This window comes from Fundulus heteroclitus, chromosome 5, assembly GCF_011125445.2.
Source record: "Fundulus heteroclitus isolate FHET01 chromosome 5, MU-UCD_Fhet_4.1, whole genome shotgun sequence".
Lineage (NCBI taxonomy): Eukaryota > Metazoa > Chordata > Actinopteri > Cyprinodontiformes > Fundulidae > Fundulus > Fundulus heteroclitus.
The window spans coordinates 28,305,654-28,377,742 of NC_046365.1; the positions used below are offsets into that span (position 1 = coordinate 28,305,654).

A 72,089-nucleotide genomic window follows, 5' to 3' on the forward strand; every position below is an offset into this window, starting at 1 on the left:
GTGCATCAATTGTCAGGCAATTCTTTGGGGATTTATCAATTTTGATGTGGGCATGGGATATGACTCGCTTCAGATTGTGTACAGATGTGTCCATCAGTTTGAATCAATTGTGAGAATCAAGCTGCACCGATGAATTGCTAATGCATACTAATGCAAAAAGATAGTATCAAAGCTTTCAAATGACACGTCTATTGTGGGTAAAATCTGACAAAAAAAATGTTTCTTCATCAAATTTCTATAAACATTGCAGAGGCTGATTTAAGAAACTTGCCATAGGCTTTGGGAAGAGATGTTTGAAGAAAAATATTAAAATGTTACCCTTCCCTACTTATTTGACAGGACTGATAATCATGAAAAAAATAATCCTCAGCTTCTGACACCTGCAACTGACCTCAGGATTTAAGAAGATGGCTGTTTACGTTAAACAATATTACACTATAAATCATCACTGTGTGTGTGCGTGCGTGCGTGTGTGTGTGTGTGTGTGTGTGTGTAAATCATCATTTACTATTGACCTAGGACTTTAAATATTATAAGATCATGTCGAGATTTAGGAGATTTAATCAGTCCATGCTCTTGATTTTTCATGCCCAGTTACATGTGATGAAAGAAGGTTTGTCTGGGTAGCAAAGATTCATTTTATGCTGAATACAGTAGTTATTAGGTTAATTTAGTTCTCCAAGGGACATTTCAGCCAGAAATCTGGAATGATCGCATTCCAACATGGGCTGTGCGGGAGTTCTAATTTAGGGGTGCTGAACAGATGATAACTTTTTGGATCAGCTGAGGGAAATCTGAGAAAATGTTCACATGTTGTTATCAGTCTTACATTGTTACTTTAAAATTGAGCCTCTTTTACTGTATTTTGATGATCAGTGTAACAAATGTTGCTGATGCCACTAAAACAACTAATATGAAGGGGGGGGGGGGGTATGTAAATAACTTTTTACTGCCACCAACATCCAATAATTTATATGCTGGGCTGATCCAGTGTACAGATTTTTTTCATAAATCACAAGAACAACCTGTTCTCCAATCATTTCTGAAGCCAGATGATTTGAGGGACCAGATCTACATCAGTTTTTAATACATGAGGCCCACTGAGTACAAATGGTTGTACTAGGAGTTTTTGAACAAACTCTGGCACACCCACAGGCCTGACTTTAAAACGTGTCGGCAGTCAGGATTTACTGACAGATACTTAAAGCACAAAAAGAATGTGAGGAGCATAACTGATACTTATTTAAGAAGAAAAGGTAGCTGAGAAATGGTAAGAAAACAAAAAAAAAAACAGTTTGACAGTTTTGAAAGTGTCTTCACTTTACTTAAAGGGGCTAAAACCCTTTGTGCCAGTGTAGTCTTCACCACTCTTTTACCTCTCTTTTCCTGAAGTAGCACTGAGAAGAAAAGTACTTTGAAAGGCTTTGGTAACAGCGACTTCAGTGTGACAGGCAGTTCAGGTATTCTGTTCAGCTCTCACGGTGTGAAGCAATGCCTGGATGTGGCTCTACCATTAAAATGTAACACAACAAATCAGTGAGACTTAAAAGTAAAAGCTGGTAAAACGCTAAATTAGATTTTTACCTAATTGCGCTCTTAATATAACTCCCTGCAAATTGTGCTTTCAATTAATTTGTAAAACTAATCGGGTGAGATAATTTCTTCATACATTTGAATGTATGTGTGAAAAGACAGACCAGAGGAAGCTATAAAAACTGCAGATGTGACATTTTCAATTGATTCTTTACATATCAACAGCACATGAGAACAAAAAGCCCAAGCATTTGTGGGGGGAAAAAAAACAACACAGGAAAATTAAATAAGAACATTGAAACAAGAATTTGACACGATGCTTGATCTTTAAAAAACATAGTATTTTTTTTTGTACAGCTGTTTGGTTCCATGGCACCTTCACATTAAACTTGCCGTTTTTGGCACTTTTAAGACTATTTGTGTCTGTAAACGTTAATTGAAATAGTCACTTCATATGATGTGTAGGAATTTGATAAAGTGGCATGTTCATGTCTGTGTGTACAAAAGGTGTTTGTGTGAGTGTTCGTGTGTACCTGTTATATGAAAATGTATATATTGTGTGTGTTTTATTACATTTCATGTCCATAAAGTGTCTCTCTAAACTATTCAAACACATATAGAATATTCATTGATTCTCTACATTAGAATTTGTGTGTTTATGTAAGAGTTTTGTGTTTGTCACAGTTGCCCACCGGTAGAAGCTCCTCTGCATTTGTTTGGGTTACTTTCAGTCTCGGTTGTTCTCATTAGGCTGACGTGTGAGTCCCAAAGGTTAGGCCAGACAACAAATAATCAACAAACCGATGACCTAACCTCAACAGCAGACAGATTACTGTACACTGTGTGCATTGAAATCACAGTCCTGCTTCCTCTTCGGAGTGAATTAAAGGAGCCAGAGTCAGCTCAGACTTCTTACGTCATACAGAGTAATTGGTCAAAACTGGGTAACCTTCAGTTAGAATTGAACATAAACAATATCTCATTAGACACATCCAAAGAATAAATAATTTTCACAGTGATTGCATCTAAAGCAAAGTGTCAAAGTAAGCCACCTTAGTAGAGCTCACCTGTCAATGAATAAATGATAGAAAATATAGAAGAATTTCAAAATACATCAAATATCAACATATCACAAAATGCAGCTCTTGATGCACTACATCCTCCATCTGAAGAGTTATTTATATATTTATTTTGATTTACATTGTGGCAAAAATTGGGGGTGATGTTTCATTCTAGCTTATATATACTGAGATATGTATTTAAGACAGATAGTACAGGAGCTTTGGCTCTGCTTGTCGAAATTTATGAGAGCCTGTAAGCACGCTACAACCAAGTTCTACACACAGGTTTGTTAAACCCTCTATGTGGGTCAAAACGAACAGGGCATGCGGCTGAAAACTTTACTATATGCTTCTTTAATATATATATCTTTATGTTTCTGTTCCATTACAATGTATCTGAGGAGTGCAGGAAGCAAATAAATTGGCCAAAATGGGTACTGAAAACGTTTTTTTCTCACTGTAAATATATTTCAAATAGAGCTGTTGACATGAAATTAGCTCCATATGCTGTTAACAACCCAACTAACCTTAAGAATCAAATCAAAACACTTACAATGAAAATCAAAAGAAGTTCACAAATTAAGTAACATGACGGAATAGCGCAGGGAAGAAGCATTGAACACATACTGAAAACAAGATGCAGAAATGCATAGTAAAACCAAGAAACTAGGTAAACTGTCTCAGTGTTTAGAAATCAATTCTGCCCATCATCAGTGCCAATTATTATTGGCTCATTCAACATCATTTCACAATAAACCAGCCCTGACTAGGAGCTCCTAACAAGATTCCTGATGGGGGAATCAAAGGGCTATTCTGAGCATATTCAAATGTTGTCCAAAACCCATGGACCCTTGCAGAGAGCTCCAGACACACTTGGAATTAATAGTTGCAATTTCTCCATAAATACCATTAGTTATGCACTCACCCGCAATGGTGTCTGTGTATGTTCACCATACAAGACTCTACTGCAAAAGAGAAAATATGATGAACCTTGTTTGACATTTGCTGCAGAACATTTGGACAAAACAATGAAATGCTGGGTATATCCTGGCCAGATTAAACAAAAAGTAAACTCTCAGGATGTCATTGCACAAGCGTGTTTGGAGGAGGAATGGTGATAGATGTAAAAAAAAAAAAAAACATCATACCAACAGTGAAGATTAGAGGTGGAAACACTATGCTTTTTTTCAGCAGATAAAAGACTTCATAAAACTGAGGAAGGGAGACAACATTTTTGAGCGTGGATTTTTCAACAGCAAATTATCCCAAAACACTCTTAACTGGTTTCAGAAAAGGAAATAAAGAAGCCAGCATAGCCTAGTCAATAGTCTAGCTTGAGTCCAATTGAAATAGTAACTTAGATAAAAGAAGCCCTAGAACAAGACTTAAAGCTTATGTAGAGGAATGGGCAAAAATAAACATGAGTAATGCATAAGACTGGTTTCTGAATACTGGAGAAATTTGTAGCTCTCATTACCATAAAAGCATTTTTAATGAAAAATAAATACATTTCAGTCATACTTCAATACTCATTTCCTGTGCTATTCCATGTCCGGAAAAAAAATCTAGAATATGGCAGTATAAAATGGTTTATTTCTATAAAGACAAGTGTCTGAGGTTCTGATACTCTCCAGGTCTTTAGTTGGAAGCAGGACTGGCTGACCATGTTTCACTTTATGAAATGATATTCAATTTGCATCAAATTGCATTCTCTGAGATGTGTTGAATAAATCTTAAAAGAATAATAATAATAATAATTACTATTATTGTTATTTTACATGTTTACAACATAAATAGGATATCTTGGCTACTAAAATGCACAGAAGATAAACTTTAAATATGGAATGGTCTGAAGTGGAAAAACTCAAACTAAAATGATCTTAACAGCAAAACCTCTGCCCCAAGACTTTATTAACTTATTTTAAATACCAGTGTGGTTTTCTTTGCAGCAACGATTCTTGGGGTCCATTAACCTATCACAGGACATTGAGGAGAGGGGTCTCTTGGTCTCAACCTATATGTGTAAGCTTTTCTTTTAATGTTTGTAACATAAGGGTCCATATTTTCCACTACAATATTTATAGCATGGACTCAGATATTTAATCATAAAAGGCAACAGAGACTTTACAGCCATTCCCAGTAAGGCTTTGCAAGTCTTAACTTTCTTTGAAGTTAACATTTAGAGCAAGGGAAACTCTAAAAGGATGTAACTGGGACAGCTTTTCCACAATTTATAATGACTGTTGATTTATTATTTTCAATAGACCTGAGCCTAAAAAAGGTTATAAAACTTAAAAGATATGCTGTGCAACAATGAGTCCCAAACACAACTTGTAAAACTGTTTATAACACCGTAATAACATAGATTTGTTTAAGATTTGTATAAACTATATATTTGATTATTAAAACATCAGAGTTGTTTCTGTTAAAATGCATTTTGATCACAGTGTCTATAATCTCAGTATTGATTCAAAATTCCATTGAAGAGAATATTTTAAATGTTTTTTTAGAAAACAAACACCCAGCCTGATCATTTTCCAGTATACATGTAGGTTTCAAATCTGTGAGCAGAGAGGATTTGAGTTTTTTCCCCAAGAGACCTCCACTAGTCTAAACATTTCAATAGCTTGAAATTGTACTTTTACAATCTGATTGTTACAATACCTAGCACATTTGTCAGTGTTGACTTCTGGATTCTGGTCCTTTGGGGTTAAAAGCAAATTTCCTTTGTTCTTAGAGAGTGACAAAAAAAAAAAAAAAAGTTCACGTTAACTGAAATTCTGAAATAAATGTGTCCAGGGGAATATATAGGAGCAAGGCTTGATGACCACTGGGAGACTGTCAAATTCAATTGCATACAGTGTTACTAAACTAGCATAGCTGCATATCATTAGTTCCAAGAATTATCTAAACATTATACAAACGGGGAAAAAAATAAACAAAAACAAAGATGATCATCAATTTTATTTTAAATTCATACAACAATCCATGAATAGAGCTCCTGTTCTAAGTAACTAACGAGTTATTGGGATGGTGCTATTTCTTAAATGTAACAAATAACCTGAAATTAATATTAAGGCCACTCCAGCTTGATTCTTTCCAGTCTTTTAATGCTGTCATTACTTTTAAAAACAGTTTCCACACTGGATAGCCTGCGGTAATAATCTAAAGCTGATTGCTCATCCCTCGTGCATAATCGTACATATAATGCAGAGGAAGCTACCAGCAGAATGTGAAGAGAAGGCCAGAAAAGTAAATTAGTTTTTTTTTTTAAAAAAACAATCTAAACAGAGATTTAAAGTCGACAGGAATTTGCTCTCTGTGTTTACTGGTGTCCCCTTTACTTCCAAATTAAGTTCTATTGATCTGATGCAAAAGTGATGAGGCTGTGATATGACCTTAGTGAATGCTAACAGGTCTGATGGTTTTCCTGCCATGAATGACAGAATGATCCTTATTACACTGGAGCTTAAAAAGCAAAAAAAAAAAAAAAAACGCTTAAAAAATAAAGGGAGCAAGCTCTCTTAGAACATAAATTGCCAGGTAGGAAATTATAACAAAATCTAACTAAATAATTCTGTAAACCTTAGCTATTGTGCTTGTATGTGTATTTATTTGTTTATGTTTTCATTGTTTTATGTTGTTTTAATTTTCCCAAGATTTTAAAATGATGACTCAGAAAGGGTGAGCTTTATCATCTTTGCAACAACAGTGTTCTGCTTTAAAATCATTTTTGAAAATATAATACCATATTGTTTCAGTAACAGCTGTGATATTAAATCATCTTTTTGCACAACCTTACCTTTTGCACAACATTACCCTACCATACACACCAAAATGTAATTCTTTACCTTCTAGCCTTTTGAAAAAATAAATCTGTTTTTAATAGACCTTTAACTTAACCAAAAAATAAATCTCATCATCTTTCTCATTTTGTTCTTGAACAAACTCTGGCTTTGGTTAGCAAGGTAACTTAAACTACTTTAATTTCATGTTGTTAGGGTCAATTTTGTGGAAATAATAGACTCAACAATTCTGACAAAACAAATCACGAGATAAAAACAAATATCCAAGAGGTTAAATAAAGAGACACTAAAGTTAACTATCTTGGAATTAATACTGGCAATATAATCCTAGCAAATTATTAATTAGTTCATCAATATATTCATTAATTTGTTAATTCATTAAATCATTTATATTAAATGATCAACTGACCATTTAAATGCTCTGATAGTTTCCCCAAGTGCTCAGTTAATTGTTAGCTAATACTTGTTAGCTGAATTAATCTGAAATGATTTCAAGCCATGAGATTCCCTTTCAATTTCAAGCATCTGGCACGCTGAGGTGAGTGAATCTTCATTGGTGCAGACAGAATACCAACATGATGTGACATTACGTCATATCATTACTTAGTGATTGTAGCCATCTATGTGGTATTGATTCCTCAATTTATGAGCGATAACATCAAAACTGCCTCTTAAGTGATCTGCAAATCTTGCTCCTTTTTCCCTTAACCAGTTTTAATTGTTTCATTGTTTTCACACACACACACACACACACACACACACACACACACACACCTCTTAAGGGCACTTTGGTCCATAGCAAGCTACCAGTTTTTGTTTTTTATAAATTTTTGCTCCGAACAAAGCACTGTCAAACAGAGAGCGACTACAGATTCATCTGGTTTGAGGCAAAAACATGGCATGGATCTTCAGTCTTTTATCCATCATTCACTGTAAATAGCAGAGTGTATTACAGTGCAGGCTTGCCTTGACAACCAGCGCTTGAAACCACTGGACCTTGGCTCTTCTCTTTAGTAATGGGGTGTTTACAGCAAACCTCTAACTTGCTCTGAATCTGCTTCTGTTCCTAAATGTGATTACTTGGTTTCTTAAATGCAAGAGCTTACACTTGCACTTTCTGCTCACATAACCTAGCCTAAAGTAATTTTGGTATGACTCAGTCTATTGAAATGTAAATTTTCCAACTCAAAGTTATGCTTGTAAACAGGGAAAGGGCAAAACATATCTGGAAGTTTTTACAGGATTTGCTTTACAACATCTAGATTTGCCAAATGAGCAAAACCCTTATCCATTCACGCATGCACATACACATTCCCCTGCTATTAGAAACCCTCTTGCTCACATACAGGAACCTGAAATAAAGAATGACTCAGGCCCTACTTCCCTTTTCAACTAAAATGGGATTTGTCACTATAAAGCCCACAACCTGTATGTACAGATACCACTGAAAATGTGTAGTTGGATGTTTTACATCAATAAGCATGCTCAACAAACAGTATCCCTGACCTTTTGTTACACCGGCTAATTGCCAGGGAGAACAATAAGCCTGATAAGTATCACTTAATGTCTTCCTCAAAGAAAGGTATTTTAACACAAATGAAAATAAATCTTCATTTTAGTTTCTCATTACTGCTCTAAATTATGCTTTCATAGGAGCCCAGCTGGAACCAATGCCATAGAATTATTGTCCTTTGAAAGGTTGTTTGAAGGAATTAGAAAAAAAAAAAGATGGACAGGGCTTAAGACATAAATGCTGCTGCTTCTACTGAGATAGTTGAGCTACAGTGTACCAGTAATGAGGTAGAAGACACTTATCACAAAGTTAACTTTGCTCATTAGAATGGACTTCACATATCTTTGAAGCCTACAAGGACCAAAGTGCCCAGTATGAGGTCCTCAGGTGAACATATCACTCAATGCAGTGGTGACAAATGCCATCCTCAGGATAAACTATTTGAAATGTCAATGAATTGTCACCAAATACATTTTCAAAAATCACCAAGATATTTGTCAACTCTCCATCTACTGTATGAATGACCGAAATCCCAATACACCTCTGCAGACGGATTCTTATCCTATCCCTGTATTAGTCTGCTGTTGGTGTTAAAATCTTCCAAGTACCACTTGATGTTTTTCCAATTCACAGCTTTTGCTGGGCAGAAACGCCTTTCCAATAATCCAAAATATCATGAAGATCCTCATCCTTGGCAAACTGCACCTTCTTACGCAAGGCGTGGCCTGCAGCTATGTAGGAGGCTTCCTCACGTGGGTTTTTCTTGTATGGTCGAAATCGCTCCCAGATGCGTAGAGTGCTCTCAGATGAGTACTCTGGACTGGAGGAGTACCCAGAGTTGTAGTTATGGTGACGAGGAGAGAGCTGGGAGTAGGTGACTGTGGCATCCCTCTTAGTGCGCCCCAGTGGCTTGAGGAATGAGGCCTTTTGGGCTGGTAAGGGCGAGTCATTACCATCCTCATAGTAGAGTGCAGGAAAGGAGTGTCGGTGCTCGGAGCTGTGGTAGTCCGGCTGAACTTCTAAGTGATGCTGCTGCTGTCCAGGCCCAGCAACCCCACATCCACTTCCATTCCCATTATTACACCCCATTCCACTTCCATTTAAACTCACCCCACCACCATTTATGTTTCCCTTGCCATTTCCACCACAGCCCCCTACGCCCCCAGGTCCCCCGCTGCCACCCATCCCACCACAAACTGCAGGGCTGCCCTTTTCTGTCGGGTACTTGGGTGGATCGTTTCGCTGATCAGGTACATCCACACTGTACACCCTTGTATTCTTGACAGATACTGCAGCAGGAGTACCACAACGGTTCTTTACCACAGCAGTGTCAGCACTCTGCTGCCTCTGAAGGGGCCGTACTGCATTAGCTGGGGGTGGGTCACGGTAAGGAGGGGAAAGAAACCCACCTCCACTGATGCCAGGCCGCTCCGACAGGGGCATGACCAGGGGCACCGGGGCCATAGAAGGAGGATGAGGCTGCTGATGTAGCTGTGGGTGAGGCTGAGGATGGGACTGAGGTTGTGGCTGAGGATGAGGCTGGGGATGAGGGTGTGGCTGAGACTTTGGATGCACTTTTGGTGAAGAGGCCATGATCTGATCTCCAGTGGAGGCAGTAGGGAGTGGCAGAAGGTTGCGGGGAAGGGGGGCCATGCAAGTAGGCTGGGAGGAGGATACTGTGTTTCCATCATCAGCTGTTACAATATTGGCAGAGGCATCCAGCTTGAGGGCATCGATACAATTGTTGATGATCTGGTTCACTTTGTCTACTTCTTTAGCGATGGTGGAAATCTCTGACGCCGAGCCACGACCGTCATCATCCGAATCTTCCCCAGCCTCTGTCCCATTTTCAGCTACACCTCTCATATCAACAACTACGTCTCCTCCAACTCCTCCCGCAACCATTACTCCATCTCTGTTTTCCCCAGCAATTCCTGTTGTCCTAACATCCATGTAATTGCTCTTGCTGCCAATTGCCTCAGAGAAGGCAGAGGCCATTTTTTCTACCTGGGGCAAGGTGAGGCGGGAAGAACTTGTGTTTGCTGATCCATGTAGCATCCCTGTGCTAGAAGAAGCAGATGGTGGAAGCTTGGCTCCCGCTCCTCCTGAATGGTGGTGGTGAGTCTGCTCCTGTAGACGTTGGATAGCACCTGGGTCATTGGCCACTGCTGCAGCTGCCTCTGGGCCATACCTAAGGAAGCAAACATTGACTTTAGTGCTTTGAGTGGTCAGTATGATTGTAAAAGCGCTTTGTAAGTTCAGTAAATTTACCATTGAGAAAAGTTTTTTTTTTTTTTATTGAGACAAAATAGAATGACAGTAACTTTTCTCCCTTAAAAGAAACCACAAAGAAATACTGCAAAATAGTGTGGCACAAAATCTTAAAGATAATATTTTTTAAATGTTTTTCTGTTCAAAGCTTCCCATAGTTTTTCACAAAACTAAGTTAACTGAAATAGCTCATGTTTGGAGCCTAACGTTTTCCAAAGATACCAATGACTTCAAGATTCAATTAAGTCACTATAATACCTAAAAGTACAAAGAAGCAATGTGCCCCCCTCCACAAAAAAGAATAAAATCAGTCAAAGGTCTAAATTAAAAGAAATTCTCCCACCTCATTTCCAGAATTGTTTTCTTTACACTTATAGCCTTTTCTTTCTCTTCTTGGATGCGCCGCCGCCTGAGGCAGTAGTAGACAAATCCAAGCACAATCACCATACCAAACAGACATCCCAAGATGGTCATAATGTAGTGGGTAGTTGTTGATGGATTGGAACGGAGGTCCTCTGGGCCCATAGCTCGTGTTGTGAAAGACAGGCAAGTATGGTTGTAGCGTTGAGATTTACTTACAGAAGCCACGCAGTAAGTGTAGTTAGTGTGTGGTTTCAGCTTATCTATGGGAATCTTCTCCTTCTTCTTTGTAAGGGACATAATGTCTGTAGGAAAGGTATCATTATACTGGGAGAGGATGTACATCTTAGTATATGGTTTTGGAATCTGCACAAGCAGCGATGCAGTGTAGAGAGAGACTGATTCAAGTTTAATGGAAATCTGCGCAACATAGTTGGGATCAGCAGTTGATGTTGTGGTTGCCTGAGGGTACAGACCTAGATCTGAGCTGTCTAAACCCATTCCTGAGCCATCTGGATCTGGCATCTGGGAGGTCATCCCTGGAATAATTACACCATCACGACACACAGATAAAAGAATGTACCGAGCATTTCTTCCATGCCCAGGTACTGGGCCCAGTAGTGGGTAACCTGTGAGTTCTGGTGGAGTTTCACATTGGAGGCGGTCATAAGTGTGCGTGACATTGTTGAACTCCTCTAGCCAAGTCAGAAAATTGTAGAGCTCACAGCCACAATGGAATGGGTTTCCTGCCAGTTCACAAACCATTAACCTGTTGAGGACAGTGAAGGTAGATGGGTCAAGACGGCCCAACTTATTTGAAGATAAATCCAGGCTGCTAAGGTTAGGGCACTCCCAGAAGGCATTGGTGGCAATGACCTCTATGAGGTTGTGTTGTAAAAAGAGGCACTGCATTCGTCCAAGGCCTCTCAGCATCCCCTCTGTCAGATTGGTCAATTTGTTGTAGCCCAGCTGTAGAACCTGACAAGAAAATACACAGTAGGTCCTTAAATATTTCAGGGGAACATACTACAATTATATATAACTAATTGCAAAAATGTAGTAGTTCGATTAATTGCCATCTTGAATTAGCTTTTCATTTTCAAGAAAATTTAGATACATAAGAAAAAGTAAAACTATTAACTGCTTTTTATGGGAATAAATTGCTAATATTTTAATTGCAGAACACCTGAAGATACAGAAATTACGAAGTATAAATATCACAGTTGGTCTTTTCATTAATTTGAAAGCAGGTAATCACTTTTAAAAGACATCTCTATTCCAAAGAAAAAAAAAGTGTGAGCAATAAGTGGGTGTGTTGCATCTGATCTTCAAAGATTGCATACCCAGTGGATAAGATGTGCAAAACAGATTTGGTCAACCCCATTTAAATGAGTAAATTGTGTGCACAACTGGCAATTTGGGAGCTGCTGTCAAAGAAAGAGGAAGATCAAATCCTTCACATAATCTTGCCAGACACCCAGGACGCACAAAAGCATTTTTAATCAATGGAGAATTTCTACTATAACACTTTTTATTAGAAACAATATTATTCTAAAAAAATAAAAATAATTGTCAGCTGATTGTCCACAAAACAGAAGAAATAACTGTTATGTTATGTCTGAGTTTAATAATAAATTTAAAAGCGTATATATCAATCGTAAAACCTGCAAAAGATGACTGTCAGCTCCTCCCCAACCCCTTTCTGAGTCCAGGAGGAGCCGTACGGTCAGACTTAGAGCGAGATTAATCTCTAACAGCTGGATTTAACTGGTTTGCTTGAGGCAAAATTTTACAAACCAAGGAAGCCCCAAAATAATTTAATAAAAAGTAAGTGTGCTTCGATGGAGCTGTGTAGATAAGCTGGTATATATATAATGGATGGATGGAAGTTAAAGCCCGAATTGGAAAAATGATGGAGGGGGTTATGGATAACTTGTGGAAGCACTTTTATAGAATGACCACACATCCCTGAATAGCAGTGACAGTGCCTGTTTTGGACCCACCCACCTGGTCCCGAAGGTGCTGTATTAATCTCTCCAAGGCTTACGTCCTTCTCCTCAATAATATTATTCTAATGCTGTTATTCCTCACAGTCCAAATGCTGTATGTTCACATGCAGACTTACTCTCTCTTCTTTGTCTGTTTACCAATGCCTCCTTTCTGACCACAAGCACAGCAGGTTTTTTTGCGTGCGAGTTTGCACCTGACTTTCAAAGGTACTAAATATAGACGCAAAAACTGTGCCTGCTATCAGTTTCAGCTTTGATAAATCACTTTGTGGGTGGAAAGTATTTATATTTCCGTATTTTCCTTCCATAAAATTGTGCAGTTTGATCATTAGCATGTGATCTGCATGTTCATGAAGGCATACAAGCAAAAAATGTTTGCATCCGCTGTTCTGCTCATTTTATACACGCAAATTGCTTTGCTCCTGGTATGAAGATCAGCTTCATAAACACTAATTAGTTTGGACATGTTTTGTACCTTGCAAACCTTTTGAAGATCAGGTACAATGTGTAGGATCAAAAGGTTATATATCCCAAGTGCTGCACAGTACCCCACTAAATATCCTAATTCTACCCTCTGTTTCCAAACGTAAATAAAACTTGGGTCTCTGCTAAAATGGAAAAGGCCAATCTAACCTATTACCTCCATTATCCAGTGTTTGCTGCAGACGATGCATATTGTAACAGTAATAGACTTAATCTTTTTTATAAAAACCTTGCTTTCTGCCCACAGGTTTCTGTAAATTGAAATGTGTTTTGACAAGATCATAGCTTGAAAGAAATACCTCGGATGTTCATTTTCCCGAGAAATTTCAAGCAGCTTCACAAAATCTTTAAGTAAAGTTATTTTTGTGATTTACTAACCTGAAGGTTTGCCTGTCCAGCAAAAGCCCCATCCTCAATGTAGCTTATCTCATTCTTGGTTAGATTTAGATCAGTTAGGTTTGTGAAGCGGTACATGGAGGTAAAGAGCACTGCTTTGAGTTTATTCTCATTCAACCTCAGGTCATGAACCTGAAGGTGACAAGAGGACAAAAAAAAAACTGTTAACAAAATTATTGCAATGAAAAATGAACTTTTTCCACCAATAGCACAACAAACTTTTTTGTCAGGTAAACAGGCATTTGTTCTCTAAATATAAGAATTGTCTACATTCATTCCGGATTAAACAAATGCATAAAAAATGTATAGCTGTTTGCAAGCCCTTATATGCCTCTGTGTAGATGCTTTATTTTTTTATTTTTACAATAAAAGTTAAAAATAGTTGCATTTGAATTTGGTAATTTAGTCAAATAGTCATATAGTTTTTTTTATTTTCCATTAACTGGAAATTGTTATTCGTTTTGCTAGATGATTTCTGGGAGGAAAATAAAGTATATTCTTGGAAAAAACAACATTCCATTTAAATAGTTCCTTATATTGACTGATTCAATCATGGATTTCTTCAAGTAACATAAGACGTCAAACAACAACTATTATCTCAAGTACTGTTGAAAAACAAAGACTAAGACATTACAATGCTCAAGTCAAAGTCCCGACCAGTGGTTTAAACATTATGTTGAAAGGTCCAAATTAGATTTCTAAATAAGGTCACAGGTCCTGAAAAAAATCAGCAAAACAATCTCTATCATTACAGCTAAAAATATTCCCTTACACCTTCAAATGCTAACAAATGCTTGTCACCGTAAAATTAAAATTTATAACCTAATTTTTTAAGAAAAATACCATAAACAAAGTGTCTTTGTTTTCACACCAGAATAAACAAAACACAGTAAACTTAATGTATCCCAAAACATTGTAACATGAAAGAAACTGAGCTTAACCTGACAATGCCAAGAAAATATATATTACTCAACATCCTGTTGTGAAAAATGGCACTATCTACCCTGCAGGAGTTAGACCACAGTCTACCTTGCAATATGTTGCAAAGAAAGGCTGCATATAGCAATACTGGAAAAAAAAATCTGAAATTAACAAAACGATCAATTTATTCATCACAGGAACTGACACTACAACCTTGTCAGTCTATCTGATCAGAAGTAAGAAATTTTTGTAATCAGATTGACGGACAAGGTTGTTTTGTCAGTTCCTTTGACAAATAAATTGATAGTTTTAATTAAATGCCTTACTGGGCTGCATAACTGTTATACTTTTTTCATATTTGTCCAAACATGCATTAAAAGTGTTCAATTATCAAGTCAACAGGACATTTAGATGAAGCGTCAAAGTAACAAAAAGTAGCAGCTGCTTTCTAGCTCACTCTATCACAGACTGTATTGCAGGGAGGCATATTTTTTATTATGGGTGGCTGCAGGTATAAGAAGTTCAGAGATAACCTCGCACTGACCGTGCTGTTGATGTGCTGGGGGATGGTCTCATACGGAGGCTGGTTCTGACTGCAGATAGCCAACCAAACGTAACCTTTATCCCCCTCTATCAGCCAGCAGTCCCCTTTCACCATACCAGGCAGGCGTAGGAGCAACAGTGCAGGAAGGAGGAGGGAAAGAGCCAGGGAGGGAGACAGGAAGGACAAACATTTTCTTGCAGCCATGGTTTAAATTCAGAGTGTTTGATGTCACCCTTCGTTGAAAGGAGAGGGGGGTGGGAAAGGAGCTGACAGGGGAAAGGTAGAGAGCAGCAGTTCAAATTCAAAACTGGAAGGGGTGCAGGTTGGGGCAAGAAGGCCAGGCTAAGAAATATTTGAATGGAACTGGAGAAGGTCTTCTTTTTAATTAAAGCTGAAGTTAGAGCATGGTAGTCAGTCTTGTTTCCATTTTAGGTGTTCCATGACAAAGGATTTGGGAGGATGTCATCCCAGCTCATGGTCCTTCACGATGGTATGCCTTGATAAAAACAGATCAGGTAGTAGTTCCTCTCAGAGAAAGGTTCTGTGTCTACAAAAAACAAGAGAAAAAAAGGGAGATAATTTATTAATACTAACATTTATAAAATAAATATGAGTTAGTTTGTTTGAGTTAGATTGCTACAAAAACACTTTGTGACTGCACAACAATCATTAAATCAGAAACTTTTTGGATATGTGTTTTAAGTCTTAATATAGCCCAGAGAAGCATTATGATTTTTTTTTCAAGGTTATTACACAAATATTGCTCTGTAATTATCCATATTTGTTAATCTCCATTGTGAAAAGGTTCCAGCTCCTCCTTTATATGTATTAGTATCATATCTGCAATAAACAAATAAACTGCTAATCAAAACTATCTCACACTGTTTTGTTGTTTACAAGATTTGACATTTGACATTTCTCTTAGAACTTGTTTTATGCATACTAAAACAACGCAAATTGAAACAGTGCAGTTATATGAAAATGGAGGGAGATGGGTTAAGTTGAGTACAGAGAAGGGCTGCTGTAATTTGCATGTTTAACAGGATACTAGCTGACATTTAAGTATTTACCTTTCCTGGGGGATTAACCATGGATTAGGCTCTAATCTAGCGTAAAATATTATGTATCTCATCACTGCAGCATCCAGTCTTTTAATTTGTTACCAAAGTTTTGATTCCCTCCTGGGAAAAAAAGATGTCTCAAGAAGACACAAATACAAGGGAATTTAACAAAGACAATTACTCTTCTTCAGAGCTTGCTCTATTTTAGGGGATCTTTTTTTTTAATTATGACCAGATTTAAATGATCTCAGAACAAAAAAGAAACCAAAACCCTCAACATAAAATAAGCACACTTCAGTTAATGTGATCCAACCCAATATCCTGCATCTCAGGAAAACCATAGTATTTCTGTTGCACAATCTTTGGAAGCCCCAAAGCGGTACATAGTAATTAAGAACCATCTTTGGGCTTGTATCATCTGATACGTTACATTGCACAGCAAGCCAATGCAGATAATTGTGCTAGTATTTGATTTATTGCTATTTAAAACGAGGAAGATACTGCAAAGCATCAGATATTATTCAGATTTCACCGGGGTCTTTATTCTGAAACCTGATTTCAGCACTGAACAGCGTCTTCAGAGCAGATCAGAAAAAAATCCCAAATAAGAATCTGATACATGGTTTGGATAGAATTATTATATACCCATAGTGGACACAAGACATGCATGTTTTATATAGCACTTTGCAAAACAAGCTACGATTTTTAAATACAGAAGATCCAACATAGCTTGTTTTTCTTCTGGACACAATCTAAGTTTTCTTTGCCAGGACAGTCGGACCTGGACTGGGTCAGCGTGACCCACTCCAGGTCACGCTGACCCAAAAAACATGGCAAAGCACCGTAAAAAGCATGCTTTTCAAGGAAAGACTCAGCAAAACAACTTTATCTTAGAAGAATTAACTCAAATCAGTTGAAAACAAGAATTGTAGCAGAATTATGAATGTTTACATTTTTACAATTCTACAAAGTAATGGAGTGCTCCTGGTTCTGTCAGCACACGGTGTTCATCTCTTCATTCTTAAAGATATGCTAACATGTTGCATGTAAGAAAAAAACACTAAATCATTTATTGTTAATCTAGCTTTGAGTCTGATTAATTTTACTATTTAGAAACAGCACGTGGAAGAAACTTTGCAAATATGGCCACCAACTAAAAATATTTAAAGAAAATAATTATCTGTCAAACAATTTAGAGATACAATATTCATTCTCATCTTTCAGCTACTTTCTCGATCACATTGACTTTGGAGCTAAATACAAGTGCATTCCACACATCTTATATTTTATTAGTAAACAAAATGTTCCACTTCTCCCTTATGCAGCAGTTTGTGTTGGTGTATAAGTTTAAATCTGAATAAAAATAAAATGAAGTGTTGTTGTTACCTTGCGTATACCAGGTGTATAAATATTTTTGCAAGACAAATCATCAAATCTGATGTGATCTAAAAGGCCGTAAAGACAGTGTGGCGTGTTTTTATGCTATCCTTTTGGGAATTCATAATCACACCATATCCAATATAAAATGACTGCTGGGCTGACATGGTATTTACTGTGCTCTAAATACATGAAAGACAAGTCAGTCATGACTCACTTGAAAGCAAGCTGTTTACTGCACAGTCCAGTCACAAACGCTTAGATCAGCGCAGTTTTTTTTTTTCATGATGCTGTAATAATCCTGACCATGTCCCCCCCGTCTTATCTTATCATCTGGGTCAGTCTGCTGTCACTCACTCCAGTTGTCTGCTTCTGTATTTCATTTTATCTGACAGCCTGTCTCCTTATTTCTTCCCTTTTCAGTCCCTCTGTTTCCCTTATCTATATTGTTTTCAGACTGCTTATCTCTTCTGCCTTTCAAATAGAAACACAACTGAATAAGCTTCATCACCAAAATATACCCCTGAGTGCCTTTTTGTTCAACAACATCACAACCTCGCTGCTTTCATTCAACTCATGCAATTGGTTCTATGTTGTAAGGAAACCAAAAGAGAGAACTTCACATCCTTTTTTTTTTCTATTTTCGGAATTATATCATTATTATAACCATTTGTATTGTCATGTTTCATTGCCGAAATTTAATTAAAGCATTGCACCTGGCAAAAACACTCATATCAGGTCACGAAGCAAATGGAATCAACCAATTTGCTATTATCACTTATCACACGTTAATATGGGAATTTCAAGAAATGATGTTGAATCATCAGTTTACAGAGTGTGACAGTTTTAAATTGGAGCCTGCTTGTTTATTCCATGTATTCCAGTCTTTTGCAGTGTCGAAAAGTACCTTTTTTGGACTGGTTGTTGGACGTAAAGAGGCTCCTGGAGTCAATGAGGCCATAAATGGGGGCACAACATAGAGTAAAGTGAGTACATGTATATAAAATGATGTATACGGCCACTGTAGAATCTCTGTTCTATGAATGTTTATTGTATTTTCTGGGCTCCACACCAGAATAAAGGGAGAAAAGGCTTACATTCTTGCCACTTTAAGAGAAAATCACATTTTACAGACAATCATTTTCAGGTTGAGATTACAAGTGATATTAGATAACAAAATAGGTAAGGGATTAAAACTGCATATGAGAAAAAAAAAGATTGCATGTCAATATGACATTTTAAAAGCGTAGTTTGTAGATGTCTGGTCATTTAAAAAAATGTATATCAAGAAAACAAAAATACAGGTACGCAAGATCAGAGTAGCATCCTGCAGAAAGGGCAAAAGGCAGAGCAGGAAACAGAATGTAAAAAGTGATGCACAAAATTTTTTTTCAAATCACAACTTGCTCAGTGAAGCAGTCAAGTGCTCACCCAGAGATTCAGAAATCAAACGCTGGTCCAATCTTCAGGTCAGACAGATATAACAGCCGCTTGTTAGCTTTAGACTTTTGCCAGCCAGCCAAATCAAACCGTTCGGAAAGTCCAACAGTGAATGAGTCAAATACTTAACCATACATGAAGCCATTATGTCCAACAAACACTCAGCCAGCAATCTAGTTACTTATCCCTGCCTGGTACAGTAAGTACAGGAATGCCATCACAGCAAAGTTCAGCATTCTGAGTTATTTTGCTAACTGTGACTCCCTGTCTGCCTAATTTCCAAAAGGTGCTGCACTGTTCTTTGACATTTATTTTTCTCTTTTGGCTTTCAAATTTAGCTGGTGCACTTCTTCAAAAACTGAAGAAATTGTTTGATCTCTATCCATGGCAGCCCTTTTTTGCTTCACTTAATTTAAAATGTAATTTCCTCTTGGTAGATTTCTGGACTTTTTCCACTGACAGTTTTCGAGGCCTTATTCTTTCAACTACATAATTATCCCACATCTAATGTGCCCTTGGTTTTATATGCTTTGATACTTGTAACACACACAATGTACGTGTGTGATTTACCAGTACGTTTTTGGTTGGTTTGCTGTTGCTTTGTTATCCTCCCTCTTCTTGTTCTGTTTGCTATACTCTGACCTGAGTCCACTTTTGGTTTAAAAGGCATGTTACATGTGTTGCTGTCTACTACAAACTCTCCCACAGGGGCAGCTTACCAGAAAGGAAGTTCTCACATCCTGTGTGTATTCTGCAGCATGCAGCCCCCTGTAAAGGCTGGTTGGATTTTGCCGATGTAAACTGTTAAGAAAGTAGTGCATCCAGACTGCCAGTCTGCCTCCATGTAAAATGCCAGGAAACACATTTTTTTTCATATCAGTCACCAACTATTAAACATATTTTCATGGGACAGACAGAGTATTTCACCTATATTAAAAGGATCTCAATGATATTTATTTAAGTCTAAGATTTTTTGTGATTTCCAGATTCCTCCAAGTTGTCTTATCTAACTGTTAAAGATATTCATTACACTTTGAGAGGCATTACAATCGTTTTCTCCAAATTAAGTACAACGTGCCTCTTTTAATGACTATTGGAGTCTCGAAAGAATTGGACACTTTTGTTGTGCCATAAAATGGCCCATTGGACTACGGCTCCCAGCATCCAACATGGTTTAGGACCCAAAAATGCTGATACCTGTGAGACCACACCCCTGAGATGATAAAAGCACTGTGCAGCTGTACCCAAGAAACCTCATCCCAGCTGAAGAGTCCTCACATTGGAACATGTATTGGACAAACATCACCTTTAGTCCTTTGGTCATTGCATTGACAGAGGATGTACTAGGACTTTAATCAAGTTCAGTGCGCAACCAAAGGAAGAACAAGGAGTTTCTTTAACCTTTTCTGTCGATAGACGAGGCTGTCTTTTCAGTTTTGGCCGAGCAGTACACAAAGGCTGCTGAGTCCCTGCACTGGTCAAAGCAACATATTTCTTCATCCACTGCACCAGGAAAGAACCTCTTTTATTTCTTATATAGAAACCGATCTGTGCCTGAGCAGAATTTATTTAGAAAAGGTTTAATGTCAATGTTTTGCATCAGAATGTGTTGTTTTGTCTTGAAGGTTTACATGCCGCCACTGAATTCAGGTGATAAGCTGTTTAATGTGTTTTTCTTTTTTTTGATTACTGTGAAAGCCAACACGCTAACGATTGACTATTATTGTGGATTTTATCATTATTATTCTGAACAGGAAAGCCAACGGCACCAGGTTTATTCTGAACGTTATTGTTAGAAACCCGATTGGGATCGAGCTAAAGCTAGCTCACTGCAGCCACTTGGCTAGTAGTAGGCCTTGCTTTAAGGCACCATCACAGCACTCCAGATCCATTTCAAAGTTTACATAATTTGCAAGTGTTTTTAATGGTGATTATTCACTGCTTAATTAAGTAAGGTTTAATTTAAGTTAGAAAATTACTGATTCCTTATTCCCAGTTTCATCATTTTGTGGTTTTACCTCTTTTATGTTGTTCTGATACAGTAGATACTGTGTTCAAGGAGTATTAGTATTAAAAAGAATAATTGCTGTAACAGAGAATTATTGGTTTAATAAATCGCAAATGGTTTAACTGTGGTTGTTGATCTTAATATCAGTGATTGAATGGTCTCTAAGAGTATGAGTCATCCTTTTTATGTTAACAATACAAATATTTAGGAGACATTATTACCCTTTGTTTGTGGTTAATAATTAATGATTCCAAGTGCAGTTATACTAAAAGTTATTAACATTTACTGGTGGCAACCCTACTTTAGTTTTACAACTAACTAGATATCTATCTTTCATGGTAAAAGAGTTTAATAATTGTTAAGTAATAAATCCAATTGGAAGTTATAATCATTAATGGCAGGTAGCTCTTAATCACAACCACATGAAACATTTTTGTTGTTGCTTTCTTTGATTAGAATAACACATGATCAATTACAATATCAATTATAATTATTAATAATTTTCATAATCAAAAAGGTTAAATTTAACAAAATTTTCAACCAGCGTCTGGAAGCGCTGCTGAGGAATCTTAGTCCACTTGTGGGAAAAGGCCTCTAGTTCAATAATACCCTTAGACTACAACCACATTTTTTCAAATCCCACAATAAATTTCTAATAGAGATCAAGCCAGGCAACTATAATGCATGTCTTCTAAAGTGATGCCTCCGTTACTTTGAGACATGTTTGAGTTGATTGCACTGTTTGACCCAATGATGCATCTTTAACTGCCTTGCAGATGGCCTATTTTCTTCAAGAAGTTCTTGAAACATTATTGAATCTACCCATGAGCCATCACCATGCTTCAAGAAAGGCATTGTGTCATGATTTAGGTTTTTGTTTATTTTGAACTTATCTGGACTTGAATCAGCCACAATCCAATCTCATATTCCATATTAATTAGATTAAGTCCACACAACAGTCATGAATCAACTCTCATTGGAACTGGATTTCATTCAACAAATTTTAGTTTTGAACTGAACATTTTGATGGAATATTAAACATTGTCAGTTCCAAAATAAATGTTTCATTTGGCTCACCAACTTAATTTCTCAAACCTCAGCCTGATTTTGACGGCATTTGAATGTTCTACATTTCCCAAGAAAAACTTTGTCACAAGTAACAAGAGACTAATAAAGATTTAATGACATCATATTCAGGTCAATAGATCAAAGCTGGGATCAGAGAGCTTAAAAGATATGCTCACATCTGCAGCAGGCTGCACTTTTATGAACTGCTTTTCTCAGTCTTAGTCAAAAACATGGATGCTATAGACTCAGGCGCTGATTACCATCACCCTAGTGACAGTCTCCTTTATTGTGATGGATCTCTGAACAGACTCATCCATGTTTAATTGTCTTCGCATAAACTGCACCTACAGGCACACCATATGTCAAACTCCTTAAGAATGTGTAATTATATGAGTATGGGCATCATATTATACACAATATGTGCTTTGGTTTTCTTAATCTGAGTTTTAGACCCAAAGGGTATGATAAGAGTGTACAGTAACATGTACAGTATTACTTTGTGGAGGGTAGCTTATATAGCTTCTTTCATGTAAGTGTACATGAGATCAATGGCGTTTGCCTCTGATGTGGGCTTTCACAACCATGAGCCAACAGACAAAAAAGTTAAAGGAGCATCACACTTAATTGTTTTCATCACGGAAATATCTAAATATTTCTCACTCACACACACAAAAAAAACAAAAAATAAAAACATATTTACCCAGATATAAATTGAAATAAAACCTGAGATTATCCAGCCGTTCTGTCTGCCTCAGGCTCTGCTCTTTGGCACCATTTCTTTATAAATCTTTGTTAATAGAAACAGAATACTGACTGACAGAATAATGATCTTCAGCAGGTGGTCCGGGGGCCATTTGTGGGCTCTGTGCTCAGTGGGCTCCCAACTGCATTTCAAGAAAGATTTGACCAACCAGCACTGGTGACTGGTGCAAATGGAAACTTTTTATTTTTAATAAGGGCAAAATTATTCCGGACAATTTAAAATCTTACAATTGAATGTTAAAAAAACACAAATAATTTGTATATTGATAACCACACATTTTACACGCTCTTTAATATCATAGGTTACATCTATCCAACGATTCAAATTTTACTCAAATGCAGACTTTGATGCATTCAAATCTGAGTGGAATTCATTTATTTAAATTGGCTAAATTTGTTTATTTAAAATTATCACATTTCGTAGAACAAGTTAAAAGACAATCAGCAATTGTTTTTTTTATTTTATCTTTTTTTATTATTATTAATGTTTTGGCCCTGCTTTTGACTTGACAATTTCAGCTCACAAGCCAAAAACCTTGGACACCCCTCTCATACAGCTCAAAATAAGCTAATACATATTGCATGTGGTAGGCTATAAGATTGTAATGATCAGATTTGACATAGTGACCATTGCATAAAGCCATTATGAAATGACTGGTGTGTCCAGGTAACCTTCACTGATTGCAGCCCCTAGCCAAATGCATTAGGTATAAAATATTATTTAAACGAAACCACTAACAGCACAAAACAACAAACTATATTCAACAATAAAGAAGAAATATGTCCATTCCAAAACACTATCCTGGTTTCTATTATGAGTCCTAGAGTTCCCTGGGGACTGATTTGTGTCCAGTTCTCTGATAGCTATATTTGTGTGTTTCGCCTTAAAGGCATAAACTTGTGTATAGACATATACAGATATTCATGTATTTCAGTGTGGCAGGAAACCCATTTAAACTTAACAATACAGTCACCCTGCAAGTAGCATTACCCCTTTCATTACACCAAGTTTTCTGTGCTCAGCCATATACTGTGAGCCTGTGCGTAAATGAAATGAATTCTAGCAATACCTCGGTGTCTTAATTATTTCATAACTCATGAAAGAACCTGTCCCCATGAGCTCTGCTCTGTAGGTATTTCAGGCTGAAGTGAAAAACCCACAGAATGGACCACACATCCTTGCTGGCGAGGAAGGCAGAACGACCAAAAGGTATGTGGATTCTAGGAGGAAATGAAGAGGAAGAAAGATGGGGTGGGTGAACAAATGGGAAAGAGGGATGAGGTAGGCATCGCGGCAAGAATTAATTCATTCGTTTTAATTCTGCCTCTCTGTCATCCCATCAGGTTAACCCAACTGGGGTTTGAATCTCTTTTCAAGTTTGACCTTTACGTGAAATTGAGAGATGAGGATTAGGAGTGGTCAGAATATTAGATGAGGACATGAGCAAAGGCTTTTTAATCTTAAAGTTGGGAGAAACCAGAGATACGAGAGCTGGAAGAAAAAAACCCATCATTTGGTGAAATGAGTTTGTTAAAATCATGAGGCAAATTATTATGAAGTACAATGCCAGTGTCAGTTTCAACAGTGGTAGCAGCAGGAGAAATTGCTGCACATATGCAAGCATTAACACATGGAGGCTGTCCAGTTCAACAGCCGTTGCTTTCTTTCTTGGCAAGCAAGAGCGTGGCTCAGCGCCTGACTGAGGAGTAGTGTCTTTCTGAGCATGTATATTGTAGTCTCGCACAGGCTGGTATGAAAATATGTTCAAAGTGAAAAACTTATATCATGGAAGTTAATGTTCTCTTTCTCGTGAAATGATTTTATAAAACTCCCCAAACATACTAGAAAGTAGAGGTGAAAAGTTAAGAAATTAGTGTATTCACATTAGTTTAATTGACCTTTATTCTTGTATATGTGATGTAGTGTGTTAAGAATGTACAATTAGTTTTGCTGGTTTGGATGGAAGAATTGTGCTTGACTCCAAATTAAATAAAATATTTTACCTCATAAGAATAAACAAACAAATAAACGGTTATTACTACTGGTGGAAAAAAAAATGTCATAGTGGGTCATTTGTGCTAAAAAGAAAACAGATAGATACTGATCATCTTCTGTAACAATGCACAACCCTTTTAGTGGAATGAGCGAGGGCAGTGTACCTTGCAAACTGAGGCGTTCAGTGTAACCTGCTACTTTTATCTGGCGGGCCTTCACTATTGGGCACAACAAGGAAATCACTGCTGATGGCTGGGAAAAGCTGGACTGAGAAGCTGGTAAAAATGAAGATGCCCAGGGTGCTGACCCGTCTTACAGCACAACCATATCACATGCTGCAGCTAAACTAAAAACTGATCATTATGGCTCCAAGGCAACTGCTTTATTATGCAGTGTGTGGTGTATTTTTCCCAGCGGCTGCATACATACAACAGCTTGTACATCAATGGTTTTGCTCATACCTTGCAGCGTATACAACACAACATGAAACCTGCAATCATGACAAGGTCGGTCGTTAACGGATGTTTCTGCTTACATTTTCTGATGCTTTTTTAAATATGTATCTCGGTTTCAGTCACTGGAATGAACGTACATTAGGCCTAATTGAGCTAAACGCTTATATGCAATTAAAAGGAAAATTTTAAAACTTACTCTTCAAATCAAATAGTCTCAAATTAATAGTTTGTGTCCTTTGCGCTCTGCCCAAAGAGACACCCCTCCCACCACTGTTAAAAAAATGAATTACTGTAAGCACATTGTAGATACATTTGTATACTTTCATTTGAGCCATTATTCTACAACCTTTTGCACTTTTGCTAGTCAGCCTATAGGTTTCAAATGAGTTAAATTCTAATAAATATTTCCAACTGGTATTCATTTTGTTTTTCACTAACTCATTGGTCCTGAGAGAGGAGGAGAGATAGGATAAAATATTCAAGACTTTACTGTAGTTTGTCCTATCGTCATCTGAGTTCCTGCTGGGCAGGCATTTGTCACATATACAAACACCTTTCAAAAAGAAACAGCAACAACAGAGAACAAAAACGTTCTTCCCACAGCGTAGATGTGAATAGTCATAAATCTAGCTCTCTAGGAACACAATAATCAAAGCGATTGCTTTGAAATGTCATACAACCACAGCTAAGGTGTGGAAATCATTGGATGAAAGTCTGCTCAATCAGATCAGTATCCACATGCTGAAGATGATACACTGTTTGTTCAGCGCTCCCTTAAACTCTCAGCACACAGAAGGGAGAGATTTGTCAAGCATTCTGAGATATATCGGTCACTAGATCTAATGTAAAAAGTTAACTGTTTGGATGTCTGTTTTATTAGATATTTAAACATTTAAACGTTTACGCTCGGCTCTTTTTACACTGAGATATTACTCCACTGAGATATTACTCAGCTGAACTGACTTAAAGAATTATGGTAAAGGACAACATTGAACATGACATAAAAATAAGACTAAGCACATGCTGCTGCTGACTAGGCTGTGGTTTTATCAGATTTAAACTTGATGAAATGTCATTCATGTCTGCATGTATGTCTGCTTGTGAAGGTGAGATAAGCAGAAAGAGATCAAAAGAGACAAATCGACTGCAATAAAGTACATTTGATATCAACTGTGAACTGTGTAGGCACTGTGAATGACCTTTGTAGAAAAAAGAAAGAGTGAGATAAGTCTATAGAGGCAAAAAAAGAAAACGTAGTGATTCTGACAGAAGCTGGTGGCTCTGATATTAGTTGTTGTGTGTTTATCAAGGGCAATTTAAGATTCAATTTCAATTCAATGCAGTTGTACTTGCATAGTGCAATTCACAACACATGTCATCTCAAGGCACTGTACAAAGTCAATTCAGTCAAATCATACAGACAAAAAAGTGGAAATGCGTCAGATTGCATCAAGTCACTGACTTGCAGCATTCACTTCTGAAAGAGCGTGAAGCCACAGTGGACAGTCGTCTGCATTGTCGTTGGCTTTGCAGCAATCCCTCATACCCAGTGGCGTCTCTGGCATGATAAGTTAAGTGGGGTACGCTAGACATGTCATTTTATATAAAATAAATGTAATTCAATATTTTTTACATACAATTACAAGTAAAGGCTCACTTATATTGTTAATTTTTTGAACAGAAATATTGAACAGAAAACCTAGCAAGGCCAACCAACACAATATTAATATTTGCTTTAAGTTTCCATTTTCCTGTTTTATTTTGTTTAAATTTTCCTACATTTTATTCCAACTGTATTTTATTTGGTTTTATTCTGTTTTTATTATCCAATTATTTAATTATGTAAAGCACTTTGCATCATCATTGTACTGAAATGTGCTTGCTATACAAATAAATTTGCCTTGCCTTGCCTAGATGGTCGCACATTAACAGGCAGAATGTGAATGTAACGTGCATAATTCAAGTATTTTGTTAGGATAATCTGAGCGTGTTGAGCACCGCGATTTCAGATGTTACTTATTTAAACAAACGTTGGTGGGCTGGCCCCAATATCAAGTCGCCTCAAGAGGATTTAGTCTACTGAGTTTGTCAGTATTATGGCAGACTTAGATATATAGACACAAATGTTTATAACAGTATTTTAATGGTTAGGGAATTAGTCTTTTTTTAAATAGTCTACAAAGAATGACCATGTTCCATTGATTATTATGAACATAGAGCTCTACAGCGACATCTGGTGGGGCCAGGCCCCACTGGCCCTAAATCCAGAGATGCCACATCTCATACCAGACATGCATGAAGAGATGGTGGAGAGGAAAACTCCCCTTTAACAGGAGGAAACCTCCAGCAGAATCCAGCTCAGTGTGAACAGCCATCTGTTACGACTGGCTGAAATATAATTGATTGACTCTAAGATTAGAAAGACCAACAAAAGAATCACCAATGTTTGATTGTTTCAGCATAACCAATACACTATCAGAGTCAAATATGTATTGGGGCATCTATTGGAAAGAAAACACATATTAAATTTTTTTTTTTTTTTTTTTTTTTTTTTTTTTTTTTTTTTTTACTGACAGTAAGTCAGGTTTATGAAAATCAAGGAACTTTGTCTTTTATGTCTGTTTTTCATGTAACCTAACTCTTGTTGCTCTCTCTAGGTGAATTACACATTGATTCAGAGGGCCAAGCTCTTTTTTTCTGAGCCCAAATTACATCTGTGTGTTTTATGACTGTGCCAAACTGATCACATCAGAGCTCCTTTATGTCCAAAGAGTAAGACAACAGTAGAATGAAGTGCATGAGGGACCCTAAAAATTTTTTTAGCTCACCCTTTACAAACTGCTACTTGACATCAAGGTAAAAAATATTGGCAATACTTTTTTTCTTCATAAGAGAATAAGAAAAACATATTTCACACAATGAAAAACTGTGAGATTAGACAGACAGACAGACAGACAGACAGACAGACAGACAGACAGACAGACAGATAGATAGATAGATAGATAGATAATTTTCGTTTTATTGCAAAATATGCTTGATGAAGTTATAAAGAAACACCTCAAAGCTTTACATGTACAAAAATGTATATTTATTTTTATTTAAAAAGTAAAACTAAATCGACATGGACTAATATGTTTTTATTCTCATATTCATTACTCAAAGAATAAAGAAGATTAACAGATTATTTATTCATGAGTCTAGAAAAAAATGCCACAACCTCCAACAAGGGAAAATAATTTTAACAATATAGTTGCAAACTGTTAGCAGAGAAGAAATAAACCACTATTTGGTGATTAAAAACCTTTACAGTTGCCAAAAATATGATTAGAAAATCTGAAATGGCTTTATTTAGTGCTAATAAAGTAACTTTGAACTGGATAACATTTACTTTCAAGCACGACTGATGCAAAGAAGGTAAGGCAACAGACACTTCAGCAGAGACTGTGCATAATTACGAAATCACTAATGTATGCCAACACAAACAGGCTTAACGGCCACTGTGAAAGCCAAATACAGTAAAGCTGTAGGCAAAAGATTACTTTTATTTGAGCATTGGTAAATAAAGTGATAAAACAACAGATGGGTGATACAAGATAAAGAAAGAAAGGAGACTGCAAGGAACAAACAGATGTCACAATTTCTTCAAAAGCATATTTACTTCTTTATTACGATTTTACTGTTTAATTTTGTTTTGGGTGATGATAAAAAGCACCAGCCAAGAAATAATGTGACATGTAATCTCAGAAACCTTGAATATTCACATTTATGTTTTGTTAGCATATAAGTAGACACCTGTTAAAAATTATATACTGATTGTTGGTTCAGATATCACTAGAAACAGTTATTAAGGAAGCTCCACTCTGTCCTTCACAATATTCCAACTGAGGAGCAGTCTGCTAAAGACCAAAGAGAGGAAGGCTGCAGGTCAGCCTGAAGCAGAGTACCACAGCTGAGGAAAACCTCCTGTGTGATACCAGTGCCTAAAACCGCTCACCCCAAAGACCTCAACAGCTACAGGCTGGTAGCACTAACATCAAACCTGATGAAGACCCTCGAGAGGCTGATCGTCAGCCATGTTTATCCTCTGGTGAGGTCTGTGCTGGATCCACTGTAGTTTGCCTACCAGCTTGGCAATGGGGTAGATGATGCCATCATCTACCAACTACACCAAGTTCTAGCGCACCTGAAGAATTGTGGAAGCACTGGATTGTGTTCTTTGATTTATCCAGTGCTTTTAACACCATCCAATCATGACTCCTGGAGTGGTAAGGTGTAGACCATTACCTGTCGTAGTGGGTAATAGATAACCTCACTGGTCGACCTTCTTATGTGAGGATACCGGGCTGTGTCTCTGACAAGTTGGGTTGCGGCAATGGAAGCACCACAAGGAAATGTGCTGGCACTGTTTCTGTTGACCCTCTACACTGCAGACTTCTCCATCACTTCTCCAGGTGTTCACCAACAGAAGTTCTCTGATAACGCTGCCATTTTTGGTCTCATTACAGAAGAGGATGACTCAGACTTTAGACAGCGGATAGAGATCTTTGTAGACTAGTGCCAGCAGAACCATCTCATGTTAAATTCAGGGAAAGCAAAAGAGATAGTAGCAGACTTTCACACACGCAGACCCACCTCACTGAGACATGTGAACATCCAGGGAACTGATGTTGTGATAGTGGACTCTTATATGTACCTGGGTGTTCACCTAAACAATGAACTGAACAACACTGATGCTCTTTACAGAAAAGTCAGAGTTGGATCTACCTGCTGAGTACTCTGAGTGCAAAGGGGGACTTCTAAAGACCTACTTTGACTCTGTGGTGGCATCAGCCATCTTCTATAGTGTGGTTTATTGGCGCAGTAGCTTTTCTGTAGCTAAGAAGAAGGGACAGAGTAGACTAATTGGAAGGGCCAACTGTGTCTTGGGATGCACCCTGGACCAAGTGCAGGTGATAGGAGAAAGATGGACTATAAGAAAAATAACATCACTGATGGATAATGTCTCCCACCCCATGCAGGGAGCTGTTGCAGACCTGTAGAGCTCTTTTAGTGACAGACTGCTGCATCCTAGATGCTGAAAGGAGCGCTTCCGTAAGTCATTAATACCAGCTGCTTTTAGACTTTACAATCTTTGCTGCTTGTAACAAACTCAATAAGTGTTCACCAAAAAGCTACTGGCTGCATGGGTTCTTGATGTGTTCAAGGATCATTTACACTGCCTTTCAGATGCAGCGTAAATTATGTCCATTTGCACACTGTTTAGCTTGTTTGAGAGTGTTTATACAATCATACACAACTACACAGTTTACTAACATTGTTCTGTAAATCGGCTGCTGTCTTTCTATTTTAACTTGAACATTGCATTTTTACCTGAATACGCCTTATAAATTCATTTCAATTCAATTTTATTCATATAGCGCCAATTCACAACACGTCATCTCAGACCCATTTCACTGAAAATATTTGACCTACTATTAATTTACTTTATTTCCTTTTTTTCTATGATGGCTTTTGAAGTTAATTATCAAAAACCCAATTACTAAGCCAAATGCACCCAAAATTATATAACTGACGGGTGGTCACAGTGTTATGGTAGTTGTCGAGGGAAACATCTGTGTATTATGTTTTGTTGCTCTGTTTTTTGGGGGGGTTTCCATATCAGTACAAGGAATTCAAAATTTCCTTTCATGAAACCCTGTAATTTCCATGTGTTCTGTGAAAGGATCATTGTGGTGAAAGGTACTGAGGTTAGCCTGCCTCTGTAACCTGCTGTGACTTGTCGTCCAAGGCAATCGCTTTCCCCGACCAGCTATCCACAGGGTTTCAAAGTGTGAAGACCCAGAAGTCATCTCAATTGAAAAAAGTAATGAAATGAGTCCTGTTATTTTAATTTGACGCATTTCCTCAACCAACAACAAACTCGCTACATTGAGATTGACCACCATTATTGTTTTTAAAATAATGGTTTGTCAAGACTTCTGACAGATTTAATGTGTAGTGCTGATGTTAACGGTTTACTACACCTTCTCTTGCCCCACATTGCAGGTGGCATTTCCCACAAAGTTATGAGCGTGCGGGGAATGTCACCTGCAATGCAAAACGTCATCCAACTCAGTCTTTATTTGTGATTGGCCAGAGGCAACTCATCTTTTTGTGTTAATGACCTACATTTTTTGTAAAAGATCCAAAAACTAGTTTACTAAATTCAATGTTTACCATTGAAGGATAGAATAAGGATTAAAACAATATGACAGTTTGAAGGTCTAACAGGAGAAGACTTAGTATACAATTAACTCTATGATTCTTGGTTGTTTTCCACAAGATTTAAAGAACATTTTCTATTTTTTCTGTTTAAGTTCGGTAATTGGTTATTGTAAGATCATTACAGCTGTTTCTTTATTTAAATCAGATATAAAACAGTTAATAGATAAAGATTCAGACCTTGGCACATATATGCTTCTTCCTACACATGTGAGGGGACCATAAAATGAATGCTGTCCTACAGTAGAAATTATATTTTCCATTTAGGGGCCTCAAAAATAAAGATCAAGAGGGTTGGTCTGTGTAGTTAAAGTGGAACATGCTTATTATAAACTGCTAACTTAGTTACAGTCATGAGTGTCTTTGGAAAAATAGATGACGTGCTGGATCCTAGCCCCCCTCCTACTGCTTGATTGGCTCATTACCTGTACATGAATTAAGAGCTAAAAACATTTTATATGTATATGCCTTCTAAAAAGAAATGTAATTTTAACTTATTCAGACTTTAGTCATTGATTTGGAGAAGTCTTCTAAACCCTGATGGTTTTAATGCTTTGAGTATTGCTGTTTATTTATTTTCAAACAGTACCTTTCAGATGACACTTTCATAAGGATGGCAAATAGTTCCGGCACCCAAGTTCCTTCTGCATATGCAACAAAGCAGTGTATATGTAGTAACACCTATCATGTGATAGATTTTCACTTTATACCATTATGATGTTTCAACCACTTTCTGACCTTCATCACAATAAGCAGCCTTCTGTTACCTGAAGAACATTTCCGGGATTAAAGGACTGATGTCTCAACGAGATCTAGAGAAACTCATCCATGAGTTTATCTTTAGTCACATTGATTACTGCAACGGTGTCTTCACAGGTCTGCACAAAAAAATCAGTCAGACAACTGCAGCTTATCCAGAATGCTGCTGCTTGCATTCTCACTAAAACCAGGAAGATAGAGCACATCGCCCCAGATCTAAAGTCCTTTTACCGGCTCCCTGTAACTCAGAAAATAGACTTTAAAATACTTCTGTTAGTCTATGAATCACTGAACGGCTTAGCATCAAAATACATTAAAGACCTGTTGTTGCTGTATCAACCCTCCAGACCACTCAGACCACTACCCTGCATACCCAGAACCAGAACCAAACATGAATAAGAAGCGTTTAGTTCCTTTACTCCACAAATCTGGAACAAACTTTCAGAAAACTGCAAATCAGCTAAAACATTGAGTTCCTTGAAATCAAGACTAAAGCCCACCTCTTGAGAGTTGCATTTGACCCATAATAACAGGACCATTGAACAACTTATTTGATGTGTATTGATGTTTTTACTTGATACAATTTAATGTTTGTTAATGGTCTCACAACCAGTGACTGTTTCAATGTGTTTCTGATCTTTTTTATGTTTTCATGATGTACTTTGAACCGCCTTGCTGCTGAAACGTGCTATACAAACAAACTTGACTTGACTTAAGCAGACTCACCTTTGTCAGCTCAGGGCTTCTACTGCAGTAAGACTTTATCCAACAGGCTGAATATCTAGTGTGCAAAAGATGAGATCCATTCCTGACACAACAAATATAATGGTCAATTGGTTTGGTTTGGTCATGAATAACAATTAATAAGTGCCAAATGCAATTATAAATAAAGCTGACAATTATAATCAAAGCCATCAAGTCGGTGCACCACCTGAACAGGAATTAATTGCCAAACAGCTCTCAGTTTCAGTCAGTTATTGTTTTTTGAAATTGCTGCCTCAAGAGGTGCGGTATTATAGAATAAATGGAGTGAATTTGCACTATTCTCAAAGAGCAAGCACTACACACTTACACAGAATAAACTCTAACAACTTCTCTCATAAATGCAAGAATTTAATGACAAAATAAAATATTTCAGTCAATAAAGTGTTTAACTAGGCTAGTTAAATTTCACGGTTTATCGTGAACATGTGTGTTATGAAGAATTGGGAATGATTAAAATTCCCAGTTCTTCATAACATTAGACACGGCATGTTTATTTGTATAGCACGTTTCAGTAATAAAAGTGCTGTACATGAACAAATATAAGAAAGTAAAACATACAGACGAAATTGCATTGCAGTGGAATAGTAGCAGCAGGTCAAGATAAGTTGGACTGCAAACTTAATCTAATGAAGTTTCAGTGAACAACAACAGTTTAAATTGAGCAGCAACATTTAAAGGCAACACTACGTTAATAGGTTTTTAACCTTGATTTCAAAGAACTCAGGGTTTAAGCAGTTTTACAGACCTCTAGGAGTATGTTCTAGATCAGGGGTCGGCAACCTTTACCACTGAAAGAGCCATTTGGACCCATTTCAGACAGTAAAGAAAACACTGGGAGCCACAAAATCCTTTTAAAATTTTAAATGAAATAACGCTGCACATAAGGGCTTTTTTGCAACAAAATGGACCCGCACCAGAACCAATGCACCTCTGCGCTTGTACTTCTACTGTTGTTTTATGGAAATCATCAACTCTGCTAATGTCAGAGTTTTTATTTTGAATAAAGCTTGGTGCGAGTAAACGCACATCATGGTCGGATTATTTGATTTTCAGCCCATATAAATGGTTCATCCGGAATACTTTCTTTCCTTTTAATCCGAACACATTTTAATCACATCTGCGAAAGTGAACGAGCTCCTGTCATTAACCAGCTAACAAGCTAACAGCTGCATTAGACGAGCTATCAGACGTTCAGGCGGCACCCGAGACTCGACTTCAGCCGCGCAGGACTCCGCTTACAGCCTCGAGCAAAGGGCTGTTAGTTTTTCCTCACTTTGAAAATGAACAAACGGCAGATATAGAAACGACTCTTACCCTGCTGTTTAGCTCTCTTCACCCTCATCAATGATTCCATATTATTTTAGGTCACCGTGTTTGTCATTTGAAGAATTTACTAAAAAAAAAGCAGCATTTGAAAATGCCGCCTCAACTCCGCCTCGCTGTGTTTATGTCACTGCAGCCAGTGAACTACCAGTTCTTCTTCTTCTTCTTCTTCTTCAGTTTGACGGTGAGCATTACCACCACCAACTGGTGAGGAGGAGTGTTGGTCAGCCAGCATTGACGACTGCCTGTGGCTCCGCGACATAATTATTTTCAACACCTGAGCCGCATCAGAGTGATCAAAGAGCCGCATGCGGCTCCGGAGCCGCAGGTTGCCGACCCTTGTTCTAGATAAATGGAGGATATGAACTAAATAATGTTTCTCCATGTTTGGTTCTGGTTCAGGGTATGCAGAGTAGGCTAAGGCCAGAAGACCTGAGTGGTCCGAAGGGTTTATGCACTGACAGCAAATCTATGATGTATTTTGGTGCAAAGCCTTTCAATGATTTATAGACCAACATAAGTATTTTAAAGTCTATTATTTGAGTTATAGTGAGCCATTGTAATGACTTTAGAATAGGGGTGGTATGGTCTACTTTCTTAGTCTTAGTGAGTGTTTTTAAACAATTTCAGATGTTTGATTGACTTTTTTGGCATACCTGTGAAAACTCTGTGGGAGTAATTAATTTGACTGGAGATAAATGCATAGATACATTTTTCGATATCCTGCTGAGACATTAGTCCTTTAATCCTGGAAATGTTTTTCAGGTGATAGAAGGCCGATTTTGTAATTGTCTTTAGATGCCTTTGGAAGTTCAGGTCTGAATCCATCACTACACCCAAAGTTCGGGATTGATCATTAGTTACTAGCTGAAGCAGCTGCAGCTGTGTGCTAATTCTTGATTGCTCTTCCATTGGTCCAAAAATTATCACTTCAGTTTTGTTTTTATTCAACTGAAGTTAATTTTGGCACATCCATGCCTTCATTTCTATTAAGCATTAATGCAGCGCTCGAATGGGTTCATAGTTACCTGGTGACATGGGGGTGTAGAGCTGTGTATCTTCGACTTAGTCATGGTAACTTATTGCTGTTGTTCCCTCTGAGTTAGAGGTAGCATGTAGATATTGAATAGGACAGGTACTTTAAAACATAAAAAATTGTTGTCAGTGTATCAACCGCCCAGACCACTTAGGTCTTCTGGCTCTAGTCTCTCTGCATAACCAGAATAAGAACTAAACATGGAGAAGCAGCATTTAGTTCTTAAATATTCTTAAGGAAAAAATTACCAGGAGAATCTAAAAGTTCAGCAACCCTAAGTTCCTTTAACTTAAAGTTAAAATATTTTTTACCAGTGTAATGTACTTTCTTCTGTGTGTTTTGTTTTCTTATGTTCTGTTCATGTACAGCACTTTGATTTGTCTTGTTACTTAAATGTGCTACACAAATAAACTTGCTTTACCTTACCTCTGGCACTATTTATCAGGCCCTTGGAATCTCACATGTATCTTTAAGTACCACTAATACAAATATCAATATGTGTATGAGTACTGGTTGCATGCTATGGCTGATCGCTGCAGCAACATAACGAACTACATTGTAAACAAAGCTAAACTAAGTGTTTTAGGACCAGCAGACCTTTAGCCTCAGTTGCTGATATAACAAAGACACAATTTAACATGGTTATAATGACTATGGACACATATTTATCGTAGGTCATTGAGAAGATAATAAGGGAAAACGCAGATAAAAGTGGATACGCTCATGTTGCAGGAGTAAAGTCACTCTTTACCAGTCATCAACTTTAAAAAGTGAATTTTGTAGCACTATGCTGAGTAGCCTGTTAACACTCAAGCAGTTAAGCACTACAAACAAAGTAGTTTTATACTAAACAAATTTCCTTTTCCTAGATACAACCTTTTACTGTAAATGACTTTCAGTAGCATTCTCACAATAGAGTCCTGGAGATCCAAGGGCTGGATTGGGCTGTGTGGCACACCTCATTTGCACTTAATCAGTAGCTGGTTGGCTCGCGGAGCCGTGGTCTTGGTATCATCTTCTGTTTGGCAATGGAGGGGAAACCACTTTATCAAGGTAGTTAGAGACACAATCTCTTCTTGGGGAATCTATATTTCTTTGGGATTTATTTTTGCAGGTGCTCAGACAGCACAAAAAAGCCGATTGTACTTTTCTTTGGATCAAAATAAAAACATTAAAATAGCATGTTGTTGCCAAGGTGTAGCTAATAAAGTGACTGTTGGTTTTATATATGAAAATATAAAGCTTTGGTAAAATTATTGTTTGCCATTATGTTATTATTAGAAGAATAAAGAGATTATTATCTATGTGCCTTTTTTATTTCTCTGCAAGGCCTAAAATAGGAACGCACACAAACTGTGGTTCAGACTTTTAAGGAAAATATCCATATTTATTTGCATCAACTCTGAAACAGTCAGATAAACTTGCTAACATATTTGTTCTCTTGTCTTACATACACACATGCATTTACCGTGGTCTGAGCAGTGTCAAGTGTAGCAGCGATAAGATTCTGAGAAAAGAAATTCGACACAGACGTACTAGCGGAGACAGGACACTGACTGAGTGAAAAATGCCTGACGCAAGAACTGAGTGACAGAAGGAATTGACAGCTAACAACTAGAACTAAAAAGCTGTGAAATGGTCTGGAAGACTACTTGCCAACACTTTTCCCTCATGTTTTTTAACATTCATCATTTTTTCAACATCCATCCATCCTAAATGTTTCCCAAAGATAAAATAGTGGGTTGCGATGTCTTCAATATGCTATCCATGGTATGACTTAAGATAGACAGACAGACAGACAGACAACAATCATACTTTAACAATGTTCTTTTGTTTCTCTCTATGTGTGATTGGGTGATTTAAAAACACATTGTAAAGGACTTAGGGGAAAATGTGAGGTTCAAAAACACTCAAAATCAGGACAATTTACAGTTTATATCACTGGGCTTCAAACAACCTCTTAAAAACACCTCCCTGCAACAAAAACAGCCATTTGTATGCTAGTGTATACTCATACGACTAATCCATGGAGATGCAACGAGGCATTGCAGCATCTACAGGAAACCATCCTTATGACTTCAAAAGTCAGCAGCACCCCTTTGATTTATTTTTAGATTTTTAAATGCTTTCGATTTTGCTGCAGAGCAACCCTTTATGAAGTTTGTTTTCGACTTCATATAACAATTTACCTACATTAATTAGGTGGGGAACAAATATGAAGGCATTTGTTAAATACAATTTATATCAACTCAAATGAAAGAAAATGTTCTCTCAATTCTTTTGAGATGGTGCAGACATTTGAGAATAAACATGGTTTGAATCACTTTTGAGTTGTGTCCATATTCAGACAATCCCATGTATAAGGTGTACTTGAATTTCTTGGGTAGTGATATTACATTTTGCTTTATATTATTACTAAATACATTTTTAAAGTGCAGAGTAATCTAAATACTATATTGCTATTATAAAATGAGTGTGCTGAGACAAATTATGCCACACAGAAATGGTTTGGCCACTGATGCAAACTTCTGACTGAGATCATTAAACTGCTTCAGTAAAGTATAGGTATGATAGGTAATGTTTGGAGGCTGCTATATGCTAATGACTGTGCTGCCTCATAGCTGCACTTGCACAAAGGACCTGGGCTAGAGGTCAGTGGCCATGATCACCAATTAAGATATTGCTGTAGAATCTCAACTCCTAAAGGAAGGCCAATGGTATTTGGAGCTCAAATGTAACACAAAGAGTACCTAAAACAAGACAGATTTAGAAATAAAAAAGTGTCACAGTTCAAAACCTTGAAAATTCCTGAAATTGATACTTTTAATAAATGTGGAAATTGTAATACAACTGAGGTTATACGCTTCAAACTAATCTATCTTCATCTTGAGTAAATAACTGTTGTTTGTTAATTAAATTGTTAGTAAATATTTCACAAAATACCAATCGAAATCACTCAGTGGGGCTAACGCTGGGCTCACAATGAATACAGTGCAGATATGGTTTTGGCGCCACAAGGAACCAAACTATTAAAAATCAATGTTTCCACTCATGTCAGCCACGTGATCCAAGAAATTCTGCAAGACGGAAGTTTGACCAGATGCCGCAGCAGTCCCCGAATCAAGCTCCTGAATATCACGAGCCAAACAGGAAATGTCTGGCACTAAACAGGAAAAGGTTAAGGTAGATTGTTGAATAAAATCACCGCATCAACTTAAGGTAACTTATCTAGTGAAAACAAAACAAACACGAGAAGACAGAGGACCTTTTGGAGGATGAAAAATTATATTTATGGGCATGGATAACGAGTTTTGCTCTATAAAACCATAGCTGTTTTTTTTAATAATTTATGAGGGATAGCAACAGAAATGGGGGAGGAGAGGAGGATAGTATGGGAGAACATGGAAGGAATAAGAAGAAGACAGAATGCAGTATCAATGATGTCTTTACATGGTAAATAATAAATTTTGTACTTGATGACAGTAGGCGGGGCCCAAAGTTTGTCTTATTCCAGATACAGGCAAGGCTGTCCGCTGGCATGTTTATTACTAACAGTATAACTGTATAATACACCACCAGTCAAAAGCTTGGACTCACCTTCTCATTCAATGGATTGTCTTAAGTTTCATTTCTACCTCTAGGAACTCCTTGGAAACTCTTGAAAACCATTTAGGTGACGACATCAAGCTCATCAAGAGAATGCCAAGAGTGTGCAAAGCAGTAATCAAATAAAAGGGAGCCTATTTTGAAGCATTTAAAATATAAAACATTATCTGATTGGCTATCTGGAGAACAAAATATGTGAAAAATGTATAATATTTTTGAACTTTTGCCTCTGTACTGTCACTTGCTTAGCCTCATCAGTCAAATTTTCATTGCAGCATTTGAACTCTATAAACGGCAACAGAACATCCGACTGAGGTTAGGTCACAAATAAGTAGGTCATTTTAAATGCTGTTGATACTGATTCATCTGTAAGCCGTGCATGAACTTTGCCTCCACTCTCTTGCCTCTGAGTTTTTACTGTGGCTGTCATGAATGAGAAGAGACACAAGCTGAAGGGTATGTGTAGGAACGTGCGTATGACACAACAGATCCGACAGATCAAATAGTTTGCAGATTTGTTATCAGGTTTATTTGGTAGATTTGTATTAGCTTGTGCACACATGGGGTCAATATACATCTGTATGTTTGCCAGTGTAATTCTTGTACTTTTGCCTGCTAGCTAGTAAGCTGTGCCACTTTATATTTGTTCACAATATGTATGTTTGAAAGGTAATCATTTTTCCATTTCAGTTCATTTGAGCTGAAAACAATTCAGCATTCATTTCTTTACCTTAGGAAAGCAATAACGCAACCATGTAATTAAAAAAAAGCATTTTAAACTCAACTTATGAGACCTTCTATGAGTTGTATTATACTTATATCAATGGGACACAACAAACGCATGAATGAGTTTGCAGTTTGTGAGAGTATGTATTTTTGTACACATCAGCTGAAGGGTTAAGGCCTGAATAGCCTGGGGCGATGCTTCTCTGCAGAAACCCGCCATTCAAATGTCAGCTCACTGGGGGAATTTTTTCACCAAACATCTAATTGTCTAAAATATCACTGCCGAGGCCTGAGCAGGTCGCACATTGTAACAAAGAAGGCGAAAGCATTTTTTTCCCCTTCCACTTACACAAAAGTCTGTTACTTATAACAACAGTATTGTTGTGTTGTTTTGTTCTTCAAATTCATACGCTGCTTATTTTTCCCTTTCTGTGCTTTCATCTCAACAAAGAAAAACACAATTCATGCATTTTTTTATTATTTATTACGGATCCTCATGTGAATAATGAAAAGAGCTTGAAACTAAATAGATTTTTTAAGCTTAAATGTACTTCTTCTTGCAAAATTAATGGATAACATGCCTGCTACTTTTACATTTTGATACCTTAAGCATGTGAGCATGTGCTATTAAATCAAAACTACATTGCATGCTGCTTTAAGCTGTTTTATGAGTAGATTTGTCATGAGTTACATACTGAATGATTAAAGGATAAAATTCGTTCAATAAAAATCTAAAATATTTGTTTGTATTTGCAATTTATTAGTCATTTATTTTTTGGCAAACCATGTGTAGAATAAAACAACAAAAACATGATTTACTAATTTTTTGTTAGATATTTTCTATTCAAACAGTTACCCCAGCTAAATGTATTACCAGCTATTACTCATTTTGTCCCTTTTCTCTTTTGTACCTTTGTAGTTATTGTAGTGTTTCGGCTTAGTGTAAGAAAATGTGCTTATTCAACTTCTATATTTATATATATATATATATATATATATATATATATATATATATATATATATATATATATATATATATATTTATTGAAGCCCAAAATTATTTATACTTGGAGGTTTGCAACAAAATTTTATTCAAATGTACATTGTGAATGTGCAGTTGAATGGCAGTTCCGTTTGTCAAAGTCTATACCCCTTGCAGCTTTAGGTTTAAAGCAATATTTTACCTTTACCAATGTGTTTGTTCTGACTGAAGGTAATAGTATTGTTGTACAGTGGCCCAGCCAAAGTCAGAACCTGAATCTTGTAGACAATCTGTAAATGGAGCTAAAGATTAGGATGACAGCAAGGAGGCCGTCCAACCTCAACTATTGTGAGCTCACCACCAAAGAGATTGTTGAGTTAAACATGCAAAAGGTGGTCAATAATTATAATATTGGTTTGACTGTTTTAATACCAATGAAATCTTCAAAAAATAAAACACATCCATCCATTTTAACACCAACCTTATCATGCACAGTGATTTGTTACAAGGGTATGACAGTTGGTAAGCAACTGTTGCTTCTCAATCCAGATTCAAGCAAAACTGCGATCATTTGCTTCTGTAGACACAATAGTATAACACTTCCATTTCAAAATGACAGTTATCCAAACAATGAACAGTTTTTTTTTTTTTTAAATCAGTGCACCCAAAGTATTTGATTTGATCACATTAACGTATCTCAGATATAATAACAGGATACTTTCACACTTTCATGTTTAGTTTTGCACGAGGTTATGGCTCTATTTGTTTTAGATATATTCATTTCTGTGCTCCACAGTATGTAACATGTCTCCAGCAAATTTTGATTTCAACTTTTTGATTAATGTGCACGCTTTTTCTCTATGTTCAACAGAGTAGAACTTGATAAGTGAATAGATGATTTAATTTTTCTTCCGCACAATTTGCGTTTTTTCAAAAGAGTCAAACCCTAACACCAAGCAGCATCAGATTGACGACAGTGATTCACAGCTAATATGTACACAAAAAAAATATCTTGTGAACTTTGTGTTTAGATCAACATCAACACTCTTACAGAAATGGGCATATGTACACCGTACATGTCAGAAGCACAGGCTTGGCTTACCAATCCAAAAGTGTGGAGATGCCACACACACGCCCGCCCGCACACACAAACTATCCACTTGTGCCCTGGAGATCTGAAAGTGAATCAGAGATGAAGCAGTCACAAATTGAAAATCTAATCCTGACCAGCACAAAATCTTCAAAGTCAACCTCCAACAGAACGTAATAGCAAATGTCTCGAGTGAAGATAGGTGCCTGAAGCAACAGCTGGACAATGCTCCTAAATCCATTCATATTGGCAGTGAATGAGAATAATTTTTACACCTATAACATATCTTTACACTGTATAAAGGTCATTCAGTCATCTGATTTCAGCCTTTGTCATGTACATCAAACATGGTGGATAAAACAAATTCTATTACATGAAGTGGGATTGCAATTTAAATCAATTATATAGCACTAATGTAGTACTTGGACATGTCAGAAAACCCATTTTTATAATAGCTTATATAGCTTCTCAGCAGGTAGGAATGTTCAATTTCAGTTAAAAGGAAATAGAATTAGATTACATTTGTATTAGGTATCATTTGGGTTAATGTCAGAAAAACAGTTCCTTTGTCCCATGTCTTTTGTACTAATGAGAAGGCTCATGCAAGACTGATATACTGCACACAAAACCAAATAATAATCCTATAAATAATCCAAGAGCTCAATAATATTGTATTTATATTTTTGTAGTAAAGATTCTTAGAGGAATAAAATTGCATAGACATACAATACTTGGCTTAAGGGCTAATCCATGCATACAAATAAATGCGACTACACTTTAAAAAGAGAATGTTGAAACAACATAAAATAATGGCTTCAATTGGTTTGAAGCAATTTTACCAAACTTGATGTATTTATAATAGTTTAACTTAATTCAAGTACTTGTTACGGATTAAAGCAATTCGTTTAAGTTTTTTCTTTGTTATTGTTTTTTTACAGCGTACCAAACAGCTGTTTGATTTAAAAAAATGCTTTTGTCCATTCTTGTAATGGCCAAAATAAATCTGAGAAGACGGAAGGATACATATAGCAGTATAAATTACATACCAATCAACTATTTGATTGAAAGAGATGCTTTCCAGCTTTCATGAAATCAAATAGGCCCCTTTTCTCAAAACAATGCAACTGTCATTCAAACAGAGCATAAGTGTTAGGTTTACAGCATTATCTTCTTCCTCTTCTTTGTTTTGGTGAGTTTACCAGTGCTGGCAAACCTGAGTCTCTTGAGTAACATTCAGCTCTTTGAATTCTTCTGCGTGTTTTATTTTTGTTTGTTTTGTTTTTATCTGCTACAAAAAATTATCACACTCCATATAGATAGCAAATATGTACATCATATTACATGTACACACAAACAGTTTAAAACCAGTTAAACTATTGCAATCAATGGTTGTGTCTTAGGAAAACAAAAATACTAACTTAAAAATATAAGAGGAAAACAGGATATTCTTACATTCAGCCAACACAGCCAATGAATTTCCCAAAGGTTTGGGTATTCAAAAGTGCAAGATAAACTGCCTGCAAATGTTGTATTTATAGGGTTTATTTCAGAGAATTGAACCAGTAGAGATGCTTGATATATGTATTTTTAAAAAAAAGGAACCAGGATATTGACTGAAAGAAAAACTCATGGCTGTTGTTTAAAAAGCAAATTTATATTTATGAAAACTAACCACGATAGCAACAAATTGTATTTCTGGTCTCTGTATTTAATTAACAGCCTTTAGTTTATTTTTAATGATGATTCTGCACAACTATTCAGAAGCAATGTTGGATTTTCTTTGTTTAATTTTCTGTCATTTTTCATTTATTATTACTTTTGTCTGTTTCAACTAATTTCAGTGACCATTGTGGATTTTCTTTGACAGAGGGGTGCCAACATTTTTGCGTCCATGACTGAAGCCTTTAATTCAATTAAATTTTGTCAACTAAAGTTTACAGCCTGTACAGTGAAGCTCTTCAAGCTTTTCTTCGGTTTGTCTTGATTTGCTTTAGTCCGAATTTTCTGTAAGTGACCGTTAGTCAGCTATTGTTTCCTGATTTCCTGATTTCCCAATGAGTTTTTTTTGCTTTATTTGATCTTGAACACAAAACTGTTATAGTCAAACATTAGTCAAGAGTTCATAAAATCCAATTTTAAATCATACATGTTACAAAGATCAAAAAGGTGTAGGCTGGTGTATTATTGTTAAAATCCAATAACTATTAAAGCTCCTGGTTTCAGTGTAGCAGATAAATACACTATTATTATCATCATTCCCTTTAATTCCATTATATTAATATATACCTATGTATATGCATTACATACATACACTATTTTTCGTTTTCTTCTCACTCCCACTCTTTTCTCCTTGGTTTCTGAACGCCTTTGATGAAGATTTCTGTAATTATGTATTACATTGGATTCAATTTTAATTTTTAAATATATCAATTATGTATTATTCAGAGAATTCCATAGATTGACTCCACTGATTATAAAGCATATATATGCTTTTTAAGATTGTTCTCACCATAGGTTTATAGAAAAATGCGGTACCTCTGAGCTTGGATACAGTGAGGAACCATGTGATCTTGCACTTTGTACATGACAACTGCTGTTTAGGTCAACAATATCATGTAATTCATTATCACTGATCACAATTTGACACAATCAACAGGTCGTGAGGTTATAAAAATGTATATAACCTTAATGCAACCACCCCCCCCCCCCCATATACACTCACTCAACAATACTGTTATTTGTGTGGTTTATAGAAGGCAGTGTTTCCAGATATGTACCCTTATCCAGAATAACATAAAAACGGGGCCTTCAACCCTCTGAGAATAATACTCTCTGGTCTCAAGAGATGTCATGAACAAGTGTTATTCTGATGAAACAAGGTTATCACCCAGTATGTGAAAATGGACCTGGGTTCAGCCATGTTGTTTGATGTCGCAATGACCATTTAAGTATCTGGTCTTCACTGTCCTTGCTTGGTTTCACATAGTTTGTTCCTCAATCAATTTTCAGTCTTACTCTGTCTGTCTCTCACTCTTGGTGTCTTTTTCTCACCTAAGACAAAGTGACAGTTGTGTGAAAAGCCTTTGTGAGACACACTGGTCTTTAAATTCGACTGTGTGCCATCTGGATAATACACACCAAGGATTACATGGCACCAAACACTTTAGCAGCATACACTACATGTGTCTTACTGTGTTAGTCAGATGCCCCTGAGACTGAGTAGAACAGAAAGCAATAGGAGACATAAGCTAGAGGCACACAATGAAAGGACGATTGCAATGCTCTCTAAACTTTGTATTCTTTTAAATCCAGTACATTAACAACCAATTCATCAAAACTTACCTATTAAGAAAGCAACATTTGTCAATTTTTGTGTGTGTTTAACTTCAAGGAGCAATAAGCAACATTTCATTATTTTACATAGAAAGAAACAAAAAATAGTTTTGTGAAGAACTAATTTTTTTTTTTTCAGATGGACTGTGCTGTTCTCCAGTCTATTGTTTACATAGCTGGGCCGGCTGCACGTGCATTTATGTGTGCGCACGTGCATGTGTGTGTGTTTGAACTGCTGCCAGTCAGGGCAGCAGTTCCTCCCTGCCCATAAAATGCCACTAACAGGAACAAAATGACGGAGAGCACACCCAGCGGATCAAAACGTTCTCTTGCTAATATAATTCTAAAGTTACTTACTTACTTCTTCACTAGACGTGTTCCTCTAAAAGATGATGCTATTTTGCTGTGTGTTTATCCTTTGTAAATATAAGCATACGAGGTGATGGGTGACAATGGGACAGGAAATTGGTGCCAGGTTGCAGTCGCAGCGAAGGTAAAGAGAGGCATGGCTTGATTCACATCTTGTTTTGGTCTATAGACAGTGCTCAAGCCCCACCACTAGTGGTGAAAAATCACTTATTGCTCATTTAATGGTTAAACAGCATATTCATAATTTTTCCATATTTTCAACTCTGTTTAGTCTTGTAGGTCACAATAGTTATATGCATTTCATGAACCACCATGAACGGAGTGAGTCAAACCAAAATGTAATTTTATTATTTATAAACCATGAATCACATCTGAAGAGGAAAAAAATAAAGAAAAGAAAAAAAGACTCTTCAGCTTTCTATATGCAAACGTGCAAGGGTACCAATGCTCTTTCCCATTTTGCACACACGAAAAGCTGTTAAGTTTTGTCTCTGAAGAGTGTTTGGTTCAAAAGTGTGTTCCCAGCTGCTGAACCATCCATTATGTGTGGCTTTCGAACTGAGAGCTGCTCGCACCAAGGGAGTGCCCTCCCCGCTCCTCTGACTAAAGATCTCTCAGCACGAATATGCAAAGTCCAACCTATCAAACCCAAAGAAAATTCACTGCAGAGAAAAATCTCAAATCTCAAAATCTTTACTCTGTGAGGCAAACTTTGGAGCATGTCAGAAAAGCTGCCCTCATGAGATACCCCCTCCTCCAGGGTTTTCAAGGCTGGTCGTAACACAAATTGAGCAGATTAAAACTGAGCAGGGACATGTTGAGCGGGGCGGACCAAATCAAGTAGGATCGGTGGAAATGGTGCTTTTGTCCCTCCGCGATTTCTGGGTCTCCCCTGGGCTCTCCTTCCGGTGGGACATTCCCAGAAAACCCCCAAAGGGAGACACCCAGGAGACATCCTGATCAGATACCCAAATCATCCCAACCAGCTCCTCTCAATGTGGAGAAGCAGTGGCTCTACTTTGAGCTCCCCTTGGATAACAGAGCTCCTCACCCAACCTCTAAGACTGAGCCTGCCGGATGAAGCTCACTTTGGCTTCTTGTACCCAGGATCTCATTGTTTCAGCCAATTAATTTCAGTCACAGCTAACTATTTAGCGTAAGACTTGTGACTGATAATTTCACCACTCCTTTTTGCATTCAATCCAATAAAAGACTCTGATTCAACCAAAGTAAAATCAAGCTTCTGTTAATCAGGATCTACTCTAGATAGTTTATTCACTAATTTATTATCTATTCTCAAATCAAAAATATTCATTTGCAGAGCAACAAATCTGATGGTTTGAAATTTTACCAATGTGCCATAATATGCCAGTGGAGGTACATATGGGGGCCATACTTTGTGAAAACCAAAAACAAATTTAAATTGTATTTGAGTACCCTTCTCTGTTTGATGTGGCAGCAGATTTTGTAATTCTCATCCGTGGCGACAGGCTGTGCTGTCTAAATTGTTCAAAGCTTCTGCTGTCACAGAGCTACAGTATATCTGAACTGCAGGTAATTGGTGAGTATGACCACTTAAGGTGTTTAGTTGATTGGCTGCTCTGTGAATGTCTAAGGACAGATAATGTCCACAATGCTTTACTTCTATATTATTCAATTTATGAACCCATCTCTGTCCTGGCCTTTTCCTCTTCTTTTTCTCTCTCATCTTACAAAAGCCGGAGAACGGAATGATGGTTCTCTGAGTTTAATATATGTATTTAATGCATTCCTTCTCTTTCTGCCATTTCATGGTGCTACTCAATCCCTTGCTGACCTTCTTTCTATTCACCTTTCTTCTTTATTTTTCCCTGTTCTCCAATTTACTTTTCACTGTTTCAGTTTAGTCTTTTTATCCCATCCACCATTAAGTTTCTCGACAGTCTTCTCACTTTAATTGTCTGTCTGTTTAACTGTCCTTTTATTTCAGTGCTCAACCCCTTCACTCTACCCCTCCCTCCACCTTTACTTTCTCTTGCTCTTTTACACAATGGCAACTGACATTTCAGGCTGATGTGTTCTTCTCCCTCGAGGCCTCTTTTTGCCACCTCCTATGTTTTCTTTCTTTTTTTCTTTATTTTCCATTCTTCTTTTATATTTTCTTTGAAATGCCCAGCTCTGATTCCACTTTCTTTCTATTTAGTGTCCGTCTTGATGGACTTATCCTTCTGACAGAAAGGACAAAGCCTTTGGCTTTTAGTTTCAAAAGTGTTTTGTCTTCATTTCAGTCTGAGTATCTTTGGCTCTTACTTATCCTACTGCATAACCGTAAACATTCTTAAATAATTTTCATCCAGAGATTTGTTCTTTGTTTTTTTTTTTCACTTTAACATATTTAACTAGAATCTACAACCACAATGGCCATTTTTTTTAAAGTGGCTTTCTCGGTTACAAAAAACCTGAATTATAACACTTAAACACCCACTGGAGTAGATTTATGGATTTTCATGGGGAGTGACTAGGATTAGAAATTAGCACATCAGAGGAAAAGCTAAGGTTGGGTGGTTTGGGGATAAAGTTTGAGAGGCCGGGTTATGATGGTTTGGACATGTTGGACAAGAAATAGGGGATGCTTTAGAAAATTAAAGTGGGAGATGGAGTTGCCTGGCAGGTGTAAAAGAGGAAGACCTCACATATGAGTCGTGGACACAGTGAAGATGGACATAAATAAGGCTGGCAATGGATGTGGTGATACCGAAGCAGTTGATCCACTGCAGCGATGCCTGATGTGAACAGCTGAAAGAAGAAGACTCAGTCACGACTCCTGCTGTTTTAATTCAACAGAGTAAAATTTTAAACATTATTATACAGTATAATATGATATGATAGTCATTTCAAGTCCTACGATTTAGTTTCATGTCTGTTTCTTTGGATCCACGTGGCTCCAACACAAATGACCAGACCATTTGTGTGCTAAACAATTCTGCTGCAGATGTTGGTCTTTTCGACTCCTTACTAACTCTTACTTTTGCAGTCTTGGTGATTTCATACTGGGCTTTTTCAGGTTACAAAATGGTGCCTTTTTAGTGTAATGTTTTGCACTGAACAGGCATCAATTCATACTTACGTACATTTTGACTTTTGAGACCACAAACCCACAATGTATGTGTGTTCAGCCTCTGAGAGAGGCGGAAGCTTGCATTAGGGCACTTTGCAAAATAGAACCTTTGCTAAGAGGAATATGGTAAAAGGATAACAAAAATATCTAAATGTAGGTAAAGGATCGCTTATTTAAAAGCTGTTCTTTTGAAATAGCAAGAATGAATAGCTGGGTTATTTGTTATTTGCTGTCAGGATATATTTTAGAGACATATTTTAAATTATTGCATTAATTTCAAGTAAAATCTTTGATTCATTCATCTCCTGACTAGGGTGTAAAAAGAATGTGTAAATGGACAAATTGTTTATAATATCCTGTTTTTTTGCTATAGACATTGTCTCAAGTTACTGGGTATAAATAGCTTTTCATTCAAATAAAAAAATAATGATAATGTAAACCCAAAAACATGATGCATAACAAATGATCTATGGTGCATAACAAATTTAAGTTTTGGAATTTACAAGGTAGCATGAAAACATTCAACAACCAAAATCAATGTTTACACAGTACTCTAACTAGAATCCTTCCAGCAGTACGGGTGATGTGGACTAAATCCCCTGCCGGATTCTGTCAAAATGCAGCACTGCAAGGCAACTGCCAAAGCATCTCTTTCTTCCCTCTGCCCTGTGTCATCCAGAGTGACTGATTCTGGAACAAGGAGAAGACTTGTGCAGAACTAGGGCATTGTGTGTCTGCAGGCAGTGCAGAAAAAGTAAAGATGGAGAGTCACGGACAGCAAGATGGACTAAGCAATTAACACGTAGGACAGTGGAAAACAGCCTTTGTTTAGTGTTGTACCTTTTAGATGTAGTTCGGGTAATTAGGACTGATAATTATTATAATTTAACAAACATTCAAAGAAACAACTGTGCCTAGTGATCGGTCAACCCCCTCTGCAAATTAGGTGGCTTTAAATGAACAAATTACGGTACTCACAATTTTAACAGTTGAATAAAATAAATATTGCAAGAATTATACACAAATTCATCATATTCCTACTTTTAATACCTACAACAGCTTCAACATTATTTAACTCATTGAGCAGAATTATTCATCAAAGCATACATTTTGATAATCAGGTGGGATCTAAGATGCATCTTATTCAATCAATCAGGGGCTTTATTATTTGTAAGATGTATTATTATTTGTAAGACTTGGTGACAGTAATCACTGAGGTTTCGGTTTCCATCCTAAAGTACACACCAAACACTTAGGGGTTCCTGAACGGTTGATCGACACTAGTGGCCATCATAGTGGCCTGACTTAAACTTCATTCAAAACATCTGGTAGGCTTTGCAGCATGCAAATGTCACAAATTTTAATGAACTGGAGGCCTTTGCCTATGGCTAAGCTTTATCAGGAACGTTGCCAGAAGCTATGGCTGTGAATCAGGTGTGCAACCGGTCAAACAACAGCAGAGGGTCATCTCTACTAGGTACAAATAATGGTTGTCATGAAGGAGTTGATTAAATTGAGACTGTAAAAGAAAAAAAAAACACATGCAACATCAGCTCTATTGAGCGGTTTACATAGCTCTTGTTGATTTACTTCTAGTAGTTTGAATATTCCTTAAATCAAATCTAGTGTTCAGTAAGATTTCAATAAATAAATTATACATGGTTTGCAAACATTTTTTTTTACTGAAGAGTGAGGGATTTGTTTTTATTTAGTCCCCTAGAGTAAATACTCAGTGAAACCACCTTTTGCTGTTCATTCTTCTTGAAACTTTGGTAAGATTGTATCGCTCAAAAAAGTGCAAATTCCATTATGAATTCATTGTAAAAATTTGTAAAATATAATTTGAGCTAATCCTCAGATAGTTTTCTGCACAAATATGATGTTTTTGTGCAATTTTTTTTATTCATTTTGTGAATTACATGTTTATTATGAAATGCGAGCACCCACAAAAGCAGTTGTCCAAGACAAGAGAGTATTTTTTTCGATTCAATGAGGAACTATTTAAAAAACAGTTAAAAAAACAGTTGTGCTAAAAGTTTATCTTAAATGTAGCTTTTAACAACATTTACTATTACTTTAAGGTGACGTTTATCCCAAGGTTATGTCAACACCAACAGATTTTTATAAAATAGTGATATAATCAGACAACCCTGTTGTTAGCTATATTCCCGAGGATCCTCCTCTGATTCCTCACAACCGTTAAAAGCAACAGGGTCAGAAAAGCTCCAGCAAGTTTATTTTTTTTAGTCATAATTTTTTAATGTAACCTTGTTTTTTTGTCATTGTAGCAACCAGAAGAAGGGAAGAGAACAGGAGCAAAATCCTCACAAGAACCCAAATAAACGACTTTCAGTATCAAAACACCTTTAGGGGCAATTGATGTAAGGAGAGTCATTTTCTTTTTCAACATTGATGAACAAAGTAGGTTCCAGCAGGAAGGCCACTTTTCTCATCCAGGGCAAATGAGCAGGTATTTGAGTACCACATGGGGTTCATCTCTGAGCGAGCCTGAAGGATCCTCAATATTCAACCTTTAGTTTTTGAACGTAATCCCTACGCTGAAACTAAACTAAGTTGATAGAAAAAGGGGAAAAGGAATATACACACACATATCAGCTTTAATTAAAAGCGATGGAAACACAGTGAAGACCACTAACTGGTCCACAGGTGTGTAAATTTATCACCAACAGCATTCACAACTAATGTCATTAGTTTAAAAATTTTATTTTCACATTTATATATTTTTTTCTTTTTGGAAATGATTACAAAATCTAACTTTTGGGCTAGTAATTTTAATATTTTTTCATATTCCTTTTATCATAAACATGGCCAATAAGTATCACCACATCTGCTTTTTTTTAACCTGCAGTGAGTGAAGCCAGTGCAGAAGTGTGACAAATTACTTTATCTTCTTATTTCATTTCCTATCCCATTGCTTATCAGTGCAGAAAGACAGGGTAGGGATTAACAAATCTTGGAGAATTAGTGCAGTGCAAGGGGATCATATCAGATCTAATTATCTTGTCATATCTAAACTTATTTGAGAGGCTTTGTGTTGATGCCAAACACATCAAGTGGAAGAATGATAGATAAAATCTATAACAGCAGATGAAGTGCTGTTTACTTTTTTGTGTTAAGATGCACAAACTACTTCCCAACTACTGAGGTCTAAAACACCCATTACAGAAACTGAGATGAGAAACGTTTAATTTTTTAGATGTGGCTCAAATTAGTGTCACAAAACAGATTTTTCAAAAAGAAAATATTAAAGAAATAAAGTTTACAAGACACAATGACCATTATCACGTACCCTGAAAGGTCAGATAGTACAAATCCAGAAATAAGGCAAACTCATTAATTCAGGCAATTGTAATTTCTATTGTCTGATAAGTGGAGATAGAAAATTGGATTTGGACACAAATTAATCCAATGACCGATGACATTTTTGACCTTTCGAAATTTAGAATAACTGCACTTCAGTGTTCCTGCAAAGACACGGTTTTGCCCATCACATGATGGCATCTTTTCTGTTTCTGCAGGGACCAAAGCAAACTGGGAAGTGGTTAGATCAACAGAAGTTGAAAGACTAGTTTTCAGGTGTCAAAATTTAATCAGAGTGAATCAAACCTGTTTATACACTCCTTTATACCTTTATGATATGATGGTTCTTCTACATAAGACGGAGGTCTTCTACAAAAACCCCATTATGAAAAATAAATTTAAAAAATCACAATAAGAACAGCTATTATGTTGTTCATAAAAAAACTAAATGAGGGACTGCTATCAGAACTATAAGTATTTACAGTAGTTTTTTTTTTTACACATTAGGGGCATGCAAGTTCGTATCAGAGTCTAAGTCTGTTAGTCTGTTGTGTGTCATGTTATTTGTGTACATCCTAAGCCGGTATCTGCCTCAGTGGTAATTTAACCATGGTAACAATAAAAGCTTCTTGATTTTTGATAAAGTGTAGAAATACAGGCAAATGGGAAATGTCAACTGGCTCGTAGTTGTATAGTGCTTTATCTAGTTTGTCGACACCAAAGTGCCTTACACTGAAATCAGTCATTCACCCTTTCACACACACATTCACAACCTGACAGTGGTGAGCTATGTTAGTAGCCATAGCTGCCCTGGGAAAAGCTGATAGAGGTGAGGCACACCACTGGGCCCTCTGACCATTCTGAGATAGTCCGTACTGCACTTAGTTCATTTATGATGAAATTAATTAAGAATAAACACACACACACATCCTTGTTTAAAGTAGAAAGTAAGCACCGTGCCATGACTTCCATTCATTTCCAAGCCTTTTTATGGCCTAATACTCACCAAAACCAAATTGACACCTTAGTCCTAAAGCTAATCCCTAGCCCGGAAGAAAAAAAAAGTGAGGACCAAAAAAAGTCCTTTACTTTGGCAACTTTACTTTACTAGTAAAATTATCAAAACATTTTCTCGGTCAGCTGCAAGTACAAGAACGTACGTACATACTTACGTACATACATACATAATTTTACAATTAAATTTAGCTCATAAACTTTTCTGTATTTTAACCCCCACCTTACCAGTGATTATACATTCTTTATTTGATAAAATGTTTTTTTATTTCCTTACTCATTATTGTTTTCTTGTCAGACTCTGCTGTTTTAATAACGTCTCCAAATTCTATGTGGTTTAACTGATAAATATACAGACAACAAGCCAAAAAAGTAATTTCTTTTAAAGTTTGTTTTTCTGGCCATGATTGGTCAACCTAAAAACACCAGTGACAAAAACTCATGTGACTTTGACCAAATAATGTAAATTCATACCTAGAAGTAAGACTTTAGGTTTGGTTTTCTGAGAAGTTTCATTTTCAGAGAAACAAAGTTTCTGTCCTACACTGACAATTATTCTCCAATATTAAAGTTTGATGTGATATATTTTCCATTTTACTTGGTGAAAAAAAGAATGCTGTCAAAACCCCAGTTTAGATTTGAGGACCGTATCCTGCCATTTACAAACTCAAAGCTCTTATGATGCGAGGAAAGTATGTCATTTCAGCTGCTCCCTTATTCAGGAGTCGCCACAGAAAGTAATTCCAACTTTCACAGAGACTTGGCAGAGTTTTTACAGCAGATGCCCTTCTTCATACAACCGGAATTCAAACCCGGGTCCCCCAGAGGTCTTATGATGACATCTGATAACAATTGGGTGTATTCGCAGTGATCAAATTAGTAGGCTTATATTGTTTGCGCCATACGCAGTTGTCCACTGTACAGATTTTCTAAAGGCATACTTGAGAATCTTACAATATATGTTGTTGGTGACATAATCTATTTTAATTATATTGTAGATGGAAAAATATACATTAATGCTTAGTGGTTTCAAAACAAATATTGCTGTACATTTTCTTTATGAAGGAATGAGAAATAAAGAAAAATCACAAATGGCACAAAGCTTTAGAAAAGATTGTATGTAAATTTGCCTCAGAATTTCCAAAGCAATGGTAATAAAATGTACCTAAGCAGCATCTCCAATGTAATTAGTGACATATTCCCACATTTTCAATACTAAATAACGAACTCTATTACGTGACTATGGGGATCTGAAAATTCTTTCTTTGTCAGCATTTATTTATACAAACCCACATCAATGATGAACAGAAGAAAGCCTTCTAGGCTGCATTGAATCCAACTATAACGGCACTTATCAGACTGCTCTTTAGAATTTTCTTCCCCCAAGAACCTAGCGCATGTATGAACCTTGCGATTTCTCCACAAAGAGTAGGGAGAAGAGGCTAATGAGAATAAATAAACATTTGTTCAAAACTCAGTGGCAAAACATTTGTTCAGGGTTATGTGAGGTTCATTGCATCAGAATGACTATAAAGACTATGATATCTGATTGAAATTTAAATGGGGTTAAATAAGAGAAAATTGAATAAACATACAAAAAAAACCTGAAAGCATTAGTAGAAAAAATATATTTTTTGCAAAATAAAGTCTCCTTTTTATATCAACTTTTAAGTCCAGACACAAGCAACAACAGAAGACAATTAAATAATGTTGGTTAAAAAGAAAAACAGCCCTAACAACTGAACATGTTCCATTTCTCCTTCTGTGCTATTCATAATAAGGTGTGTTCTATTGTGTACATCATTACATCAATTATTTATCCATAAAAAATAAAATCCAGTCTAAAAATGTGAATATAAATGAGTGTCATTAATATGTGGCCTGAATGCCCATGCCAGCCTAACTTTAGGTCGAATTCCTGCAGTTTGGAGAGTGATCGACTGCGGATGCATCTCGTTAGCTAGGCCCACTGGAGGCCTGTGCTACTTCAAACACCTCTATGCTGCTGAGGCTACTGCTGAGCCGGCTGCTGGCTATAAATAGAAACCAATCTGCAACACCACCTAATGAGCACATTCCACTTCAGACCAAACTGTCAACAACCAGCCACAGCACGTGTTTGTGTGTGTGTGTGTGTGGGTGTGTGCGTGCGTGTGAGAAGATACAGCTGACTATGCTGTTTTGATCATTGGTGTATTGCAAATCACTGCTTTGCTGAGTAGGGAGTTGGTGTGTATATAAAGCTCTTGTTATGTTTTGTTGCTAAATATAGACAAGACGATAATGTCGTGACAAGAAAATTTAATTTTCCTTCTCTCTTTCAGTCATATCTTTTTCAAATCTAACTTCTTTCAAAACTTTCCTTTCTTGTTATTCTTCCGTATATTACCCATTTTTCATTTATCTGCCAAATGAATGTACATCTGTGGACAAAATTGAATAATGAAAATTGTTTCATTAGATATTGAAATACCTGCTCATCTAAGTAATTTATCAACTTTAATAATAAGGTTGCATAATATAAATATAAAGAGTTTCTAAATATCTCAGAAACAGTAAACAGTTATGTTTAAAAAAAAAGCTGAAAATTTGGGTTTTAATTGTGTCTGAACTGATGAGACAGGCAAACAGTGGTGCGAGCCCAACAAAAAATGACAGCCAATAGCAATGCTAGGTCAGCAACAAAAATACATATGCATATGGAAAATGGCTGTAATAGCTCAAAAGATCCTATCTTACTTTCTCTCAAACTATTTCAGTGGGGCTGATGTTGCAAACCAACACTAATTACAACAACCATGGCTCAGTAGCTGTAGATGAATGGTACTCAGCCACCTACTGGGAGCGACACACTGGGGGCCGATCCACACATCTGTCACACCGGGGAATGTGAAACAACAGAAGGGCTGTCAGCCCAGGTGACAAATGCCTCAAGGGAAGGGAACATTGGCAGCTTAAAGCACTATAAATGCATTTAAAAGAATATTATCTTCAGGGATAATGTCTGTTAAATTGAATTTGCATCAATGCATATATATATATATATATATATATATATATATATATATATATATATATATATATATATATATATATATATATATATATAGGTAGATATATATATATATATTGATATATATTAATATATATATATATATATATATATATATATATATATATATATATATATATATATATATATATATAGGTAGATATATACATATATATTGATATATATTAATATATATATATATATATATATATATATATATATAGAGAGAGAGAGAGAGAGAGAGATAGAGATAGATAGATAGATAGATAGATAGATAGATAGATAGATAGATATAGATAGATATACATAAATAGATAGATAGATAGGTTAGTTTTAATACCCTGATCTTATAAGTTTAGCTGTAAGTATGAAAATATCATAATTAACATAAATGAAGGCTTGAAAACATCAGTGTTTGCAGATTTTGTCAGTTGTACGATGCTGCTCCCTAAAATTTGTCAGCGATAGTAGAACCTTTCTGAATTGCACCCTTGTGTGTTGCAGGTGTGAGCTGTCTTTATCTATCATTTTGACTAGACAATCGGAATCATTACCTTGAGTTTGATGCTGTCAAATCATCGCCCACTTCACAGAGATGAAAGCCTGCAATGAACAGAAACAAAATGAGATGCAAAAATAACAGATCCCTGCTTGACTGAGAATGAACAACACAGGCGAGTGTTCCTGAAAATGCAGGTGGCGATGCTCACACCAAGCATAAAGAACGAAGGAAAAAATGCTGATTGGGGTGGATTGATATAGTGAAATACAAAATAAGAGAACTTGTTGAGAGCTTGACAATGTCAGATTTGTATTCACATATAAACTTAACAAATAAGTCAGAAAAATATTGACAGATCTTTGACGAAAGATGGGCATACAGATAATCAGTAAGTCAACCGTAAAAAGGGGTGCTGATGGCTTTAAACATGAAGTAAGCAAAAGTCAGATATAATTACTGTATCCCTTTGGTGTTATTTTAAGATAGGGTTTTCTCTATTGATGATATAATAATTTTTTTGCTCTTGACTGACATTAATCAGTCTGGATCTTCGTCTGAAACTCTTTCTGTAGGCTATAAAACACGTGCTCTAACTAGACTAATTGATGTTTAAAAATTCACAATAATGTATTCTTAACATTGTTCATATCAATTGCAGCCATCTCCAAAATAGTATTTTTGTAAAAATGTGATGTTATGTCTTAAAAGGGGAATATCTTGCTTTTATAATGCACAAAGGGCCTACAAGCCTCCTGCTGTACATATTCTGAAGATAATACTTTCTTTATGTGTAGTGTTTTCAGGTGTTGACTAAAGGATGTGGATATTGTCACAAAGCCTTTACAAATTACCCTGAAACAGAACACCTTGTTGATAAGGAGTGTAGGGGATGATTTAGTCTATACTGAAATCACCGAAACACCATCAATCAACCACATGCAAGGTAATTCATCAAGAAAGCAAAGTGAAAGTCAAAGCTGACTCCATTTGTCATTACTGAACTTTGAGGTGCCAAGACCTTGAAGTAACATGGAATAAATAGTGAGAAAACAAATGATTTTTTTCTCCAGAAAAATAAATACAAGGCGACTTTAATTGTCGAGATCTAATGACTTACACTTGCTGAAGAACTGCTTGCATTGACAGGCAATCTTTTACCATTACCGTTCCAATTGAGTTGCTTGTGACCTTGTTGAGGCTAGTTAAGTGTGTTCACTCATACATGAAAGATCCGAGATAACAGAAACTTCTCACCTTTCTTGATGTCTAGTCAGTTTCTCAGTACTTTTGCATTACTTGACATATAAGGTAATATCCGCTAAAACATGGTTTGTGAGTAATCTTTTTTTTTTTAAATAACGTTTCACAGAGCACAAATATATGCCAACAAAAAAAGGGAAGAACATTTTGTTGTTGATACTAACTCAGCAGGAGAGAAAACAAGGGACAAATACTACTATTTTTTTGCTAGTATGAAGCCAAAAAAGAAAAATGCAGCTATTAAGTTATTTCTGGACAAAAAATAAATAAATAAACCACCCCCAGAGTCCTTACTAATTGTTTTTATTGGTGGACTCAGATGTGAATGTAGATGGGCTGACAGACAATCAAGTTTTCTCTCAAGCCTGGTCTCCTCTAACAGTCATAGGCCTCACTTTTTTATGTTTTAAAATCTTTTTTTAATCATTCCAACTCATTTGCCTCTACAGATTCTAATGAACTTTCTGAAAATGTGTTCAGTCTGGCTTTAAAAAGCATCACTGCACAGAAACGGCTCTCTTAAGGGTTTTTAACGACCTTATTATAACTGCTGATTCAGGAACCTCTCCTTTTTCCGATGCTTTTGGATCTAAGTGGCATTGTAGATCATATCAGTTTTATCAAGGGTAGAGCACTGTGTGGGCATTAAAAGAACTGTTCTAAAGTTGTTTAAGTCTTACTTACTTAACGAGTAGGAGCTTCTCAGTCCAGATAGATAGTTATTCCTCAGATGCAGCAACTTGTAATTGCAGAGTTCTTTACATACAGTATGTTGTCCCTACAGGCCATTTATATTAAATCTTATATTGCTTTCCTAACTATATTTGAATCTATCGTTTTCTTTCTTATGAATAGACAAATCAACAAACAACTCTTCGTAGCCGTACTGGATGGTCTTGCCGATATAAAGGCCTGGGTGAACTCAAACCTCCTCCACCTGAACAATAATTAAGCAGTTATAGTATTTGGGAGATCAGCTCTTTCTAAAAACATTTTTAGGCCCTTTTTGTCAGCTATGACTTCTTGTTAAGGTCATTCCCTTATTTCTAACCTTTTGAAAGATTGTTTTATGCTTTTATTTGAACTTGATTAAAGATTATTGTAATTCCCTTTCTGTCGCGATAGATCAGTCATCGTTCAGTAAACCGCTTGGCGATGTGCAAAAAGCTGCAGCTCGTGTGTGAACAGAAACCATGAAACAGGAATATATGACTCCACCTCTGGCTTTACTTCTCTGGCTCCTGGTTCGTAAGATGGTTGATTTGAAAATGTTGCTACTTGTTTTCAAGGGTCTTAATGCTCTTGCTCTTTCATGTTTAAGGGTTATTACAGAGGCAGCTTGTCAATGGGGAGGTATTGGGGACCACCCATATCAAAATTGCAGGAAAAAAGGAAAAAACATTACAAGAAAATCGCCTCTGTTTACTCATATGTCTGATTTATTTATTTTTTCCACTTTCCTAGTTTTATTTGGCTTTATATTTTCGTATAAGTCTAAATCCACACATTTCAATGACCAGGAAGGCCAACCAGATGAGTGTTTATTTATCTTCTTAAATGTTTGGCTTCATTGTATGCTGGTCCTTAATTGGATTCATAAAGATTCTTCTCTTCATGGGTTGCAGGTCTCTGCACCCCATAGCCAATCAGCACTTTTTATGTCTTTTTTTTTTTTTTTTTTTTTTTACATAATTTTAATAATTAATGATACCCGTCAATCAAACTGATACCCTTCTTAGCATAGATAAATACAGAAATATTTCCCTTTATAGTCCAATAAAGAGGACATTTGTCTCTGTTTAAACCCATCCCTTAGGGAGCAGTGTTTGAGTGGTGCACAGGGAGCAATCAGTGGTCAAGGGTCTTGCTCCGGGACCCAGAGTGACAGACTGCATTTCGAACTGGCAACATCCAAGACGCAAACGTCTAGGCCACCACTTCTACTGTCAGATGTGCTGGCACGAATGTCACCACTCACACATGCTTCAAACAGCAGAGTCAGAGAACGACAAGGCAGAAGAGAATGACAGTGAAAGAAATTTCTTTTTTTTTTTTTGCTGGAGAGAAAAAAGTGGCTTAAGGAATTCGAACAGGACCAGACTTTAAAATCCAGCAGCAGGCAAGTGACCGTGGATGGATTTATGTTCAAACAGAAATTATTGTTGTGTTGTAATCCCAACCTCTAGTGTGCACCTCTGACTTTCCATCAGCACCCACTGGGATATTCTAAAATGCCATACATCCACGAGAACATAAAAGGTCAAACAAGTGGTTGCTCTTAGATGTTTCAAAATCCAATCAGAAAAGTAGAAGTGACCGTGCCTTCTGTGCTGCAGCCCCAAAACTGTGGAAATACCTAGCAATGCATATAAGAGCTGCTCATAATGTTGAGACATTTAAGGTGCTTAAAATCATCCACCTCTAAACTCTGGCTTTTGAATTAAATACAGGCAATTATTTTACACATGTCTTCTGTGTGTTTTACTTTTTGGTTTTAAACTATCCCCATCAATTATTTTGTCCTTGCTGTGCAGCCATTTGGTGCAACTTGGTTGTTATGAAATGCTGTATAAATAAAGTTGAAATTTCATTCCAAACAAACAATTTTTTTTTTGCATAAAACATTTACACATAATCTGTACCTTATTCACATGCTTTTCTCTTTATCTGGATTGAATCCCGAAAATGGAGATTCTTACCACTCCCCAGCTGCTTTTATAGCTGAAAAGAAAATGTTTTTTTTTTTTTTTTAGCTTTGTTGAAACAACAGACTGAAGACAGAAGGAGCTCATCTTAGATGATAGATCAGATTAAAGGTTTTTTTGCTCAGTTTACAAGATACTTTAACCCCATCTGTACACAAGTGGCACAGAGATGTTTAAGTCACTGAATACTTTAAGGTTGAAAATATCTCTGTGAAAGACAACTAAAAATGCAGAAACAAAAAAATATGCACTGTTCAGGCATAACATTAGGAACCTCTGGCATGTGAAGTAAATAACACCATTTATCTCTTCATTATGGAACCTGCTAGTGAGTGGGATATATTAGACAATTAACATTGGGTTTCCTAATGGCCATGTGTAAGAAGCAGAGAAAAGCTCAAAAGTGTAAGGATTTGAGCTTTTCTTTTTTTTTTTTTTTTAAAGGGACTCATTTAAATGACTAGATGACTGATGTAGAGAATCTCCAAAACTGAAGGTCTTGTAGGGTGTTTCCTGGTCTGCAGTGGCCAGTATCAATCAAAAGTAGTCCAAGGAAGGATAAGTGGTGAACTGGCAACAGGGTTATGGATGGCCATGTCTCACTGATGCACACACCGGGGAGTGAAAGCTGCCCCGTGTGCCCTGTTCATCAGATGGGCTACTGTTGCTCAAATTGCTGAAGAAAGTAATACTGATTATAAAGAAAGATGCCAAAAATGGTCAGTACATCACAGGTCCTTGGGTATGGGGCTGCTGAGCTGTAGAACAGACAGATGGCGATGACATTCCTTGATGTTTATAATGTCTTTCAGCAGAATAATGCTCAGTACCTCAACAGGAAGACATTTATATGATGGTGTGAGGTGCAAAATGTTTGAGGTGGTGACTTGGACTCGAAATTTCCTAGCTCAAAGTGCAGTTGAGTAGCATGCAGCAAGTAAAATCTATAAAAGTTTTGCCCTCACAGCTTCAGAGAACTTCAAAAATGTGCCTGTTAACAGCTGCCTGTCTTTAGGGTCCCAGCTCCTTCAGGCCACGTGTCTGTGAGTCAGAGCTGTTTCAGCAGCAAAGGTGGAACAACACAATTAGCAGATGGGTGTGTACTATATTGATATGTCCATAAAACATACGATCCAGTATAAGGGTTACATTCAATTAATATGTTTTGTTACACAATGTGTGGAAAGACATTTTACAAGTTTACAGCATAGAGTGGTATAAAAAGAATACTTTTAAACATAGACAATATCATGTTACAATCCAGTGTCCCAACATATCTTCAAAGTGAACTGAATTGAGCTAGAAGACAATGATTGTACTCATAGGACATGCATTGCAGAAATTTACAACATCAGGGGCCACCAAGAACTATGAACTAAATATAAAAAAAGTGTTCAGAAGAAAAAGAAGTAATAAGAAAGTGATTTTCACACATTTTAGATTGCATAATATTTCACGGCGTCAAGCAGGCACAGCGGCCACGTTTTCCGAATGCCGTAAACATCACAATTATCTCATGGATGAGCTTTTATTCTGTAGATGATCTGTTGTTAAGTCGATGAGGTGTCAACATTTTGCTAAAACCTATAAAGAAAGCCTTCCTCATTAATGCTGGCTGTTGGTGTCTTGTGGTGGAGGACACCAGTGACGTTCAATCAATCAATAAATCAGTGAATTAATCAAGCAATCAGTCAATCAATCAACCTTTATTAATAGAGCCCTTTAAACATTAAAAGACGCCAAAGTGCTGTACAGGTCAGTTTTGTTTAGTGTTCTGGAATCACTGGTTCACTGACTCAGCCAATGACCTCACTGATGAATAATGTTTATAAAACAACTTTCTTTTAGCCCTCATATTGCTCTTTTTGTCTTTATTTAATAGCAACTATGCTCTTCCTTGTGTTAAAAAAACTGCCAAGGCAACACTTTGCCTCTCACTCATTTTTTATTTGTTACTAATGCCAGGGGATAAACCATCAAATAAACATTCCATCTTTGTGTTCAGCACTTTGTTAAACTCTCTGAAGTTTCTGTTCTCCCTCTCAAAGGAATTTTCTGCTACTGGTTTAAAAATAGGTAGCAAGTGAAGCATATTTATAGTCTTTCCAAATGTAATTTTGGCTCTTAAGATCAGTTTTATGTCTGTTCAGAATTATAAAGCAAAGACACACAGAATTACATTTTCAGACGTGCAAAAATGTGTTTACATAACGCCCTTTTATATTTTGTTGCACGGTTTTCTATGCAAAGGTTTGTAAAAAGCATGTCTTACATGAAGAACTGAACAGACATGTATGTAGTGCTTCTGTATTGGATTCAGTGGTGTGAAATGAACCACGTTCTGCTACAATCATGAAAATTTTAACTCAAGTGGTCAGATAATATTGGTTGAATTAATCAGAGTAAGTGACCATACACCCTCCCAGGTGAGGGAACTGTCTGTGTAGCATAGAGTAAGTATATGTAATTTGATTTTGGGGTTATGCTGTGATCTGTTGTAACGTCAGCTACCTGAGCCTGGGAAAGGTGCTCACACAAGGTACAGAATGGTACCAATCACTTTAATGTCCAATTCTAACCTCAAACATTAATATGTGTAATTATATGGGAATGGGAAATATGATAATTTTAGAACATAGAGGATTAGAAAGTGCTGAGAGCTGTCAAAACAGAGATTGTCTGATCATCTGGGGGGCACATTCTGTGCAGCGTAGTTCTATGCTGCAGCTCAGATGTATCGGTTTAGTTTTCCTCCTTCTCTTGCAACCACATACATTAAGACATATAGGAGAGAGGAAATAGCAATAGTTTTAATTAATAAATAGCATGGCTGTGGTAAAGTCTAAGTATAGTGTTATAGGTACCATTTTCAGTGATCTTGCTATTAAAAACACAGTGTTTAAATTTAATATATTACCTCAGGCACGTCAATGCAGATGCGGGCAGAAGGCTGTGACACTACAACCGGGATATAATAACCATATAGCACATGGTCGGGTTTCTGAAGACATTTTGTCTTTAGTGCAAGCACAAGAGAACTTAAAAGAACATTCATCTTCTCCAGAGAGCAACTAGCTGCCAATCAGCTGGTGCTAATGTGAAGTAAGTAAACATTCATGGGATTTGGTTTGTCTGCCTGACTCGCAATCAGATTGTCAGTTTTATTAGATTACGCGCCATGGCTCCATGGTAATAACAGTTATATCAGCAAACCAGGGAGTAGATTACTGTTGAGGCCTAAGCGCAGCTAACATATTTGAGATTGTTAAAATTGTTATGTTATGCAACTACTCTTTACTTAATGATTCTCTGTGAGTCTTTGTTCTTTATAGTGCTTGAAAAAGTTCACTCAAACATTCAACAGTATTTTAACTTTTAAAAGGTATATTAGCCACGTTATATGCCTATACCAGAAAGACCAAAATTGTTGATTGTGATAAAATATGGCTTTATACTCCAAGTCCTTTTCATACTTTGATTGAACCCCCCAATGGGCACAGTGAGCTGAAATAAACAGACATGGCGTTATCTACCGCCAGTACTGCAGAACTATTAGAAAGTCAGATGGTTGCCATCTACTAAATAAGTCAAAAATAAGATGTGGTCCCTAGTTAATACTAATTCCATCAGAATAGGGCTTAAAAGCATTGCTAACACCAGTAGCACTATTAGCAAGGATATATACTCATGTCTCTATCAACTTTGCAGCAACATCAGAATGCTTCCTGAGCTTTAGCTCCAGCTTTATTGTACTCCAACGGTGATACTGTTTTCCCAGCGCAACTTGAGTTTTATCCCTTTTGGAATCAAACATTTTCTTGTGCCTACACTTGATCTTGGACTTTTTTTTTTTTCGTAACTACGTTCAGGGTTTCCACCAGCATATTATAAGTAAGGTGGGCTGCATGGCTTTACTGGCCTCTCCGCCAGGCTAAAGGCTCCCACGTACTCGGGTGTTCTGTGTGCATACTGTGAGCTGCACGGACTCCGCACTGACTCTCCGTAGATGGTAAAATGTTTGATTAGCTAGCTGAGAACCTAGAGCCGTTTCTTTTCCAGTAGGCAGCCATCGCACACCCGTCCCTGCGAACAGAGAGGGACTGTGATGCCGCGCGTTCTTGCAACAATCCTGCTTGGGGCAGCTTAATGTATCAAGCTCGGTGTCACATAAAAAACAGTTTGATGTGAATACTTCTTGCCGCCGAGCAGTTAATAGTGTAACACCACGTATGCGTACCTGTCTGCACGGACGTCCATGGACTCATGTCCGCATTTTAAATGCCTTGATGTTTAAGAGCGACATAAAACGTCATTAAGGTTCCCGTTTGGGAAAAAACCTCCAAGTTCGAATAGCTAGGGTGCTAGCTGTCATTAGCGGCTTGTTGACCAATTGTACGCATGCGCATTGACATAACCCCAATTACATCATGTTGTAATAGTAAATATATACAGAGAAGGCTATATTTAATAAATTCAGTAAAAATCAAGTTTAAAAGACAAAACTAACAAACATTACACCAGCGTCCTGCTGCTGTAGTATTTGTTAGTTTTGTGTTTTAAGCTTGATTTTTTTTATTATGATAATCTCATAATATTTGTTTTTATGATAATCTCTCACACAAATGTTACATGCAACCAGAATGAGTTTGTATATAAATAAATAAAAAAATCCAAATAACGTGAATATGTACCTTTAAACATTAACCCATTTGTATTCAAGGCATTTGGACTATAAATGATTACTTAAGATCCCTGTTTAAAACTGAGACATATCGACAAAAATGTCTTCAGATATGATGCATAATGTTGGTGGTTACCAGTTCGATTCTCTACTCCGGTCATCTCAGTCGTTGTGTCCTTTAACCACATAGCCCGCAGGCGGTGTTCAGAGGCAGCGGCAGCACCGGTGTATGGCAGCCTCGCTTCTGTCAGTGTGCTGCTGACAGAAGCTGTGCTGTGTGTGAATGTGTGACTGACTTACTGTAGTGTAAAGTGCTTTGGGGTGGTCGGACTTGATAAAGTGGGATACAAGTACAAACCATTTACCATGTGAAAATTAAAACTATTCATTTAAGGTCATTCTAAGACTGTACCTTTTTTAATTTTGGCTCCAGCAGCCCAAACCTGAAATTTTTTTTTTTTTTTTTTTTTTTTTTTTACTAACATCTTTTTGTATAATAAATTGGAGAATTCTAATTATGTGATATTGTAATATATGGACTTTCACAGTGGGAGAATGTTATATTTGCATTATTTATACTGAACTTACTGTCTGAACTTTTCAGCAGTTTTCTACAGCTCTCCAGTGATAGCATGCATTTTTGTTTTGTTTACATCAGAGTATTTCTCCGAATTGGTTCAGTAAAAAAAAAAAAGAACAATAAAATTGTTGACTTCACTGTTAACATTTTGAGTCAGCTATAGCATGCCTCCTGCAGAGTTAAACATCAGATAGACGGTAGATAACTCCTGCTGTGTCAAACTCATAAACTGCTGAACCCCTGCAGAGCCAAGGAGCACACATCAGCATGCTCAAATTGTACTTTTTTCCAGTGCACACAAAGTTCCACTAACATTTGGGAACTTTAATTCCAACTAACCATAAACAAAAATCAAACAGAGAAAAATGGTTTTGTTTCATGGTTTGGAACACTACTCTGTATCCCTTTTATCAGTATGTGTCATTTATATTTGATGCATAGCTTATTGATTACTGAGGGTGTAAAATAGACTATTGTTTCCTGAAGTGCAACTGACAAATTGTTTTTGTTTGTTTAGTCGTTGTTGTTTTTGAAACTGAGTTTCGTTCTGTGATTCTTTTATTTTCACCTTTAAGCTGTTCCGAAATTGTGGAAAATGTACAGTAAAAAAACAAAAATTGGTTATCTGGATTGTGCACATCCTTAAATTTTATGTAACCCTTGAATTATAATCCCCTCTCTCTCTCCATCACAGAAAACGGTTATAACAGTTTTTGTCAGCATTTTCTTTATTACAATAAACATAACCAATCCTGTTTTTAGCCCAACAAGATAAAAAGACACATGTGTGATCTTAAAAGAAGTACTTAATATATATTGTCACTCCCAGTCACTTAATGTACATTTTCTATGTTGATACCTACCATTTGTATATAAATGGGAGCTGGTTTCTTCCCATACTTGAATGCTATGAACTTTGTTTATATTCAGGTTTAACTACAGTTTATATCAAAACTAAATTTTCTTATCTTACTCAGTTTAAATGTGATCATATTACAAAGCTGCTGCATATTCTTAATAGAACCATACATATTTGTGCCATTAGAAAATAAAAGTAACATACATAAAATTTTATTTTTGCATACATCACATTAAACACAGTTCCCTAAGTTTTAATTGTGTCACATAAGTTAAGTAACATTTTCAACAACTCTTGTATCACATATATCCAATCTATTTCCTATTTTATGACTCTGTAATATGTTTTTCAGCATGAAGACACAGGCAACTTTAAGTGAAGCGAATAGAAGAGTCCAGCTGGCTGAGCACACAGGAACTGGTAGAGTCAAACCACATCACGCGAGACAAGATGAGATGAGACGAGAAGAGAAGTGAGTGGATGACGGAGACAGGGAGGTTAACAGGTGAGCCGAGTTGACTGTAATTAGTAGCAACAGGTGAAGCTGAACTAGAGAAGAGTGGTGGCTGGAGGGAGATGGATGATTGGATGATGCATTTGAGGTAAAGGCAGATTAAGAAAAGTCCAGAGCAAAACAAAAAAAAACCTGCATCAGGACAAAAACAAGCAATAAAGATGAAACTGACTTTTCAGGCTCTCTTTATCTTATTTTTGAAATTCTAACAACCGGACGCAAGCTCAAAATAGAAAGAAAAAAAACATGCCTCACAGTACAACTTTTGGATAAAAAATAAATAAAAAATATCACTGCCTCTGCCTCCTTTGTTCGGGCAATGAACAAAGCAGCACAGTACTTCACCGTAAGAGAGGGGATCCATCTGCAGGCACTGCTGTCATGCTGCCATATTTCAAATCTACACTGGTCCATACTGGAAGCTTTGGAAAATAGGCATGACAACATATCCCCTGCAAGAGGAAACGGTAGAATGAATCATTCTTGGCAGTGAGTGTTCAGAGTCATGAGCACGACAGAACACGGAAGTTTCTCTACCGCTCCCCTAACTGATGTGCAAATCAGTTAATGAAGTGATTTGGTTGAGTTTGTTCACTCAAACGATTTGTTCTTTGGAAGGAATCCTTCAAGAACTACCCAACACTATTTTATGGGCCAGAGACACGAGGATGAGATGACAGACCCCTCAATCGTCTCATAAAAACTTGGATTACCATCACAGGGACTTATAAGAGGATATATTAAGGTAAAAATGTTACTCAGTGGGGCTTTATGTAACAGCATTTAAGCTAAGTGAGGGTAAGCATCTTTGTTTGACATCACAGGGAAATCAAAAGGTATCAGGCAAGATAGCAGGAAGAGAAATGTGGACCTCCACAAGTCAGGGTCATCCGTGGGTACAATTACCAGACACCTGACAGGCAAAAATCCAAAAGTCATATCCAATTTATTTATAAAGCACCTTTAAAAACTGCACGTTTGCCAAAGTGGTGTATATACTAAGATACATAAATGAAAAGTTAAAAGCAAGACATCCAGCGGACATATAAAACACTGATAAAATAGAAGACAACATAAGAGCATGTCAACTCACAACTTGTCAAAAGCTACTGAAAAAGTTGTTTTAAAAGGGACCTTAAAGCAAAACCTAACACTTAAAGGCAGTGTATTTCAAAGTTTGGAGCCATAACAGAAAAGGCTGAATTTCCTCAAAATTTCTGCCTGTTTTTGGGGCTAGCAAAAGCAGCTGGTCAGTTGGTCAGGCCCGTGAAGGAAGGTAGGGCTGAATTAGATCTTAGAGTTTATAAATGCTTAAATGGTTTTACTCCTCTTTACCTAAGAATGAAATTTAAAAAAAAACTGCGTGATGCACAGGGAATGAATAAAGAGAGAGGTCAGGAAAGGTGAGGTAGCAACAGTTTGAACAAGCTGACAACGTGATAGAGATGCTCAACTGACATCAGCATTTATTTATTAATTCATAAGGCATCTCCACAGATAAGCTATAATAAAAGAGATAATTGCCCACATTAGCTCTTAGATCAACAGAGTTTAACAATGAATGGGTGTCGAGGCTAGACACATGGAAATTGTTGTTTGTTTGTTTTGTTTTTGCTTTTTTTTCCAAGCTTCAACAAAATATTTCAGTCACACATCAGCAGGAAGACACCATACTTCCTTTGTGCTGCTGTGCAAGCTTTAAAGACAAGAAACTATGCATTTATAGACTCAGGTGCTGGGACATGCAGTGATGAGTTGGCCACGTGTGTGGTGATAATGGCAGCAAGAAGCTCTCACTTCACAATCTCCTTCCACCACTTTTCAATATAAAATAAATCAGAGTGCTGGACTGGAACGCCATGGAGTCTTAGAGCCCCCCAAAGAGATAGTAGAGAGCAGAAAAGCTGAGACAGGCACAGAGGATGTGAGTGCGCACAGAAACAGCTGGCTAATGGCTAACAGCTGTAATTCAGCTCCACATCCTGGGTAAGTGAGTGAGAGTGAAAGTTTAAAGCTTGAATCAATGAGAACAGGTAAGAGGGGGGACACCTACAGAAAGAGGGGACACCGATCCAATTCAGCGAGTAAAAAAAAGTGGCTTGGATGGAGACAGATGACAAGAGTAACGGAAAGAAACTGAAGCCGGGGATTTGGTGGAACGACCAGGCGGAATGATGGATCCAGATAAGGAAAGAAAAAAATATATATTTTTTCTCTCTTTTTTTTTTTTTTTAGGGAGGCTTTAGATGTCTGATCCACATGTGTCCAAATACCCGTCACGCCTCTAACAATTCAAACACGCACTCATCCTCTGCTGAGACGATCACAGTCACACACGTCCTGGCTCCACACACAGACATTAATCACCACTACAGTCTAGAAGAGAACACAGTAGGGTATTTCCCTCAGGGCAGCACTTCCACTGTTTTGGCTCACCAATCTCACTCGGTAAATGTAGTATCTCACCCTGGGATGGAAAATTCTAGCTTTCTTCCGGGTGTGTTTGGAGGGCTCCTCGTCTTTGTTTTACTGTGCTGTATTAACCTACTGCTGTATTAACTGCTGCTCTCACTTCAGCAAGAGAGGACACACTGTGCGTTATAGTAATAAACTAACATAAGTTTGTTATTTGGGCAGAATATCTCATAGTTATCAATAACGGGTGTTTCTGTTTTTTGCCAGAAATTCAATTATTATGTAATTTGGCTTTTTTTTTTTCAAAAATGTAATTTTTTCAACCTAAAAATTACACTGGTGAATACTCATAACAAAATATCACACAAGAAAGGTCTTCTTTTCATTTTTCATCATCAACCATTTGAAATTCAGTTTGCTGGAAACATGTTATGTAACTTACCTTAAAGACTCAGCTTTTTAACTTAGCTGTTAATTGCAGTTGAGCAGGACTATCTGACTGGTTTAATTAGTAGTTTGTTTTCTTATTTACCATAGGTATTGCATTTTAAAGCTTGTTTAATGCTTATTATAATTTTTTCTTTAATTCAATGGACCTGTACAGCCTTTTGGCAACTTTCTGTATGTAAAGCACTTTTCAAATAACGCTTTATTGATTGAGTTAGATTGACATATTGTTTATAAAGCTATATCTGTATGGTTTAAAAGATAAGATAAGATAAGCTTTATCGATCTCACAATGGGGATTTAAGGTTTTCTTCAGTGTCCACATATTTGTGAAAATTGGTGCATGTCTGTTATATGAAAATAAAAGGACCCTTCTCAACATTGTCAGAGAGAAAAACAATAACAAAACATTTAGTGGCTCATGTTACCCTGAGCTACCTCTATAGTTATGCTGTTATAGGTTTAAGCTACTGGAGGACATCAGGGCCTATTTTTCTCACTGTAATGAGTTCTACTGTTCTCTAGTTTAGCATTGCTTGTCATCATTTCAGCTTTTAACGTTTTGTTCGATCTCTTTTTTTCTTCATAGTATGTATTCCTGGTCTGGCGTTCTGTTAGCTGTGACATCTTCCAGGGAAGACAGATCACCCGCTATTACCATCTAAAATAGAACAGATTACTGGATCAATGTGTGCTTCTGTGCTTTTTTGTCTGTCTTGTTGTGTCTCTGCTCTGTTTTCTCTAACCCCCAGTCGGTTGAGGCAGACTGACTTGGAGAACCAGTTGCGAACCAGACTCATACTGAGCCTGGTTCTGCTGGAGGTTTTCCTTCCCGTTAATGGGGAGTTTTTCTTTCCGCTGTCGCTTCATGCTTGCTCAGTAATGAGGGATTGCTGCAAAGCCATGGACTATGCAGATGACTCCCCCTGTGGCTCTACGCTTCTCCAGCAGTGTATGCTGCTTGTCGGGACTTTGATGCAATCAACTGGTTTCCTTATATAGGAATTTTTTGACCAATCTGTATAATCTGACCCAATCTGTATAATCTGATTAAAAATTTGACTTTGTAAAGTGCCTAGAGATGGCATGTTTCATGAATTGGCGCTATATAAATAAAATTTAATTGAATTGTTTCTGTGACAAAATGGTTGAGAATGTATCTATTCACTTGTCCCTTAAACATGTAATATATTGCTTATTTTATAGTTATTCATGATGGTTTAATTCAACATTGCTGTTATTCATCTACTTGACATACAATCCCAAGTTTGGTGTGTCACAGTTACATATCCAAGCATATGGATTTAGAGTAAACACAGTTGAATCATTAGTTAATTTTAATTTTGCTGCCATTAAAGGTACATTTCTGCGGTCGCAGTGGTGGTGCAGGGGTAGTGCGCGCGACCCACTCCACGACGCTGCCGTCCTGGACCGTTGTCCAATGCTGAATGTCTTTTCCTTCTCTCTCAACTCCATTTCATGTAAGCTTAATTTTAATTAAAGGGCACTGGTGCCCCAAAAATAATAAAAAAGGTACATTTCTTATTAACAATTTCAACAATTAGATTTATTTGAGTGACTGGCCCAGCACTTCCTCCATGATGTCATTGATTGCATCACTGAGCACAAGCAATTTAATTTTTTTTTGTTTGCTTTTTTGAATGGTATATTTTTAAAGTAGCCCTTTGAGCTGTGCTGGATGGATAAAGCATTGCATTTTACAAACCATTTAGGTTCGGTTGTGTTTCAGTTCTGTAAAAACTGTAAGATTTTGCCACCATGGGGTTTAGAATAGAACATTGTGAGAGACAAGTATACATCCTCCTTCTTTTTAACAAAACTGACTGAAATGAAGATTTCTGTGAATAAAATCCATCAAGAAGAAACTCAAAATGTCTGCTGATGTTGTGTACCTATCACCTTCTCATTGTTTCCCATAACAGATTCATACTATTCAGAGTAAAAAAAAATTCTGGATTTGTGTCATGATGTTGTTAGGATAAAGAGGACAGGGAGCTCACATTCCAATTGCTAAGATAATCATGAGCATGTCATTAGAAGACTTAGCATTGTTCTAGTACACTAACGAACACTGCCAACAGAGTAAATGCTGCTTTTCCAAAAATGAGAAGTTTTATGTCATTCAGCTCTCCGGAAAACGTTTTATCCAGTTTGGAGTCAGCCCTGCCTGTTTTTTTTTTTCCTTTTGTGTGTGTGTGTGTGTGTGTGTGTGTGTGTTTCTACCTTGGAGACTCCTTTTTTCACCACCATAAAAAGCTATGCTTCCCCTTGTCAAATAAATATTTGTTTTTTAATTATTTATTCAAT

At 36.8% G+C, this 72,089-nt stretch overlaps 1 protein-coding gene across 2 annotated transcripts; it reads right to left on the reverse strand.

Annotated features, from left to right (window-relative positions):
- Nucleotides 1-4,553: 4,553 nt before the first annotated feature.
- On the reverse strand, nt 4,554-56,403 carry LOC105937062 (protein phosphatase 1 regulatory subunit 29). Of its 2 annotated transcripts, XM_036137346.1 has the most exons (6): nt 56,353-56,403; nt 41,625-41,697; nt 14,898-15,444; nt 13,415-13,564; nt 10,528-11,522; nt 4,554-10,104 (listed from the first exon to the last, which is right to left on the reverse strand). In XM_036137346.1, exons 3-6 carry the CDS (start codon nt 15,099-15,101, stop codon nt 8,541-8,543), a joined length of 2,913 nt encoding a protein of 970 aa, XP_035993239.1. In that variant the 5' UTR covers nt 15,102-15,444; nt 41,625-41,697; nt 56,353-56,403; the 3' UTR covers nt 4,554-8,540. The 2 variants fall into 2 exon arrangements, with proteins under 2 accessions (XP_035993239.1, XP_035993240.1); XM_036137347.1 differs by lacking the exons at nt 41,625-41,697; nt 56,353-56,403 and adding an exon at nt 32,811-32,868.
- Between the last annotated feature and the right edge of the window lie 15,686 nt (nt 56,404-72,089).

Coding starts and splice junctions, on each gene's coding strand:
- LOC105937062 (XM_036137346.1), bottom strand. CDS start 15,101: ATGGCTGCAAGAAAATGTTTGTCCTTCCTGTCTCCCTCCCTGGCTCTT. Junction 11,523..13,414: donor CTGGACAGGCAAACCTTCAG/GTTAGTAAATCA, acceptor TTTTCTTGTCAG/GTTCTACAGCTGGGCTACAA. Junction 10,105..10,527: donor AAAACAATTCTGGAAATGAG/GTGGGAGAATTT, acceptor TTGCTTCCTTAG/GTATGGCCCAGAGGCAGCTG.